Raw genomic sequence first — 72,089 nt, 5'->3', positions numbered from 1 at the left:
GATAAGGTAAATTATTTAGTGGTCATACATCAAGCAGTTTAATGCATGCTGGATAAAATAGTTTAATTACGTTGTGCCAATATATATATATCTACTTCACCAGGTGCAGCAGCCAATCACTGTGAGATACCTTCTTACAGCATGGTACTGAGTACACAGTCACGGAGACTTATTCTGTGGGGAGGGGAGAGAGCTTTTCTGCAGATGAACAATGATCAACAACAAAATGCCCGCAGGAAGGTGCTAGAGCCGGAGGGTGGATTCTCTGAAGCAAAGGATGACTTTTTGTTCATATTTAGTGTCAAGAGGACATGGAAACATCTTTGTCATACTGTGCTGATGATGAACAAGATCTGAAGGTAAATGCCATGTAAATGCCAAGAATGTGAGAAAGTGTGTGAGAGAGAGGTTGAATGAGTGAGTGTGAGGGAGGGATGGATTGATTTATGAATAAATAAAAAACATTATCCTGTGTGTTTTTTTACGTGCAGACATTTGTTAAAGTATGGGTAAATTAGTAGAACAAATATTTAGAAAATGAAATATTAAATAAAAACAAACACACTTATGCACATCTGTATCTTCCTAATGAGATCTAGCAAAACTAGTGTAATTTTATTTAATTTTTCTATTTATTTTATTTAATCAATTTAATTTGTGCCACACATTAACCTTGATCCATTATGCACGTCTGTATTTCCCAAATGGGGTCTAGCAAATTTAAACTATTTAGTTAAAATTGTATTTCATTTTTCGATTTAATTAATTTCATGTAATCAATTTAATTTATGCCACATATTAATTTTTTTAGTTTAGAGCTTTATTAATCCCCATGGGGCAATTAGTTTAAACTGCCATGGTGCCTCACATATAACACTTAACACATACATTCAAATGCTCAGAACTACACAAAATTAAAAAAAATTAAAAATAAGCAAGAAAGAAAGAAGGATAAAAAAATGACAATCAATTTATTACATAAACGAATTACTTCAGGCTCAAAAGCAACGTTTTTTTTTCACGTTTTAAATATTAGGAAAAAAAGGTTGATGTCTTGGATTAATGATAAGTCACCCTCTCAAAAGGTTGGCATACAATTATGCTTTTTTTTTTTGTCTGTACATTTTATGTTGGTTCAATTGTATTTTTCATTTGTTTATATCTATTTATATTGTGTTGTCATACTTGATTTTGTTATTATTCATTGTTCCCCTTTACTATGTCTCAGGCAGTGTTTGCTGTGTTGGAATGTGTTGGAATTAAAAATGTTATTAAATGTTAAAATGTTATCACATTGGGACAAAATGTTCCTAAAACATAAAGTCCCAAATTGTATATATATATTTTTTATATATTGTAAGCCTGTGATTATGTTGATTGATGAGAATTCCTGCGGCTGTTTTCAGTATCTCAGTATCTTTGCCGGTTGACAAACTGTAGTGTCACGGCTGATAATATCTAACTGTATATCTGATGAAACTTCACTGAAGCGCAGCCCACACAAAATGCATAGATTGTGAGATAAATGTCAAAATCTTTTTTTGTTTTTCTGGAAAAACGAGAAAACCTATATATATAAGATGTATTCATTCACTTTGGTAATAGGCCTACTAAAGGGTAAATTATCAAAATTTAACAAAAACATGCGTGATGTTTCAGATAGTATGGCAAGTGTAAACACATAAATCGGATATGGGTCAAAATTGAAAGAACGTGTAAACGGACGGTCAAAAAAAAACCTTTAACAAAAAAACATTTTAAAAAAATGCTGTTTTTCCCCCAAACTACAGTTTTCTCAATTGCTTTGGCACATTTTTTGAAACAGTCCTAATATTCTCTAAACTGTAAGTTTAATTGTCACAACTGTTTGCTGGAACATCAGAACTCTATCGCATGTCTGCAGAACGTAGTAACTCACAGTTGTCATCACAGGTCACAGGACTGCAGTGTGTGTGAGCCCACATAAGGGCCCTGCACACACAATCAAACGTGCCAGAATATACTAATAATGGTCTGGAAATAAAACAAAAATCACCATCCATGATTCACACTGATAATACTGTGCCGGTTTGTTTCATTTTTACATTGATTATGTATTCTACGGTAACAAGAACATAGCATCTGTGTGTTAGCAATTTCTACAAAATTAAGTGATGACAATGAAATTAAATGGAGCTATAAGGTTCAGTGTCTTTCCCGCACATTATTATGACTGTGAGACTCCAAACACTTACAGTTTTGAGAAGAACTCTGCTTTCAAAACAAGCTTTTCCAGTAAAAACTACTTTTTCCCAACTATTTCAGATAAATGCAGTTCTTTTGAACTTTTATCAAAGAATCCTGAAAAAAAAATGTACATAACTGTTTTCAACATTGATAATAATAATAAATGCTTCTTGATCAGCAAATCATCTTATTAGAATAATTTCTGAAGCATCTGAAACGTTTCTCAAATTATAACATCTTGTACTCTTAAACATAAAGCTTCCAAACGTTTTTTTTTTTTTACAGTGATAGAATTCCTCAAATAACTTTTCTAATAACCTTTTTTTTCTTAGAGTGAATAACATTTTAAAATTCTAAAGAACATTTTTCCACCGTTAACATTTTTGGAATAGAAAGGTTCCATGATGTTAAAGGGTCTTTATGGAACCTCAGATGTCAATAAATATCACATTTAAAAAATTTAGCTTATTCACCGTATCCCCCAGAGTTAGATAAGTCCATGCATATCCTTTTCATCTCCGTGCGTGCCGTAACTCTGTCTGACACACCCACCGCTAGCCTATAGCTTAGCACAAATACTGGAGGTAAACAAAGACTGGCGGTAAACTGTTGTCAGAGAGATCATGCAAACCAGATTTGTATTTGATAATGACATTTAAGCAACAATACATTATCAAATGATCAGCACACACACTGTATCTGTTCTGGACAGAAAAAAAAAGCATTTTGAATTGTTTTCTTTTCTTACTCCATACATTCATGCTCTTTATGACAGAAGATACTGATTCTTTTTTTAAAGTTTGCTTTACATTTTTATTCATAAATTATTCGAAGACTTGAGTATGATGCTGAAAATTCACACAGGAATAAATTACATTTTACAATAGCCCATATTCAAATAGAAAACAGTTATTTTAAATAGTAAAAATATTTATAAAAATAAAAATAAAGTAAAAAAAGAAGCTAAAAACATCAAATAATAAAAAACTGTATTATCCTAAACTGGCATATGTTATTCACTCGTTGTTTGCTCTGTTGTGTCCTTATTTATCTGAATGCCTGTAATCAATCAGGTAAAACAGCTCAGACGATTAATTATATTACAAAACTGAATATTACATATTACATTTAAATAATCCATTAAACAAGTTACAATTTGAGGAGTGTGCACTAATATTTTTAGTTCCATTCATTCCATTCGTAACAGTTTTTCACATGAACTGAATATTACACAACACCCCAAAGTGAAACTCCGCCTATTCATTCAGTCCCTTTGGCAGCATAAATAGTGTATCAGAATCAATCTGTGAGACAGACCGCCTGATAATACAGTTTATTTCATCCAGGCTTTGATCACCAGCACACTGCAACAATGTCAAACCCTGGAGGATTTACAGAGGAACCTGTCACTGAGGTAGGAGACAGAAAATCCCACATAAATGCAGTTTTTGTTAAAACACAGCATTGTAAAATGATTTATTTTGATGGTGTAAAATGTGTTGGGGAAATTATTTGTTAATTTGTACACTCTGACAATCATTTGTATATATATATATATATATATATATATATATATATATATATATATATATATACAAAATAGGAGAGAGAGCACATCCTTGTGGTTTACCCCTAGAAATATTTACTATATCCGATAAAACCCCATTAATCCTAACCCTCTCTGTTGCCTGTGTATTAAAAAATTCATGATCCATGAGACTAAACCATGATTAAAATTAAACTGATTGACAATTTTTTGCTCTAGATTCTGCTCAGGTGTCTTCACTTGCTCGCCATTCCTCTCCACGGACGGGATACATGCGATATATTCCTCAGGTGAGCCTAATAAGCCCTGAGTTTCCTCCAGCACTGTTGACGTCAACGCCAGAGTTATGTCATTGTCAGCTTTCGCGCTTGGCTAGGTGCCTCCATGTGCATGGTTCCCCCTCTGGACGACCCCCACATGTGTATTTCCACTGGAGGCCTCTCTGAGCATGTGTCTTTCCCTTGGCAAGCCACCTTGCCACCCCTGGGGTTGAAATATTCCACCTGCGGCTGGATACCCCAGAGATTCTCCATATACAGCCCCTCCGGGTCATATGTGTATTCTGTAAGTCCACCCCCTTCGGGTTGGCACTGATAGCATATTTCCGCTGAGATATGCTTCCCAGTGTACCTTGGTATTCTTGTGTTAAGTAGGAGCCCTGCGTCCGTGCCAGTCTCACGACAGGGATCTCAGACTTACGCAGGGCACTGGAAGACAGCTGAGAGGTGGCGTGATTAGACTGGGAACCCCCATTTCGTCGTCACTGACGTAACTCGCAGTGACCACAAAAGGGAACGTCTCGGTTATGTATGTAACCCTCGTTCCCTGAGTGGGAACGGAGACGTTACGTCTCCCTGCCACTTCCGCTGTACCACTGGTAACGCCTGAGTTCAGTCTCGGCTCCTCAGCGTGAAAACATAACTGCGCTATGCCGGCGTACTTCCTTATATACCCACGAGGTAGGGCAGAGTTACGCATGCAAATCCCACAGACCCAAGGCATTTCCAATGCCATTGGCTTGTTTTCTATATCTCGAAGAGAATAGGCTTTCTATGCGAAACCCCCATTTCGTCGTCACTGACGTAACGTCTCCGTTCCCACTCAGGGAACGAGGGTTACATACGTAACCGAGACGTTTTTTGGACATACTGTACAGTATGAGTCAAGGGGCACCGATATTGGTTTAACTGGTTCCCTGTTCCACAGTTTGCATTTTTGGGTGAACGTCTCGGTTGCGTATGCAACCCTCGTTCCCTGAAGGAGGGAACGGAGACGTAGGCCTCGTTTACACTGCAGGTCTTGATTTGTCTCAATTCTGATTTGTTGCCTATATCCGATTTTTTTGACTGTCCGTTTACACGTTCTTTCAATTTTGACCCATATACGATTCATGTGTTTACACTTGCCATACTATCTGAAACATCACGCATGTTTAAATGGTTAAATTATCTTGCACAGATGGACAAATGCAAAATACGATTGATGCTAGCTCTGCAATATATATGCAAAGTTCGCCAAACATCACCATGATTTTGAGGCGGAGGAGGACGAAAAGTGCTTTCTTTAAATGCACATGTTTTTGAGTATTTCATTTGTGAAGGTAAAGCATGTACTCACTATACTCCTAATTACAAGAAGAAAAAACTGCTTTTAAACTGGGTGTGTGACAGGCTGTGGAATGGGGTTTGGTCGAGGAAAATGTTTCAGTCAAAATATTTTTTTTTGCTTTAACTCCTATCGGCTGATAATTATCAGTGCCAGATCAATCATACCCTTACTTTCAAGCATTCTTGCCTTTTTGGCCTGCCTTTCTTTTTCAGCTGTCATGAGCAGCTGCAATGAATGTCTTATGATTGTGTTGCTGTGCTATTCTAAACAATTTGCTAAATTATGACCTCCTTTGTTTGCATAATAATAGTTTCTTTTCACACACAATCTTAGGCATACTTTTTATGATGTCATAGTGCTATTCAAATGTCATTTAGTTCAACTATTCAGCTTAACAGGGTCAGTATGTGTAACTCTAAACAAAATAATGAAATACCAAATTTCTAAATAAAATGTTTTATTTATTTATTATTATTATTTTGCGTTAAAGACTAAATCGAAACTATCAAATAAAAATGAAATAAGATAAGGTTAGGTGAAGTTTCCTGTTAATTTAATCAGCAGTAATCATTGCAGCCTGTGCATATCTCAGGACATATCTCTGTGGCGGGCTTTAACGAGAAGCAGTGGGACCGAAATTTTAGGATGAGCAAGCCTAGCATATGGACTGTCATGACTCCGGCCTATAACAGTGGGGAGGATCAACCGACAGTGACGGCAGAGCGGACTCTGCCGAGGGAAGACACGGGCTCGCCACAGGGAGCACTTCCGTGGAAGAATACACATACTGCATGGGATCGCCGTAGGGATCACAACATATGGACCCAGCCTAACACAGGTTCCACCAGTGCATATGAGTGACAGGCCTGGCTTCGGACGTTCCGCCACGTCCGTTGCCGAAGGGTATGGAGGAACTCACAGGGTTCGGTTTAAGAGGGAACTCTACTGGAGCAAGAATTGCGCACGTATCCAGTCCATAGGAGGGGAATGGCGCAGCAAACCGACACTTCGAACTATGCTTGCAGTGAAACTGGTTTTGTGTGAAGGGAGCCCACGGGAAGCAACGGTTCGACACAGAGGCTAGTTCTCTAGCGAACATGTATTGGTGTCACCCAACTTTATTTAACATCTGTTCAGCGAGGCACTCTGTGTCAACACCTAGGAGGGAGCAATACCCTCGCTTAGGAGGAGCTCACCGCCCAGGTGGGCACGTGCATCTTGGGAAACATTTTTTTCACCAAGATGAAGGCAACAGCCTTCCCTTCTGCTGGTTTCCGTAACAGACAGAGCTGGTCTAAAGTCTAGGCTTTGCATTCTGATCACATATAACCGCACTGGAGTGGACGGACGGAGAAAAAGCCAGAGCTGGGTCTGCCTCCTCCGGGGCAACCCTTGCAGGCTCACCACCTGGTCCCGTAGGAGAGGTAGGAACCTTGGGCACATATCCAGGCCGGTGTCTCAGGTGTCATGAGTTAGCCGGCCCGAACTCCAGGCACGATTCGTTGACCGAAAATGCGGGTAGGTCCCTACCCTCTAGATAGAGACCAAACAAGCAGGATAACTGTTTCTTTTAAAACAGAATTTGTCTCTGCAGTGCAGTAGCACCAGAGATAAGTCCCAAGAGGGTAAAGAGGGGACGCAAGGCGGTTATTCAGTCTCCTTGCTCGCCTCAGGAACCTGACGATCAAGTCACACTTCCCACGGATTTGTATCCACTGCATCATGATGTGCGTCAAATACAGAGGCCACAACAATATGAGGTGGAGGAGACAGCCTACACTCCAACCGTTAGCAAGAAGTGATCGAACACCTTCGGGATCTCCTCATGGAGAGAAGACTCAATTCAATGAATTGGTTCCACTTCTAAAGGGGAGCGAGCCTCTTTTTGAGAGGGTGCTCTCACAGAAGTGATGGTCTCTACGGCATAAAAATTCTTGCGGTAGTAACCAGAACCTCTGCGTCCCATTCTTTTTAGAACCAGACCTGGAACTCTCCAAGGTCTAGACGTGGGGGCCATCATACCCCATCCCTGAGAATGTACTCAGAGGAAGGAGTCAGGAAGGCTGTCGAGAGGAGAGGTCGGTTGGGCCAATAAGGGGCAATTAGAAAGACCTGCTCTATCTCTTCCTGATTTTAGCACTGTAGTGCAAGAAGGCTCACTGGGGAATGTATTTTTGCGGGGGCCCCAGGGCCAGCTGGCCAGGCTGGACTGGTTGGAAGCATTTTAGGCTTCCATGAAACCGGGCCAGGGGCCAGGGAACCACAAACGTATCTGAGGTGAGGCAGCGAGGTGGAGGACAGGGACCCGGCTTGAGAGGCCCTAAGGCGGGGTCTGAGTGTGCAGTGCAACACTACCTGTCTCCACGAGACGGCCAGGGATGCGTGAGAAGGCGGATGACCAGCTCCTCGAATTGCACCCAGCTGCCGTGCTGGCGAACAAGAGGGGGTTGAGGGGTGCAAGGCTTTACAGGTTCGCACACCACCAGACTTGCCCTCTTGGAACCCAGGAACAGAAGAATTTGCTCTTTCTTTGAATTGTGGGTACTGCTTGCTCCGCCTTTTTTGGGGGAGCCAGCAGTGGAACAGACACAAACAAAGACTCCACCCGGCCCTCATCCGGGGGGATGACCAACTTCAAAAGCACCCTCCTCCATCCCTGAGCGGCCTGCTCAGGAATGCTTTAGCTGTCGCTTGCCACCTGTCTTGGCAGCGCCTAGAGCAGGCTGGGCATCCCTACTGCCACCAGCTCTACGCTGAGGCCTGGCTGGAGGCTGCTGCGGAGGCCCAGCAGGAGAGGCGGCAGGGGAACATCCTCGGCAACGAGCAGGCAGAGGAACTGCCACCGGTGGCGGGGTAGATGCAGCAGCGGGCCGCCGGGGCAGGATGTGCCAGATGGCCTCCATCAGCGCTTGGATGCAGTTCTCTGCCGCATCGCGACCAGCCAAACCTGGGAAATTGGGGAGACCAGGAACCGAATCTTATCTGCATCCACCATAACAACAAGGCTGAGGAAACGATGGCGCTCCTGGACCACTAACGTGGACATCGCCAGACCGATCACACACGCCACGACACTCGTGCCCCGGAGGGTGTGGTCGGATGCAGTGCGGAGCTCACCTATCAGCGCACGGTCTGGGCTACCCTCGTGCATGTCCGTGAGTGCTCTGGCCTGATAGACCTGTAGCAGCGTGCATCCTGAGAACCAGCATGGCCCGTCCCGAGATACCAATCACCCAACCGAGACTGTTCAGGACACGGTGGAGGATTCCACTCAAGCCCGACAGCCTCAGCGGCCCGATTCAGCATAGCTGATGTTTCTGGATCTGGCTCGGGCAACGTTACACTCCCAGAGGGAGATAACCCGGCCAAGTCATCATTTCCAGAGGTCAGCTCACCCTCCGATGCTGCAATCGGCATCCTGTCCTCTGGAGAGGCCCCAAATGAAACGGCTGATGGGTCCATTAGAGAGGGATTACTCAACAGGGGGCTCCACCGGCTGCAATATGATAGAGGAGTGTGGTCATCCGATAGAGCAGGCATGAAGGCGAGTCTAGATCTCAACACCGCAATAGTCATATCCTAGCAATGAGAACACAAACTATCCACAAACTATCACCGATCACCACTGCACTCGCGCTGTAGAACCATCAGCAACTGGGAGAGTCTTCCTAGAAGAACACCGACACACTCGCTCGTTGTATACAACAATACTCTTCAGAGACATCAAAACGATCTGCTCCGAAGCAAAAAACAACTAGTGCGTGCATCCACTTCCGTATTTATACCCGCGCCACGGTGGCGGAGTGTATGATGCAAATCACGCACACTAATTGCATTGGCTCGTTCAATAGTACTCGAAGATGACAGGCTCCCTAGCGTGATCCCATTCAGTTGACGTTGACTATGTCGGACGTGAACGACTGAAAGGGTACTATACCTTTAATCTGTTAGTACTAGTGATTCCCAAACAGGGAAATATGGAAAAGATTTTAATGTTGCTTTAAAGCTTTAAAAGAACATATGTGACAGATACAAGTAAATGTGCATTACTTGTGTGACTTTAATGATAATTCTACATGATATGCAGTATAATATGAGAAAACATGAAAACGTGAGGGTGTTTATAAAGGGAACTTGAGTGCTAGGCTACTGATGGGACTGTGGTAAACATCAGCTATATACAAAATAACCAAGAAATTAGAAATGACACAGAATACTCACACCAGACTAGCGTATATACATTTTATTAGGCCACAGATACATTTGTTGTTGTTTATTTCAGGCATTGTTGTAGTTGACATACTGCAATACTGTAATAACCTGTAATAACAACTAATCAAACTATTCAAATTAAATTTGAAGCCTAACAAATGAAATAAAAAAGCTAAAAACATCAAATAGTAAAAAACTGTATTATCCTAAACTGGCATATGTTATTCACTTATTGTTCGCTCTGTTGTGTCCTTATTTATCTGAAACAGCTCAGACGATTTATTATATTACAAAACTGAATATTACATATTACATTTAAATAATCCATTAAACAAGTTGCAATTTGAGGAGTGTGCACTAATATTTTCAGTTCCATTCTTAACAGTTTTTCACAGGAACTGAACACCCCAAAGTGAAACTATTCATTCAGTCCCTTTGGCAGCATAAATACTGGAACATAATCAATCTGTGAGACAGACCGCCTGATAATACAGTTTATTTCATCCAGGCTTTGATCACCTGCACGACTACAGCAACATCAGGAACTGGAGAATGGACCACAGAGGCGCCCGTCACTGATCATATGAAGAAGATCTGCCTTGAGGTAGGAGACAGAAAATCACTCATATATTAAAATCAGGTTTTTGTTTGCGCAAATGCGTAATAAAATAACATTTTACTGCCTGTAAAATGATCTGTTTTGGTGCTGTAAAATGTCTTAGGGAAATTATTTGTTGTCATTTTAAAACTGTTTTACTTTTAACTCAAAATTTCTCAAAAGAATTTCACATGAGTTTTGTGATATCTGATTGATAGACGTAACTAGGCCTAGAGACTAATACACATATATATATATATATATATATAAATAATAATATAGATTAATATATAAAATGTGTGTTTGTTTATTCAGATGAAGCCAGCCATAGAGAAGGCGGTTGGAACCAATTTTCCTGTTAACATTCCAATAAGCTTTAGGCTTCAGGTTGAGAAGGGAACAAACTATGTGGTCAAGGTAAATGAGTGTTTTGTTTTTCATGGATTTTGAGTTTGATGTTTTCATCACTGAAACTCTTCCAAGGCACAATTTGTATGTTTCTAATTTCAACAAGCCAACTGTGTCAAGTGTCCTAAATGGATGTGATGTGTCCAGTAATTTTGCCATCCTCTCTGATAAGTTAAAATGCATCAAGTCACTGTATAAAGTTTCTCTGCATTTGTTGCCTATAAGAGAAAACTCTTCTCAACACTTTGCAGTGTTGTTGGACACTCAAATCTAGACGGCAACGGTCACTGTTTGGCAGAATTTGAGGGAATTTGCTTGCTGTCATGGAAAATGAATGCATTTTGGTTGTGATCAATCTGAACAGAGTTTACATGGAAGATCCATGTGGATTTCTCTCTCTCTCTCTCTCTCTCTCTCTCTCTCTCTCTCTCTCTCTCAGGTGTATGTTGGAAAAGATATATGCGTTCATGCAATGATATTTCAAGATATTCAAAGGAAACTGACTGTGCTCGGAGCCCTCTACCCTAAAGCCCTCAGTGACCCTCTGGTCCCCTTCTGAACACTTCTAACCGCATGCAGAAAATAGTCCGTCTGATATAAAAACAGACACAAAATGAGCTGCCATACTGTATAGAGGAACTACTGTAAACTGTTTCATTCCTTAATATTAAACTCAATTCAAACCCTCAGTGCCTGTGTGTGTGTGTGTGTGTGTGTGTGTGTGTGTGTGTGTGTGTGTGTGTGTGTACACCAAATTTACTTCACTTTACTAAAAATGTTTTATGCTGAAAACATTTTTAAAAATCCTCATCCCAAATCTTTAAAAACAAGATGTAAAATAAAAGAATGTAAAATGACACATTTTTCAAATTGTTAGATTTAATTGACTGTCTGAAGGACTTTTTTAAAAGGAAAAAAAAATTTTGCAAGTAAAGTGTGAATGATTTTTTATTTATTTTAAGACTGCACTGAAAAACATTTCTCAATTTAACTCTAAAAAATAATCTTTGTCGCTTGACACCGTAGAGGGTCATCCGATAGATTTGAATGCAAATCCCTCTTCTTTGGATTTTGACGGAAGGGAGTTAGCCATTCAACCGTTGAGTTGTCGTCACGTCAGACGGTGGGGGAGGGGTGCATTGTTTTAATTGAGTTAACTTACTCAATTTCTCACGGGTAAATTGATGAAATTACTGCATTTTAACACATTAGTTGACCTATCGGGAATCTTGAAAGGAGTGGTATTTTATAATAATAATAATAATAATACATTTTATTTAAAGGTGCCTTTCTCGGCACTCAAGGACACCGTACAAAGATACATAATACATTAAAAACAGCGCAGAATAAGAAAAATAGAGAATAAAACAATATTAAGAACAATTAAAAGAGGCCGAGCATGTTACAGTACATTAGATATGATAGGCAGTTTTAAACAGATGTGTTTTAAGTTGAATTTTAAAGTGACAGAACGAATCAATGTTACTGAGTTGTGGTGGTGCATTCCAGAGTCGGGGAGCAGAACGGCTAAAAGCTCTGCTCCCCATAGTGGTGAGACGGGCACGGGGGACAGAGAGGTGTATGGAGGAGGATGATCTGAGTGAGCGGGAGGTGGTTGGAACCTGGAGGAGATCGGACAGATATGGGGGGGGACAGGTTGTGAATGGCTTTGAATGTTAATAAAAGGACTTTGAATTGGATACGAAACTGGACCGGGAGCCAGTGAAGCTGTTGGAGAACAGGTGTGATGTGGTGAATGGATGGTGTTTGTGTTATTATGCGGGCAGCTGAATTCTGGACCAGTTGAAGTTTATGAAGGGATTTGTGAGGGAGACCGAAAAGAAGAGAGTTGCAGTAGTCTAGGCGTGAAGTGACGAGACTGTGGACAAGGATGGAGGCTGTGTGAGGGGTAAAGAGGGGCGGAGACGATTAATGTTTCTTAGGTGGAAGTAGGCAGACCGGGTAATGTTATTGATGTGAGATTGAAAAGATAATGTGCTGTCAAGGATGACACCTAGACTCTTAACCTGGGGGGAGGGTGAAACGGAGGAACTATCAATAGTGAGAGAAAAACTGTTGGTTTTGGATAAAGTGGATTTAGTGCCAATGAGGAGAACCTCAGTTTTATTACTATTTAATTTGAGGAAGTTCTGTGTAAACCAAATTTTTATTTCTGAGATGCAGTCAGTAAGGGAGGTGGGTGGGAGAGAGGATGAGGGTTTGGTCGAGAGGTAGAGCTGGGTGTCATCAGCATAACAGTGAAATTGAATGTTAAATTTACGGAAAATACTACCCAGGGGAAGGAGGTAAATGATGAAAAGCAAGGGCCCACAGCACGTGTGTTTACCTGTGTCAGCTGTGTTGTCGATGCCTCGAGAGAAAAGAAAGTGCAGAGCGTGAAGTGACTGAAGGATTGCCGTAAAGCCGTATCTCTGGTCGTACGATTTGTATGACGTCATTGACACTTTAAAAGACTTTTTAAAGCAAATAAGTGACTCTAAAAAATCTAACACCCAGCAATGTGTCATTTCTTTGCATCTCCTTTCGAATACAACATTCAAATTACTATACAACAAATTATATCCTGAGAAAAGTGGATTTTGATGGATATAGCGCCATAGACCTCCATTCATTCTGCCCTCGTCATGTGAGCGCCCTCATATGGAGCCAGAGTGGAACTGCAACCAGTTCAGTAGCCGGAAGTTTACTGAGAGTGAAACTTCTCGCCCTATTAGACATTCTCTGGTTAGACTATAATTGCAGTTAGATAACGTCAGAGAATGTCTAATAGGAAGAGAATTGGCACTCTCTGCTTACTTCCGGTTTCTGGACTGGCTGCAGTAACACGTCTCTGTCCATGCGGGGGCGCTCGCAGGCAAGTGCAGAATGAATGGAGGTCTATGGCGAAAAACCCTCAAAATCCACTTTTCTCAGGATATATTTTTTTGTCTAGTAATTTGAATGTTGTATTCGAAAGGAGATGCAAAGAAATTACACACTGCTGGGTGTTAGATTTTTTAGAGTCACTTATTTGGTTTAAAAAGTCTTTTAAAATGTCAATGACGTCAGAATGCTGACGTCATTAGCAGAATGCTAGCGTGTTATGGGCAACAACAACTCAACCTGTAAGAAATCGAAAAGAAATAAGTACTCGTTCATTCAACTTTCGACCTATAACCCATGTTGAACTTGCAAAACCTACAATAAAATCTGAGATTTCTCAACGGCAATTGGGTGAAAGAGACACATTTAGCCGTCTAGTCCCATAGACTCCCATTCAGTCTGCACTCGCCCGCGATCACCTCCTGTGGAATTCTAATGGAACTGCAACCAAGATCTATACAATGGGGCTAATAAGAAGTGCCAAGGCTCTCCATAGACGGGCTCTGATAACGTGAGCATCACTTCCAACCTGATCTCACAGAATTACGTGAAATGAACACGACCCCTTAACCCCGATTTGCGTGGTGGTGGCACGTAATGTGTTACAATTACGTGTCGGCACCACGAAAACAACACCCATACAAAGTCAATGAGGCTCATTTGTCGTGGTGGACACACGGATTCCCTGGTTAGACAACGTCACAGTGGGCAGCGGTAAATGTTGTTTTCTAGTTTACGAAACGTCCTCCTTTTATAATTTATTGTAGTGTATTACTTCCGATTTTTGTTGTCTAAATAACAGTAAATTGTTTGTGATATAACTATCCATTTTGGAGTAGTTTTAAAGAATGGCCCGAGGATGTGTTAAATAGATCGTTCCCTTTACTTTATTAAACCATTTACGATATTTTATTCTTTTCAAATGTATTGTCTGTCATAGCAGCGAATATTATTAATTATTATTATTATGAATCAGAAGACTTTCAGTCGTTACCACGGCAACGATACGTCACGTTACGCACGCTTCTTACCCATAATCACCGCGCTTTTACCACTCATTTCTCCCGCCACATGACTACAGTAAGTATCTCAACCCCTCGGGGTGTTTGTTTGTTAAAAAGCACGTAAAACCTTTGCTGTTATTTCTTTAGTTGTAGCTGGATTTAATCATCCATGGATTTTAGGTTGAATTTGTTAGTGTTGCATTATCATTTACACGGCTACCCGCCGAAGTAGTTACGTTACGTTAGCTAGCCAGCTAAATGACAGCTGTCCCGTCCCCGGCACAGTAGGAATGTGGCACTTCCACAACAAAAATCAGTTTAAACTCATGTATTTGTCCATGTGTTGTGAGGACAACAATTAACAACGTGTTGTTGCAGTGGTTAAAGTTTTATTCAAAGTGCATAGTAAATGTCAGAAGTGTAACTAAGGAGAATTACCGCAATCGGGGATGGACTAGAATAAAAAAGTGGACCGGGAGTCTTTCCAGAGGATTTGACTGCTCAGTGCGACTCAATGTCAATGACCGTTCATACCTGATATAATTAATGCATAATTAACTTGTAATTAACATAATTATCCTGTAACACTTTCGTGCCATACTTTTGTAAGACTTTGCCATTTTAGAAGACACTGAATCATAATTGTTACTTTAGTTATGTGTGACATTGAGAAGAGAGAGCAGTAGATATTATGAGAAGCGTTTTATGCAACAGGACAGAAGAAGACCACCTTTTCCATTATTTGTAGGCCTAAATAAAAATAGATTTGTGTTGGTACTTGCTTGTGTCAAGTGAATGTGGTACAAATCTGATATTTGCACAGTAAGGATTGATTTGTATTGTACGTAGTGTTTGTGATTGATACATAGTCAATTAATAAGTACAATTACTCTGTCCTAACAATTAAGAAATGATCATTTACTACAAATGCTATTCTAACAATCTTTTGCTTTTTTCTTGTTTTACAGCTATATTGCAACACTTTGACTCCACCAACACACACATATACACACACGCACACAAATCAAACCAACGGCACTTTTAAGAGCCACTCTCTCTCGTTCTCACTTGTTCTTTCGATCTCTCTCTTTCTGTTATTGTCTCTCTTTTAATCACTCTTTCAATCTATCTATCTCTCTCTCTCTTCTATCTATTTCTGTTCAGAAATGGCTGGAGGGTCACAAAAAAAGACCTGCCCAAACTGCGGGGAAAAAATATATTGTGGACTTAAAATTTGTTCATTTTGCAACCATCCACAACCCCAAAATGTAAGACTCCAAAAAAAGATGGAAAAATTTAAAAGTCAGCAGAAGCAGTGGTTGGCATCTATGAAAAAAAATAAAAATAAGTCCCACGTTCTTGATGATGCTGCCATTCTGGTATGTAGTTTTCCGATCATCTCATTCACCAAAAGTGTTTTATTATTTTGACATAAGCAAATAAATTGACTAGTTTAAGAAATTGCCTCACATCCACACTATTAATAAGAATATAATTCATGTTTACTGTTTTTTCCTACTATTATATCTAGGGAGTTGAAACTCATACAAATCCTCACATTTATCTATCCAAAAATTATGTAAAAATTGTTTGTAGATGTTTCCTAGCTTTGATGTAACTTCACACATGCACCGACAGCGGTGTCAGCCATGCAAGGCACCATCCAGCTCGTCGGGAGCAGCTGGGGTTAGGTGTCTTGCTCATGGACACCTCGACACTTGATTCAGTGGAACCAGGGATTGAACCACCAGTCTTCCAAATTTGTAGACAACCTACATGAACCACTGAGCCACTGCCGTCCCAGTGTAAATTGTAAAATTCAGCTGTAAACTACAGTTTTGTGTATCTAATTGATCTCTCTACCTCTCTGTTCCAGCTTGAGAAGTTGTATGCCCTTGGCATGAAGCCCCTGCTGCTAATTGCCCATCCTCCTAAGGTGGTGACAGGGACGTGCCATACTAAAACAAAACTAATGCTGCCAATGCATGCCCACCTTAGCACATCCGCTAAGAAATGCCTTGATAATGTGGATGCCATCTATAAATTGATGGTTGAAGGTGAGATTGCATTTATTTAACCTTGAAATGCATACACATGCATGTATTCACTATCCGTTGTACAATTGTTGGTGTTGTCCTGTACATTTCCAAACAGCAAAGACTAGAAATTCTGATCTGGCTGTAGCCTAGCTGCAACCTAGAGTCATTTTAAAGAGCCTAAACACTCAGCTGGGAAGCTAGCGCAAATGGGAAACAGGACTTCCTGTGGTTTCTCATAAAATAAAAGCCAGGTCCCGTATTCATAAAAAATCTTAATGCAAAGAGTAGCTCCTAGTGACAAAATTCTAGAAAAATTCTTAGAAATGTGGGCGTTTACAGTGGCAGAAAGATGAAAAGAGGGAGAAGAAATGTGTTGCAGACAATGGACAGTGAGTTAGCCTATAAGACGCTATAGATTAGATAATGCAGAGATCATGTTTAGTGACCGATCTTATTAAAGACACGCTAACATCTCCGTTACAGCACATAAATGCTATAGCGCCAGATTACGCATGTAATTTCAATGTGAAGGCTTAGAATAGACCCTATACATAAAAATTGTTTTCCTTCGTGGACAACCAACCAATCACAGTCTTCAAAAGATTTTGTCACACATAGCAACGGGGTCAGCCCCGCCTCCTCACTAAGATAAAAGTTTTTGTTTTTTCCTTGCTCAAGAGTTGCTCTCAGAATCACTCTTAAGCTAAGACTCCTATGTAAAAGTTTTTAAGCTAAATTAGGAGTTTTCTGAGAGGATTCTTAGAATCTTTAAGAATACGGGCCCAGGACTCTGACTCTATAGTAACGTAGCAATCAGGTTACATTGCTGTCTCCATCTCTTTCCTCTGTGTTCTCTCTCCATCATACAGGTCTGTGTGTCTGAGCTACACACACACTTATAGCAGACATATATTAAAGGCTGACGGTGGCTTCGGCTGTATTCACACAAAATCCGCCAAAGTCGCTCTTTCCAACAGGGTTCTGTGGAGGTGGGGTCATGTTTATTTGTGCTTTAGAATGTAACCGAAATGAAACAATCAGAAGACCTTTTATTTCTCTGATTCACTGCTTTGTTCTTGCTAACACTGCTCACTCTCTTTTGGAGCTCGCTCAATCGCCGCTCTCTCTGCATGGGCCAACTTTGAATCATGTGTTTACAAACAGCAAGAGACAATCCTACTAATTTTGCCCTTTAAGACTAACTTGTGTTAATGTTAATGTATTTTTTTTAAACATAGTCAAAGTAAATCTACTACTTGTGCCACTGCGAATAGAGATTGGATGTGCAAAAAAGTACCTAACGGCATGAAAGTCACTGAGACCACAACCGGTGTTGGGCAAGTTACTCAGGGAATTGTTACTCCTCCTGTAAAAGTTATAATATTACTTTACTTATTACAGGGAATTAAAAGTTACTAGTTACATTACTTGTCATGTTACTATATTACTTTTACTATCCCGCGCCCTGCCCCTTTCTAAAAAGTGACAGATAACCTGTTTAGTCCACTTATTTTAGAAATGAATCCACTTTACTGGAACAACAATAATTAACATTAGGAGTCAACAATCAGCCAAACTTTACACATTGCTGCCTCTCCGACCAGGTGATGCTATACAGAGAAGCAATGTGCATATTTAAAAAATAATAAACAGTTTCTCCCAACATCGGTAATAGCTATCTAATGCTATTTAACTAATAGCATATTGATAAGAGCAGGGTGCAGTATGTTTTTTTTACAAAACATATAATGTTTCCCAACATCACTGGCTGAAATAAAAAATAAAGCAAGTCAACCCCGATTTTTGAACTAATGTTTTTTCTGCACATGTATTAATAAGAGCAGTATTCAGTGTTTTTACAGAAGATTCAACTTTGCTTAATGCCACTTTCCCGACGAGTGCATGCATCACTGGCAGTAGACCGGTCAGCACCGGCGTTTGCATATTATATATTATATTTGTGTGTTCTCCATGTCCATTTATAGGTTGGACAAGACTCAACCCAGACCAACTACCTCAAGAAGAGGAGAACTTCGTCTTACATTTGGTGACGTGTGACTTAACCCCTACCAACCATATCCAGTCACCACAACAGGAAACACCAGCCACAGCATCACAAAACCAGGCTCCATCCATTGGCACACCAGCAACCCAGACTACATCCGTCTGCACGTCACCACAGCCGTCTCCTTCCTACCACACATCACCGCACCCTGCTCCATCCATCTACAAACCAGCACTCCAGGGTCCCTCCATCTACAAAGCAGCACACCTGGCTCCATCCATCCAGGAACCAGCACACCTGGGTCTTTCCAGCCACACACCACCACACCTGTCTCCATCCATCCAGGAACCAGCACACCTGGCTCCATCCATCTACAAACCAGCACTCCAGGGTCCATCCATCTACAAAGCAGCACACCTGGCTCCATCCATCCAGGAACCAGCACACCTGGGTCTTTCCAGCCACACACCACCACACCTGTCTCCATCCATCCAGGAACCAGCACACCTGGCTCCATCCATCTACAAACCAGCACTCCAGGGTCCAGCCATCTACAAAGCAGCACACCTGGCTCCATCCATCCAGGAACCAGCACACCTGGGTCTTTCCAGCCACACACCACCACACCTGTCTCCATCCATCCAGGAACCAGCACACCTGGCTCCATCCATCCAGGAGCCACCACACCTGGCTCTTTCCAACCACACACCACCACACCTGTCTCCATCCATCCAGGAACCAGCACACCTGGCTCCATCCATCCGAGAACCAGCACACCTGGCTCCATCCATCCAGGAACCAACACACCTGGCTCCATCCATCCAGGAACCAACACACCTGGCTCCATCCATCCGAGAACCAGCACACCTGTCTCCATCCATCCAGGAACCAGCACACCTGGGTCCATCCATCCAGGAACCAACACACCTGTCTCCATCCATCCAGGAACCAGCACACCTGGCTCCATCCATCCAGGAGCCACCACACCTGGCTCTTTCCAACCACACACCACCACACCTGTCTCCATCCATCCAGGAACCAGCACACCTGGGTCCATCCATCCAGGAACCAACACACCTGTCTCCATCCATCCAGGAACCACCACACCTGGCTCCATCCATCCAGGAGCCACCACACCTGGCTCTTTCCAACCACACACCACCACACCTGTCTCCATCCATTCAGGAACCAGCACACCTGGCTCCATCCATCCGAGAACCAGCACACCTGGCTCCATCCATCCAGGAACCAACACACCTGGCTCCATCCATCCGAGAACCAGCACACCTGGCTCCATCCATCCAGGAGCCACCACACCTGGCTCCATCCATCCAGGAACCAACACACCTGGCTCCATCCATCCAGGAGCCACCACACCTGGCTCTTTCCAACCACACACCACCACACCTGTCTCCATCCATCCAGGAACCAGCACACCTGGCTCCATCCATCCGAGAACCAGCACACCTGGCTCCATCCATCCAGGAACCAGCACACCTGGCTCCATCCATCCAGGAACCAACACACCTGGCTCCATCCATCCAGGAACCAGCACACCTGGCTCTTTCCAACCACACACCACCACACCTGTCTCCATCCATCCAGGAACCAGCACACCTGGCTCCATCCATCCAGGAACCAGCACACCTGGCTCCATCCATCCAGGAACCAGCACACCTGGCTCCATCCATCCAGGAACCAGCACACCTGGCTCCATCCATCCAGGAACCAACACACCTGGCTCCATCCATCCAGGAACCAGCACACCTGGCTCCATCCATCCAGGAACCAGCACACCTGGCTCCATCCATCCAGGAACCACCACACCCAGCTCCACCCTTCCATGAACCAGCACACCAGGTCCCAGCTGTGCAGCCACCACTGCAGGGTCCATGGCAACGTAAAAGACCACAAAAAATTAAAGGTGTGTTTTAGTCTATGCACGGCATGTATTGTACAGACATTTTACCCCCGCATAATCGTCATGAAGTTAATGTGATTTTTGTAAACCCTCTAAAAATTATTGATTTATTATGGATCTGATTCAGGATTGCAATTATACTGTATGTCTATATGCTATATTATTTTATTATTTTTTCTATAAATAGTAGTTGAATTGATGGTTGTCTACACATCCCTGTAATTAGAGAGCTGCAAAGTTAAAGTCCCAGTGTAAAGAATACCAGTGTAAAATATATCTGCTCTGTGGCAAGCGATGTAAAATGTAAACAGTCCATTAGGAGACACAACATAAAGAAGGGATGGCAAAGAAACAAAGATTTTGAATAGAACCATGCAGCCTTTGATACTCCTGTGGTTCTCAAATCTCACTAGGAGGAGCTAAATGTGCTAATGACAAACAGTGGAAAAAATGCATAAATGTGTGCATTGTGAATTGATTCCTGCACAAAAAATACTACACATATTGTGGACATTGGTGCAAATAATATATTCCTTACAATTACAGATTGCCCTCACAATCGGCTTGAAATGTTCCCAGTCCGTGAAATAATAAAGACAAGGTACAGGAAGGTAGGACAATGACTAACTGGATAACAGTGTTTCCTCTCAATTAGTTAAAGGTATAGCGGAGGATTTTTTATTTCCGGGTGGAATCCCTATACTATTGGTCCTCCTAATTGTCAATCATTCTGGTGAATCAATCAAACTTTTCAAAAAGTGGAGAGGGCGGGACTTATTTAAAATTCGGAAAGATCCTCCGCTATACCTTTAAATAATGCTATTGGCTATTGTCATTTCAAAACCTTAACCAAGTTAAATTTCACTTAAAATGCAGCAACAAATATGTGATTATAAAAACAATGGTTTTATTGCTTTTATTATTTATCCCCCAAAAAAAACAATTATTACCCCTAAAGACACCCACGTCAAGACAAGTCACCTTTTTATATAGCGCTTTTTACAATACAGATTGTATGAAAGCAGCTTCACAGTGATTACTTAATGTTACCTTGACAAAATGCTGTTGTCTAAGTCACAACATTGAGCTGGATATGTAGGCATCCTGTAAATACCTTTAGCTTGAAGTGTCAGTCATGGATCTTATTTGATGACTATTATTCTAAATATGCAGTATATAAACTGTCAACAATTCATATATTTTCACTCCTTGTTAAAGTACAATATTTAAATAACATACAGTAATACAATGTCTTTGTCTTCCTGCCACAGGGGAGGACAGAACATCTTTATGACTGGCAGCCCTGCACAATGTGGTATGTTAAATAGCTTTTGGTTATGTACGATTACATGCATTTTATTATTGGGCTCTTGGATCTCTCTGTACTGGCAGAGAGTGTACTCTGTACATCCCTGAGCAAGACTCTTAACCCCTAGTTGCTCCAGAGGCGTGCGACATTTGACATAAACAGCAATTGTAAGTCGCTTTGGATAAAAGCGTCGGCTAAATGAATAAATGTAGTGTAATGTACTGTTTTCATTTGTTGGGATTGTTGACAAGCCATTGTCTTGGGTAGAGATTATTAAAGAAAAATGATCATGCAAACAGTTTTTGTATGCTGTTTACAATTGTGAGTGTATCCACAGCCATATGAAACCAAAAGTGAAATTCACTATTTAAATGTAACTATGGAAGGGCCGCAAAGTAGGGATGCATTATTTACACAACATTTTTCCAATAATTCAGCATATAGCTACTAGCTAGTCTTTATTCCAAGCATTTTTCAGGTCAACGTACATGGGCTGTTGTCTTTTGGCTTAGGTCAGGCTACACAAAATTACCCATCTGAATTTTCCCAAGGGGATTTATAAAGTACTTTTAATGACTTAACTTAGATTATGATGTGCATGCTTGAGTATTTATTATTCACTTTTGAGTTTCTGCTGCAAGTCTCTAGAAGAGGAATGCAGTGATTGGAGATGTTGATGGTATAGTCAGAGGAAACATCAGGGTTTCAGGGTTTGACGATTAGTACACTGCGAATGGATACATTTATTTGTGAGTCAGAGGATTTATTTTATTCCACAACATTTTGACCTTTTAAGCTGCTCACCTCGTCCCCACTCTGGAACAACAGATTCTTGATGCTCTGCATTACTCTGCAAAGTATTGTAAAACAGTAAATGTTACATTCATGACAATCAATTCAATGTGTATTATACTAACTAATTCTCCCTCAACTTCCCTCTATTCATTTATGTTTTTCTCAGTGGAAAGACCTGGCCTCCATCCTGGCAGCCAGCCTGATTCCCATGCAGCTATCCTGCAAATATGCAACATACATTGCAAACATGCATTTTTTCCTTGTTCTTGTTAAGTGTATTTTCTTTACATATTTTGTTGTTGTCCACTTGTATTGTTCCATAATATTGTCATGTTACATCAGCTAAACAGTTTGTAATGTAATTTGAACTTTAATATTCTTCATGGTTTTTATTCAAGCTTGTTGCAGCCTCTTTTATCTGTATGGATTCAATAAAGTGCAACAGTCAACAACAGACTTAACATTTCTTAAACTTGAAGGACTCCAATATGAATTGTTTTGTTGCCAACAGACCATGGAAAAGTTACAGTTGATTGTATTTTGACTCAGACAAGCTAAACTATGGGCAACAACTGATCCTTTCACAACTACCAAAATGTTCAGTCCACTGATGACACACACAGTTGGAGTGCTTTATTGGGGGACAGCTCAATATTGAAAAGGACACGGTTTCATTTAAGATTTCATATTAAATAACCTCCGCCACAAATATAAAATTAAACTACATGAGCAACTTCCCATTTTATTCACAGGTTTCGAAATGCCTTAATTTTTGTTATCAATCTTTCAACCTCTTGCTAAATTACAGTATCATAATTAACTATGAAATCATTCCATGTCCTTATTTGCATAACATACTGTTTGGGCTAACCCTATGTAGCAGTTACTCATCTTGAAGCTGATTGTGTGTTGACAATGTAAAATAACTATTTAATTTTTTGATGGGAATGAAAATGTGCATTTCACAAATGGGACTACACACACACACACACACACACTTCAAATAAGGGAATTGAGATCATCTTAAATAAAGTGCTGTTTGGTACTATATTTGTTGTTCATTTGCCATTTCTGTTATTCACTTCACTGTCATGAACAATACCTAACAAAATAAATGAAGTGTACTATGTGACATTTTCAGATTTGTCTTTTATTATGAAGTTTGACAATCTGTGACAGCGAGTTTGTTATGGATTGTTTTATATCAAGGGGATGGTTGAAAACTTCCAGTTAAACTTTATTTGATAATCAGTAAATCCACAATAAGAATTTAATATGGACATAAATCACATAAGGAGAGTTAATATATGGACATTAGCAAAGTTAATAGCCTATTGAGACTTTGATAAAGGTAATGTATACCTGTATAACAACAAGGAAAAGAGAAAGGAAATTATATACATATTTACACATTTAGGAGTAATTTGTAGCCTTATATTAGTAAGTTAAGCCTATTACAAACAACGTGAGAACGCACTGTAAATGTTTTAATTTATTATGGGTGTTTTTCAGGTCTGTCCATATATCATTGACCACACACTGTTCATATCATTGACCACGCAATTTACATAGCACCTTAATCCTTACTAACAAAATGCAGTATTGTGTAACGTAACAATTTTATTTAAGTCATAGGGGCCGAACAAACATTTTGAAATTCTAATTATACAATATACAAATGCCTAAAGCTCCTAAATTACACTTCCGATGTGTAATTAGGGAGGTACGTTATGTAACTCCAGCCGAGTGTGAACATAATCCCGAAACGCGTGTATATGGGCCTACTTGCTAAAATCGCCTAATCACCGGTTTGCTTTTTTAAAGTAAACCACATAAATTCATTGTAATATATGCTTCGGCTGCAGTTAAACATTAAGATATTATCATGATATGTGTTTAGAAACCCCTATTTTGCAAACCGGAAGAACTACTGTGACGCTGATTTGTTTTGTTTTCCAGCTCGGAAAATATCCGAAATAAACCAAAATCTTTACTTTTGCATATCACACAACATCTAAATACAGTGTAAGTACTAGTTCGGCTGTACTAGATATTTAATATATTCAGTGCATACATCTTTTTACAACCCTAATCACAGCCTAACGTTTGCAAACAGAAAAAACTACAAATATGGTACTAATTAGTATGAAGTGGCATGGCGCGGCTAGAGGGAATTGTAGTTTAAAAATATATGTCTCAATATAATGAAATTGAGATTTGTAAATAATGATGCAAGAATACACTGATGGGTTAAAGGGGATGGGAATCACATTTGTGTAATACAATTTTAAATACCTTACTGTTAAATAGGTGAAAATCAAGTTTGACCATTTTTGATAGCAATACCTCTTGGTGACTCTACCCATATGGGTATAGTCATATAGCTGAAGTCAACAGCTATTTATAACAGTTGGTTTCATGTCTGTAGCCCTTTCTGTTCCTGAATGACAAGCTTTCAAACATGCACCAAGGTCAAGGTTCAGAGGTCAATATTTCAAAGCAGGAGCCATTTACAACCTTCAGACTGACATATGTTACTCTCCAGGTCGAGCCCTTTCCAACCATATATTTGGTTTAGTCCTACAACAAAGTTTAAATTTTAACTTTACATGGACACAGCCTTGGCTCAGGCATAGTTTCAGTGAGGACTTTGAGGCCCCGACCTCAACTTTTATATATTTTTTAGAAATTTAGTATTATAACAATACTGCACATATGTATGTACCGCAGCCAAGCAAAAAACAGACTATTTGGGTGTTTTAGATAGAGTCATGAACTTATGAGCATCAGCATTAATCTAAAAGATGCAATAGGCCCTATGCACAGCTGCACTACTTCCTGAACTTCAGCCAGCTCCTTTGTTTCCTGTCTGCCATTATTGGACAAACTGATTAATCCAGGTGTGTCTGACCAACAACAATAATCAGACACACCTGGATTAATCAGTTTGTCCAATAATGGCAGACAGGAAACAAAGGAGCTGGCTGAAGTTCAGGAAGTAGTGCAGCTGTGCATAGGGCCTATTAGGTGTCCAAATAGTACTTTCAAATGATGTCAGTGGTGGATGACGTTTTCAGATCATTTACTTAAGTAAAAGTACTAATAATTTATTATCATGATATTATTATTCCTCATGTGTTAATGTAAAAGCAGGATTTTACTGTTGTAGTTGGTTGTGGGTGAACAGTTTAGTCTCTGACTGCATGAGATGATTATTTCATTATGGATGAATTTGCTGATTTTTTTTTATTTTTATTAATCGAGAGCCCATGGCCCAAAAGTAACACTTTCACACTGCTTGTTTTGTCAGTCTAAACCTAAAAATGTTTAAAAATATCTATTAAAATAATCTAGATGAAAATCTTCACATTTCTGAAGCTGGAACCATGAAATGTTTTTACATGACATGACTTAAAAAAATGATCTAAATAGCTGGCAATTAAAGTTCTGTCGATCAACTAATCCTTAACTGTTCTTGTATAAACTGTTGAGTACCTAATTTATACTCTTCATATGGTTTGTGCAAAACCTTTGTAAAGTAACTAAAGCTGTCAGATAAATGTAGTGAAGTAAAAAGTACAGTATTTCCCTTTGAGATGTAGTGGAGTAGAAGTGCCATACAAGTACAAGAGAACAACAGCTTTATCATGCAGTGTAGCTGTGAAAAAAGTCTGTATCAAGTCACTGCTAATGCAAACTGAACATTTCCTGCTGCAGCATATTAAGTTCACACAACAGACAATTCCATCAAATGGGTTTATTAGAGTGGCACAAAATCACAAAATGAGAGCAAGAAAAATTAAGTTATTCAAAATGCTTTACATATAAAGGAGTTTAAATATTCACACTATTGCATTTCAAAGTGCTTTGCATATAGAATAAAAACAAAATAAAAGAAAGAAGGCCAGGAGTCTGCCTGATTCACTAAATTTGGGGCACCCCTATCTGAGATGGTAGAGATGGAGCAGGTTTGCGGCGCCACTGGACCTTCAATCCAGGGACGTATTCTGCTGGGGTGGTGCTACAACCAGTAATGCCCAGCGGGGCCCCCACAGAGCACGCTTTGCTTGCTCTGTGGTTACCAGTGGTGCATATGTATGCATCACAAGTTACAAAGACATTTCTTTATACAGTTTTACAGGATGTAAGTGAAAATTCTTTGGATTTGTCTGTCTGTCTGTATGTACATTTAGATGATGTCATATGGAAAACATAAAAGAATAACATTTATGGTTTCAATGCTATTTGACTGTATTCAGTATGCTATAACTACAAAAAAACTACAAAATAATATGGGTAGTATATGCATATTGCATACAAATCTAAATCCACTTATATTATGGAAATACCAAAGTACATTCGAATTATACTTGTTAAAATTTCACAGACTGTCATTGAATCTTCATTAGATTTTTCCATGCAAAGATGATGACAATTAATTATTTAAAGCAGCAATAAGCAGTTTTGGTCTGAAATCAGCAAGCTCAAATGTTAGAAGAGATAAATAACTCAATGTTTTTCTATTTTTTTAAATAAAAATACATACAGAATCTACAAAAACTTTCCTGTAGATACTTTGGTACAGCTATTTAAAACAAAGGCAAGGCAAGATTTTTTGTACAAATCTCCAGTTCCTCTGTGTTGTTTGGCAGTGGTCTTTAGGTGTCTTCTTCCTCAGACTCGGGGCTGGTGAAGCCATTGTCATCCCACTCCTCAATGTCCTCCTGTAGGGAAAGGAAATCACATTCCATAGTGGCTATACTGCTGTATGCATTAACAGCCTGTTTGTGTTGACTTCTAAGTGAGTGACCCCTCCGATTGAGGACACTGTTGAGCCCATGTGTAGCATCCTCTGTCAGGTCACCGAAATCTGTAGAGGAATTGTGGGAAAAAATAGAAAGAGAAAGATGACACATCAAACAAAACATGACATTTGTAACTATTTTTGCATTTTACAATGCTGAATTTGCAACTTCAACATTACCTTTTAGTCATTATATTTACTGTATTTACAACTTTTACATTGTGCACACTGGTACCAAATAGCTGGTCAGCTCAGTGCCTGATCATAAACTCAATGTATATAGTAGAGTTCGATCGATCGATCTATCTATATATATTATAAATAAATAAATACATGATACTAAAATCTAAAGATCTTGTACATACTGCTGGTTTTGATGCGCTCCAAAGTCTGTCCTCTGAGTGACTCCACTTCTTGCACTTGCTTCAGAAGGTACTTGATGTGCTGAGACATCTCCTTTACCAGGATGCTCTGCTCCTCCTCCAAGCGTTTCAGCAGCATTACCTGGTCGAAGACAGATCTCTTCAACCTGAAGGTGTTGCCTTTGGTTGGGGAAAGTAATGGAATAGTGGACAAGGAATGTTTATTATTATATTATACAAGCATAACAGAATTATGTTTTCTGAGAAATCTTTTTAGCGACAGCATTGGTTCTGTAGAATATAAACAATTTCAAAATATGAATAAAAGTCACAATAATATAATTTGAATTATATAATTCTCCATTCAAATTGAGAGCTTGTGAAATTGTGATGGTCAAGCATTTTATTTGTGATTACTACAGCAGAATAACATGGTGTTGATCTCACCATTCAATGTTTATGCTCCGTGATTAATATTTTCATATTTTGGTATTCATGATATTTTTTATTTCAATATATCATCCCATTCCTGTGTTGTTGCATGACAAGTAACAAAAAGGACAATGGTAAATATGGAAATATGGAATATAGCAATTCATATATATCATACCATCTCCATGTCTCTCCCATGGTAGGATATATCCCTCTGTCAGACTGCAAGCCAACTCCTCGTCAATCGGATCTCCTTCCACTACGGTGTTGTATTGCAAGACCTTTTCACGAAGCTTCTTCTTCAACTCTGTCATTTTCTTTCTCTTTCTTTGTCTTGCCTGGTTGCTATCTGCAAATCGAAATGAAAAGAAAACTGTCATAATCCCAGATTATTATTGTTTTTTTAAAGTGTTATTGGTTTAAATAACTTGATTTGACAACAAACCATGCTGACGATACAGATCTTGCTTCTTGCGCAAAAGGGTTACAGTGATGTTCTCAATGTCAGCCCTTAGCTCTTCAGTACAACCTGGAGTGTAGACTCTCTCTAAATAGGTGATACAAAACAATTGACAAGAGACACAATTAGTGACATTTTCAAAATATAGCCACCTTTTATTATTTGTATAAAGGTACAGTCATTAACAGATGTGTGTGTGTGGGTGTGTATATACACACATACATAGTGTACTTTACATGTTTTACCTGTGACCGCCCATTGTCTAACATCACACACCCACTGCTGTATTGTCTCCTGATCAAGGTTGTGCTGCTCCTTGATGTTGCTAAGGCTGGCAGCTTCCACCTTTGCCCTCTCTGTGATCTTTTAAATAGAAAAAATAACAAAATGTCCGAAAAAAGCTCTATGCACCACCACAATGCAAAATCCACCAATTTTACTTGAGCTTTCGGTACAAGACTTTCATCAGGACAGGTGTAACATTAAATAACACATTAAATATCTGTGTATACTAGCAAGCAGACCTCCCCTCAGTTACTTAAAATGAATAAAACATGATTATTATCAAAATAGTCGCATATTTTTTTCCGTAACATGATTAAACAATTCATCAACAAATAGTTTCAGATCTAGCTGTAGTTGGTGCATTGAGGGAAAGGGGCAGTGCTTAGGATCTCAATTATAATTTACCCTTACTTTGACATATCTGTGGGCTAACACTTGATGAAGGTTGTCCCTCTTTCTTCTGTTCCAACCCATGGCCTGTCGCGTTAGCATGTTCACTCTTCCTGATGAAAACAATAAGGCACCCACAAGCCAAAAAGTAAGATTTCACATTCAAAAGGCAATAAGAGAAACCCAACAGACATGCCTAAACCCTATCACTAAAAGTTAGTTGAACTGGTAATTACCTTGAAGTAATACAATGATAAATTTCGTAAGAACAGAACAGAGAAACTTTGTTTTTTTTAATTCCCTGTAAAAACACTATTAAGTATTTATTATTATTTATTTAGGCTACCAGAGCGTGTAATGTAAGTGTAACACCAACCAGCTTTTGTCATGTATTTTGTGACAAGTGCTGCCCTGGAGAGAAAGCTGTTCACCTATAAAGAAAATAATACAATTAAATGTTGGTCTCCATTACATAAAAATATTACCTACACACCATAGATCTTAAACCTGTGGTTTAACAGAAAACATGTCTACTGTATTATCCAAGGAATTTGGGACCCCTTATGCATGCATTTGGAATTGCTAAAAACAACTGAACTGCCTGTTCTTTATTTTAACTCATACATAAAGGATGTACTTTATCCCTCACACCAGGCGTTTTACTTAGATGACAAATAAGTGCCTTTTGGTGTTATGGTTTCTATTAAGACTCTTTGTAGCCATAGTTAAAATACTGACAATAATACCATACCTGCTCCACTTCCTCTCCCACTGTGTTTCCTGCTCCATCCTGGCTTCTGCCACCCCATTTCACCTGCAACACAGAGTGAGAAGTGTTATGTAGCAGTACTTCAGAAGTTTTGATATAACATCATCCAATCAGGCATAACATGCACAAATGTAAAACTAATCCTTTGCATTGAAGATTGCATTAATGCATACAATTATCTCTAAAACATCTCATGACACAAGCTTTTTATTTGGTGGGGAAAAACAAAATCCCTGTCCAACAAATTTGAAAAAGCAGCTGAAAAGCAGTTAGTGAAAGATAACACACAGCACGTTCTATTATCCGACCCATTATTTCCCTATAGCTACAGCCATACCAGACTTAAAGTTATTGCATGTACCTCGCATTTTGCTGTATGGGCTTTGGCATGCATGACGCTCAGGAATGGCCTCATTTCTGTTAATGGCAGAAGCTCTGGTAAACCCTCTGCTACTTTGTTAAGGTAGGGCCAGTACCTAAAAAGCAGGAGCAGCATCATGTGAGTGTAACAAAGATCCATTTTTAATTGAAATCTAAAATGACTAACATCACTGTAAAGCTGAGAAACAAGACATTTTAATCATGGAGTTGGATTTGCAATATGACAATGAGGATTACCTGCATGTAACATCCATACAGAAGAAGGTAACATTTGCCTTCTTTGACATCTCTCTTTGAAGAAACATCGGGTAAGCAAATATTTCTCCACGGTAATGGTTCAGTCCTCGTAAAAGAAACCCATGTCTGATAAATCAGAAGAAAATCTAGTGGTTAAGAAACAATTGACCCAGTAAGACCTGGCTTAAGCTCACATCTCTGTCAACTGAGTGCCTATAACAAAATATATGATAAATATAATACTTGGCTACTACAAAGGATAGATAAATACCACTCTGCAAGCAAGCAAACGTGTGAAAGACTTGGATTGTCATTAAAACTCAAATATCAGACTCCAGGATCACACACACACACACACACACACACACACACACACCTGCAAACTGCAACTTGAATGCCCTCCTCATCTATCTGAGCACCAGACTTTTTGGACATCTCTCTGCCAGCGGTGAACTTGGCAATACCGCAGACAGCACTGTCATTTGTCTATAAAGTCAGTTTATAACACATCTTAAGATACATAAAAACACAAAACTAAAATATCTGTATAAACAACTATTATTAAAAAAAAAAAAATCTAATGTTCATACACTTCTCATGTTGCCTCTGACAAGATCAACAAAGGTAGCAACTTCCTCGTCCTTGGCCAGGAACAAGCCCTCATATATGGGTGGCTCCTCAGTCCTGTCCATGATAAGATAACATGCGTCAGTAATAAAAAAATCACAAGTACTACATTTACTATTTGTTAAAATGTAAGTTATGATCACTCAATGACAACCCGAAGGGCTACTATTTGTGTTAGACAAGTCTAAAATAAACTTCTGAAAAATACCTATACCTACCCTTTTGACTTGCTGAAGCGGTAATGCTTTCGGTTCCCATCAGAGCAGACAGCCAACATGTCTGGAGAACATGCTGGACACTCAAAATGATGGACCTGGCACATATCCTCTTCTTTGTATTCACAGAACGTAAACTCAAAAAAGCTCCGCTGAAATGTATCAGCACAGATACTACCTGTCTGCATATTAAGAAATGATTGGTTAGAATTTTTTGAAGCAATGCCCACAATTAAATATTAGGTATACAGTAATATAATTTTGTTTGTTATATGTTTCAATGATATTCAGGCAGATTTACCCTTCCAGCTTGAACAGATCTGTGCTCCAACATTTTCAGGAAGGCCTGCCTGGACATGGCTGGTGCAGTCACCTTCATATGCTCAAACGAGGTGAAGACATCAAACTTGTATAGGGTCTGGCAGCTGGTGCTAGCTGGCCAGTACCGATAAACAAGCAGGTCCTTCACCTCGGGAGTCCATTCTGCAGGGCATGATGGACAGGATTTCCGAGGCAAGCAGACATTGTATCGTCCTGTGAACAAGTCAATATACTGTAGTAAAGTCTAAAATAATTTCAGTAATCAAATTGCAACAGATTGCCTTCTATACAGAGATACAAATATATGATATATTAGCTATTTGACATGGCATTTGGGCATTGCCTGAAAATGACATGGTTATAAAAAGCTTTGCGTTGCACACAGTGGTAAAGTTCTAGTACAATAATACTTGCACAAAAAGGAGGGCTTTCAGAACAACATACCATTGATGGTGACCACAGAAATATGCTTCCCTGGAGTGATTGTGAGGTCATGAGTGCATTCACAAATTGACCTTGGAGCAGGAACAGGCAGTTGACATACTGCAAAACAGAAAGAAGTTATGAAGGGTGTATTTACAGCTTCTCCTCAGTCCCTTAGATGCATTTCCCAAAACGCTAACCTCATTTTCAAAATAGTGCTTTAAAATCCAACAATTAATCCAAACTGGCCACACCACTATTCCACCTGTAATTGTCATTAATGTTGAAACAACATGTAAATGCTTAAGCACATTTTGAAAAATATTAAGACGCAATTGACTTAGCTGGTCAAAGATATGCTGGACAGAACTGTCAAAACCAATCATACTTTTGTTATTCAGCTATTAAATTTCACACTTGCACTTTAGAGTTTTTAGAATAAGCTTAGAATGAGATTAGCATTTTAGAAAAAATGTCTAAGCCATTTAGAAACACTGTTAAATATAAACATGTGCACTATCTACAACAACATTTGGACAATTACACTATAAGTATGAGACAATTTGATATAATGCTAATTTTAACATACTTTGTTCACAAAACTGAGGCTGGCCATTTTCATTCACCACCACAGCAGTTGTAGGGGGAATGGGCTCAAGAAATCCATGGAACACAGCCTCTCTGTCATGGAAGACATTTCTCTTGTGGGCCTCCATGTCACAGGTAGCACAGAGGAACTCCATGTCCAGTGGTACACAGTCCAGGCACCTAATCACAGCTTCTACAGCACAGCATCTGTGACAGTTTTGGATGAATACTCTCTCGGCTGAGAGCTTTGCATCCAAAAGCATAGGCCTAGCAGTTTTCATTCTCACATCTGTGAGAAGCTGCCTTTGTTCCCAAGCAGAAACCATTCTGTCTGTTCCCTCCGGAACCTGGACTGCAGTTATGGTGTCCCTTAATTCTTGGAGTCTTGTTTCTAAAAAACAAAAATATACATTCACTTGTCCTTAAAAGGTCTTGATTATGATCACAAGTATATATCAGTTATACTGTGAGTCTGTAGTGGAAGCATAGACAAAACATAATGCTTAATTATGATTAAATAAATGGTGGAAATTGGAAAAACTGTAGTGTAGTGTAACTACACTACTGTACTACTGTAACACTCAGTATTCTCACCAAGACTTGCCAACTCTTGATCTTCTATCTGAAAGCCCTCCTCATGCACAGGATCCCTTCTTCTGGCTTGAGAAGCAGCTGCAGACACAGTCATTTAGCTTAACCCTTTGATCAATTTGACATGAAACCAATTCATTTCCAAATGAAAATATTCCATAAGGACTGGAGGGAGGGGAACTACACAACACAAGTAAGGATTATCAGTCGCATGCTCTTTAACTATCTTCTATATTAGTAAGAACATTTTTCACAAACATTGCAACACCATTTTGTCAAAGTGGTATCTGACTCTCATTTTATAATACGTGTAACCACCAAAACACTATTTAATGAATTATCTTTATTCTTAGATACAGTAATCATGTTTTAGTAAAGAACAAACCTGATTCAGGGCAGTGTGTTTCCCGACGTTTCTCATGCCTGCCTGTGACCAGTGGATTAGTGAGGGATCTCTTCCTCCTTTTCCTCATTTTTTTTTTAGGAAAGGCAGTTTCCATGGCCATGGCAGCCTATATTGCAGAGCACTTATATCAGCAGCACTTATAATTGAGCATTATTCAGTAGTTGCATAAAAGGGTCTTACTAACCATTTACATCACATCTATAAAAGCAAATGCAATTAGTATTTTCAGACTTATGCACTATTTGCTTATCATGACAAGCCTTACCCTGGCCTCATGGAGATAAGCATCACTAATTAATGCTGCCATGTGGATCCTGGCATCATTGGGATCATCAAAGATCCTCATGTCAGAATTGAGGGACATCACAAACAAATACAAACAATATAAAAAAAATACACAAAATGAAGAAAGAGAGAAAGAGAGAGATCGGAAGAGACAAGTGAGAACGAGAGAGAGTGGCTCTTAAAAGTGCCGTTGGTTTGATTTGTGTGCGTGTGTGTATATGTGTGTGTTGGTGGAGTCAAAGTGTTGCAATATAGCTGTAAAACAAGAAAAAAGCAAAAGATTGTTAGAATAGCATTTGTAGTAAATGATCATTTCTTAATTGTTAGGACAGAGTAATTGTACTTATTAATTGACTATGTATCAATCACAAACACTACGTACAATACAAATCAATCCTTACTGTGCAAATATCAGATTTGTACCACATTCACTTGACACAAGCAAGTACCAACACAAATCTATTTTTATTTAGGCCTACAAATAATGGAAAAGGTGGTCTTCTTCTGTCCTGTTGCATAAAACGCTTCTCATAATATCTACTGCTCTCTCTTCTCAATGTCACACATAACTAAAGTAACAATTATGATTCAGTGTCTTCTAAAATGGCAAAGTCTTACAAAAGTATGGCACGAAAGTGTTACAGGATAATTATGTTAATTACAAGTTAATTATGCATTAATTATATCAGGTATGAACGGTCATTGACATTGAGTCGCACTGAGCAGTCAAATCCTCTGGAAAGACTCCCGGTCCACTTTTTTATTCTAGTCCATCCCCGATTGCGGTAATTCTCCTTAGTTACACTTCTGACATTTACTATGCACTTTGAATAAAACTTTAACCACTGCAACAACACGTTGTTAATTGTTGTCCTCACAACACATGGACAAATACATGAGTTTAAACTGATTTTTGTTGTGGAAGTGCCACATTCCTACTGTGCCGGGGACGGGACAGCTGTCATTTAGCTGGCTAGCTAACGTAACGTAACTACTTCGGCGGGTAGCCGTGTAAATGATAATGCAACACTAACAAATTCAACCTAAAATCCATGGATGATTAAATCCAGCTACAACTAAAGAAATAACAGCAAAGGTTTTACGTGCTTTTTAACAAACAAACACCCCGAGGGGTTGAGATACTTACTGTAGTCATGTGGCGGGAGAAATGAGTGGTAAAAGCGCGGTGATTATGGGTAAGAAGCGTGCGTAACGTGACGTATCGTTGCCGTGGTAACGACTGAAAGTCTTCTGATTCATAATAATAATAATTAATAATATTCGCTGCTATGACAGACAATACATTTGAAAAGAATAAAATATCGTAAATGGTTTAATAAAGTAAAGGGAACGATCTATTTAACACATCCTCGGGCCATTCTTTAAAACTACTCCATCTATAAATGGATAGTTATATCACAAACAATTTACTGTTATTTAGACAACAAAAATCGGAAGTAATACACTACAATAAATTATAAAAGGAGGACGTTTCGTAAACTAGAAAACAACATTTACCGCTGCCCACTGTGACGTTGTCTAACCAGGGAATCCGTGTGTCCACCACGACAAATGAGCCTCATTGACTTTGTATGGGTGTTGTTTTCGTGGTGCCGACACGTAATTGTAACACATTACGTGCCACCACCACGCAAATCGGGGTTAAGGGGTCGTGTTCATTTCACGTAATTCTGTGAGATCAGGTTGATCACTTCAATAGCTACCCCAACCAGATGCTAGTTGTCATGTTTTTAACAGATTTTAGTCTTTGTAAAAAACTGTTAAAAATATGCATTTGCATTCATTAATATTCACTTGTAATGCGAGCATTATAAAATAACATTAGGATGTGAGTAATTAACCTTTATAAATGTGACAAATGTGACGACAACAATCTAAATTTATAACAATCTAGTGTTTGATAATGTCTAAATACATATTCAAATGCAACACCTAAAAAGTATGCAAATATGACATGTAAAACTCGAAGCAACTAGACTAGAGCTATATACACCCATAGCCTATTTATTAAAGAGCCATAGAGGCATCTAGTGTTTAAACCATGGCATTGCATATGGATATTATTTTTCTGGTGTAAAGCTTGATTTTCCTGTTGAGAAAAAAACTGAGATAAAACTCACCCTGCAATGAAGCAATAAAATGTACCCTGGACAGAAGATAGCAAAGAAGGAGCACAGGACATTGTCTTGTCCAAACTCAGATTGTGTTCTGATGATGATTAGCTATATTTTGTTAAAATGTTCATCTTAATTGAAACAAAAAACAGTTATTATATTTAACTCACTTAAATTGGTTATATTTTACTGCATACACGTTCAGATCTTAGAACAGATAACAGTTGGTTTCAAATGTTATACAATGTATCAGAGTACACTGTAAAACTTGTAGCCTATAAACTGAATTTGTAAGAATTTTCTTCATCTAACATTTTAAAATTGTGTTCATGTAACCAGGTTAGTTTAAAAGTAATTAATATTTTTGAGCAATAACAACAACAGTTTATGTACTTGTGCTTTATGCTGGTGATATTATTACTGGCAAATATTTTTGGAGGTGTAGATGAATCAAAGACTTGAACTGTGAAATTGAATTTCCCTTTATTTTAGAAACAGCATCTTTTATAGAAACAGATCTGGAATGATGACTCGTATTCATGTGCAATTATTTCACCTCTTTACAACTTTTGTAAAAGTGGACAAAGATCATATAAAACTCATCCAAATACAATAGGCACAGTATTGGGTTCATTTGATGTACATTTGAATAACAGTTTTGTAACAGCATTGAGTAGATCATATTTTAACCTATACAGTATGGAAGTGTATAGTATGTGAGAGAGGGAATGATACACTGATAGAAAAGATGCATTACTTGTTCAGTGTGTTTAAAAGCATTCAATGGGATCCTTATGAGATTTTGAGGTCTGAATCCCGTCCAGTTCTAGTTTTCCTCCAGCGTGAGGCAGTGATTTGTGAACCCTTAGATGAATGAAGTCTCCCCCTACATCCACCTGAAGAGGACAATAGGACACTTTAATACACTTTCAGCACGTATCATTAACACAATAAGCAGGCTGGAACGTGGTACAACAAGTTTACCTTGATAAAATAGTTGGTCCCGGCCACAACCTGTGTGGTGTAAGATTTGGCAGTGAAAACGGTAAACTTCTTTCCAGCCTTATTTTCTGCAGCACACTTGACCTGAGGCAAAATATGCAGAATTCATTTAATGCAAATGTGGTTCATCTAAATCTGGTCCGAAAATTTGCTGGGAATATAGAGATTCTCATGAGTCTATGACCTATAAAATAATACACATAGATTTTGTTAACTTTGCACTATTTGCACTTTGTACTATTGTCACTTCATTTTTATAAAAATATCATTTCTTGTTTTTTCCCCCTCTTTTGATCCATGCTTGTGAGATTCACTCTTACATTATTATATATTCTTATGCTACATTATATATATATATATATATATATATATATATATATATATATATATATATATATATATATAGTAAAAACCAACTGAAAAAGTCCACACCCATCTCAAACCAATGGATTAGTAGTTTGTGTTCAGATGTGAATATAGAGATTCTCATGAGTTTAGACGATGACAAAGTAATACATTCATTTTTGTCAACTTTGAAGAGACGAGAACAAAGTGTAAATAGTGAATTTTTAAAATTATAATTTATTTTCCCCTTTTGATCCAGACATGCTCTTGGCATGCTTGCGATATTCACTCTTACATTATTATATATTCTTATGCTACATAAAATAAAATAAAAAAGTAGTAAACTTTTTCACCCTGAGTATATGATGAATTACCGTGACACACCCATCTCAAACCAACACCTACTGAAGATTAGTGATTTGTTCAGGTGCTGAATCAGTATTTGTTTGGGTGGGAATACAGAGATTCTCATGAGTCTAAAGACTATGAGTATATAAAGTAATACATTCATTATTGCTAACTTTGCACTATTGTCACTGTATATCAGGTTTAGGCAAAATTGAAAGTTTAATAATTGCCTCTTTGCAGACTATCTATTAAATTAAAGCATTCTTCCATAATAAATCACACAATGCAAGTTAATTTAATATAATATAATGAAATATATAAATTAAATATTAAGATGTTTGACTGTTTATAGTTATATTTTATTTTCTATATTTTTTATTATATATATATATATATATATATATATATATATATATATATATATATATATATATATATATATATATATATATATATATATATATATATATATATATATATATATATATATATATATATATATATATATATATATATATATATATACAGTGCTATGCATAAGTTTAGACACCCATACTAAAGTTGACTAAAAAGAGGAATAAAAAATCATCTTTTGGAAACTGAACTTAATGCCTTAATTCAAAAAATTAGGAAAAATCCGACCTTTAAGGACACCAATTTTCTTTGTGAATGAATAATGTATCGTAAATAAATACATGTTCTTCCTTAAAATACATGGTGCATAAGTCTGGACACCCCTATGTTAAATTCTCATAGAGGCAGGCAGATTTTTATTTTTAAGTATTTTTTTTTAATTATTTTTTTAGGATACTATGCATCCTGATAAAGTTCCCTTGGCCTTTGGAATTAAAATATCCCCACATCATCACATAGCCTTCACCATACCTAGAGATTGGCATGGTTTTATTTCAGTTAGCCTAATAGCTGGTTTGATTTGCATTGAGAGATGATCTTATGGAAAGTACCCCATGCCAATCTCTAGGTATGGTGAAGGCTATGTGATGATGTGGGGATATTTTAATTCCAAAGGCCAAGGGAACTTTATCAGGATGCATAGTATCCTAAAAAAATAATTAAAAAAAATACTTAAAAATAAAAATCTGCCTGCCTCTATGGGAATTTAACATAGGGGTGTCCAAACTTATGCACCCTGTATTTTAAGGAAGAACATTTATTTATTTACGATACATTATTCATTCACAAAGAAAATTGGTGTCCTTAAAGGTTGGATTTTTCCTAATTTTTTTAATTAAGGCATTAAGTTCAATTTCCAAAAGATGATTTTTTTATTCCTCTTTTTAGTCAACTTTAGCATGGGTGTCTAAACTTATGCATAGCACTGTATGTATATATATATATATATATATATATATATATATATATATATATATATATTTTACATATAACAATAACGTAAAAACTTCTGAATCCTAATAAAAAGCTAATAATAACTAATAAATATACATCACATGCTTTCCCACATCAGCTAACTTGCGCCATCAAAACAAAAGTCAAAGCTCCAGTCTCACCTCATCACAGATCCTCTGCACCTCTAAAGTGGCTTTATACACCTCGGAAGGCCCTCCAACAACCGTTTTGGTGGCCATTGCAATAATGTGTCGTTGATCGGTGTCGAGCTGGTGTCGAGATGTTAAAAAGTGCTTTTTCAGACTGTCCAAATTGGCAGAAATCACTGACACTGCTACAGTATTTATGTTGCTTAGATCATATGACTATGAGCCATCATCACCAGAATATACCATGTGTTCAGAAGAGGCGGGGGGAGGATAAAAAAAACGATTTTATCAAATGCAGCTAAAACAGTAATATGATATATAATTAAATCATACATGCAGCTAATATGGTTAGTTTTTCAAATTAAATAGATTTATGATTTATAATGTTGGATCTCTTATGTTTCTATCCTCTTTTCTTTTTCAAGAAAAGGTCAAGTCCAATGGTAGGCTATTTACAACTTTTACCATTTTAATTACACACTGTAATTTTCCTGTTTGACTGCTATCAAAGTTACTTAGCGTAATTATAAAAGGCAATGAATTTTTATACCAGTGCAAAACCAGCAATGCAAGTTTGAGAGGTGGCGCCCCACCAAATCTCCTGAGAATTCCGACTTGCTTCATGGCACAACGTCACATACAGGAAAGTTCTCCGTCGCTATGACGGATCTCCGTCAATTGCAGCAAGTCTACGATGGATATCCGCCAATTGTAGGTTTCCCGCCTGTCCTTATCTCTTAAATTCACTTTTCATAATTTTAAGGCTGTAAATATGCTTCCAGTTCTCAAATAGTGTAATAAATGTCTTAATTTCAGTTTGAATAGGTCTTAAAGGAACACTCTGACTTTTTGGGACTTTAGCTTATTCACAGTATCCCCCAGAGTTAGATAAGTCCATACATACCTTTTTCATTTCTGTGCGTTCTGTAAGTGTTATTTGACGCACCCACCGCTAGCCTAGTTTAACACAAAGACTGGATGTGTATGGATAAGGTAGCATACTAATCCCAATAAGTGACAAAATAATGCAAACATTTTCCTATTTACGTGTTGTGATCTGTATAGTCAAAGCGTGTACAAATAACAAGGCTATATGAGACAGAGACCATTTTTAATCGTATAAATACTGGGAACTATATTCTCACTAGGTGTAGGAGCACAACTACTTGGGCGGAGTGATCACAACACGTCAGATCACAACACGTAAATAGGAAAATGTTTGCATTATTTTGTCACTTATTGGGATTAGTATGCTACCTTATCCATACACATCCAGTCTTTGTGCTAAGCTAGGCTAGCGGTGGGTGCATCAAATAACACTTACAGAACGCACAGAAATGAAAAAGGTATGTATGGACTTATCTAACTGTGGGGAATACTGTGAATAAGCTAAAGTCCCAAAAAGTCGGAGTGTTCCTTTAAATTTAGGAAAGATGAGATGTAGGTTATTCACCCTGCTGAGGGGGACAACACAATCTCATGAAAGTGCGTATCTATACCACGAATGATATTTCTCGTATCATTTATACACCAAAAACAGTTTTCGCGTTCAAATGACATTATAAATTCAGACGTTCTTGATATATATATATATATATATATATATATATAAAATAAACATATTAGAATAACTTCTAAAATGGAGTGAACACGGAGCAGTTTTCCGCTAGCGGGAATGAAAAACCCGGAGTGGACTCTGCGGAGGGATTACAGAACGCTTAGAGTGCAGAGAGGAACATGCTTTCGCTCCACTCCAGGCTTTGATCACATCCCCCTCGAGCCCGATCTCATGAAAGTGCGTATCTATAACACGAATGATATTTCTCGTATCATTTATACGGCAAAATGAGTTTTTGCACACATATGATACGCAGTTTTCACGTGCATATGATACGAACTTTATGGCGTGTAGGCCTAATATGCACGCACATATTTATAATACTATATGTAACGGTTTGGAAAGTATTCTACACATTTAATAAATAAAATTACAAAAATGTCCAAATGTAGTGAACAATATATAATTCTCGATAGCGCACAATAGTGACTTCAAGGGCCCTATTTTAACTTTCTGAAACGCAAGTGTCAAAGCGCAAAGCGCAAGTAACTTTGTGGGCGGGTCTTGGCGCTGTTGCTATTTTCCCGGCGGGATAAATGACTCTTGCGCCAGGCGCAAATCTAAAATGGGTTGGTCTGAAGTAGCTTCATTATTAATAGGTGTGGTTTGGGTGTAACGTGAAATAAACCAATCAGAGCGTCATCTCACATTCCCTTGAGAGTTTGCCTGGTGTGCATTTTATAATTGTTCTTGCTATTTGGGATAAGTAGGACCTAATAAGTATAATAACTTTAATTTGTTTTTGTACAGGAAGTAGTTTTTGCAGAAAATTATGTCCTCGTGTGAGGACAGTGGGTCTATGATTTACCATATGATATGAGGACATAGTACTAGCAATCAAAAAAACAAACTTAAATGGTTGTAATTCAAGAATGCTTTGGAATATAGACATATGGTTGGTCTCGTTTTTAATTAGACATTTGCCAGATTATTGTAGAAGTGAAATAAATTATGAAAGTGAAACAGAAAAAAAGTTATATAAGTTTGAGTTCATGAAAATATAGAATGTAAAAATCTAATTATTTATATTTTATATAAAATATATGTATTAAAAAATGTGTTTAACTCTAAAACTGCTAGAAAATTAAAGCCAAACATCTAAACAAGTTGTGTTACAAATTTTAGGTTGATATCTCAAAAAATGAGCTTTCAAGTAAGATTTTATTTGGGCGCAGTACCAAACTTTTTCACTAGATGGACAGCCAGCTTCCTTACTGACCATATAAGGGCTTCTCCATTTTCATATGTTTTGAGTGATCTGAACCATGTCTTTCCATAATTTCATAGAATTTATGAAGTATACATCCTATTCAGAAATAGTATGGGTGTTTTGACAGTATTTGATTTGATTTCAACCTCTAATAAACATAAAAAGAGCACATATGTGCGTTATAGCTCGCTGCCGCAGAATCCATATTTTTCTTTATATTCTAAACATTTTCAGACCTTTTTTTCTCATAACATTTAATCGGTGTTATCTTTTGAACTCTTGGCATGAAAACAAACTGAGGTTTCTACCAATCTTTCATGATTTTTCATGTTTATTTCTATTTCAAAATAAAGGCCTAAACACGCCTAATGAATATGAAATATTGTTGCAAATTGATAAATTACTGCTCTTCTGTAATTTATTTTAAAAAAACACCGGAACACGCCGGAACACGCCTCCTTTTTTGCGCTGAACCGCCAAGGGAGCGCAAGTTCATTCCCTTGTTTAGCGACGTGCTTCTGTGGAGGGAAAAGCACGCTTTGCGCGGGTGCAAAATAGGAATGATACATGCGTCAGTGTACAAAGTCAATTGCGCTGGGTGCAAGATAGGGCCCCAAATGTTAATTTCCTTTGTTCTCTCAGAGAGTTTCACTACTGTTATATAAAATAAATAAAAATATGAGTAAAAATAATTTTCAGTGTCACAATGCAAAACTTAATGGCAAGTCTCACCTCAGAATCATCCTAATCTACATTTCTATCCCCCTTCCCCCATCCCTTCTCCCTCATGCTGATATCACCAAAATTCACCCAAGAATCTATATGGTTTATTGTGAATGATTATCATACAGTATTACACATGTTTGGTATCATTTGAAATGTTTCAGTGTGACTGGTTCATTTCCCAAAGAAGTAAACCAAAACTTAATAAGGTATGTAAGAGTTTAGAGATAACTTGCACACAGAGGAGGTGTGTCTTCCAGGCAAATGGTCTCCTGCTCTCAAAAGGTGTAAACTCAATGCAAATTCCCATTGTTATCAAATGTTTCCATGTAAATCAACCTTTGACCCCAGTAAGTCTGGGATGGTGATTCATGTAAATTCCCACTGTGAACTCATGTTTACATTTAAAAAGAGTTTTCTGCCTTGATCTGGCTATGTAAAGAAATGCAACAAGAGGCTCAGGGCGATTTGTAGCTCAAATTGGCCTGTGATGCTGACTTGCTGAGAGTGGCAGAGACTGTCCGCATCATGTATTTCCTAATGTCAAGGTTTGCATCTTCTCTCTTTATTACAGAGCATTTGATGTTTTGTATCTATTATCTTTGAACTGATTATGAAATTGGCATGATACATTTAAAATTGTGAACATTTGATTTTATTCTAATGGACTCCGACATTATTTTCAGTAAAGAGTTAAAAAGAATAGTCAAACATTCGCTCACATTTAATGATGCACAGATATCATTAAAACCTTTTCATTTATGGAGTCAGATGAAATAACGAGGTAATGCATATGAAAAAAAAAAGTATTTCATTTAATCAAATTACTTTTAATAAACCAGGATGGGCCGGACCCCACCTAGATCAAAGCCAGGACAGCGGAATTGTTACAACATAACCTGAGACTCGGGAGATGGATGAAAAGACACTTCAAGAGGCCATTCACACCTCACAGTAGCACACCACTGCATATTTATGACCTCCCAGTATAAAACTGGAACTAAATTTGCAACACAATTGTTATAGATTAGATTCCACCCATCTCCTAGACATGAACACTGAACACACACATCCATTACTACACCCTCACATCATCATGACCTGGAATAGATAAAATCTATCCAGGCTGAACACTACACATCATAAGAAGATAAAGATGATGAGAGTCCAAAGTGTCACTTCACTAAAGATCTATTGTCCATCTTCATCCAACAGATCCAGATAGTTCCACACACATAGGATGGTAAAGCTCATCCCATGATGACAGTCTAACAGAGACACATATAGCATACGCTATTCACAACACTCTGCCAACTCTTGGGAAAATACTGTAATATACATATGAATGGCTACAGTCACAAATCGATGATGCAAATTAGAAATCAGAGACAGACCTGCTATTAAATTTCAAAATGTTTAAACTTTCTATTTGCTATTGGGATGGTTGGAAAATCAGAGGGCCCCTGATTTCTCAACATACCACTAATAACAGAAACGGATAGATCTGAAATGTGAGCGCTTCAATCAATTACAAAATTTACAATTTAACCCTGTCATCGGTTGTGACTTAGCCAGCATCACACACACAAACAAAACACACACACACACACACACACACACACACACACACACACACACACACACACACACACACACACACACACACACACACACACACACACACACACACACACACACACACACACACACACACACACACACACACACACACACACACACACACACACAAACACACACACCAAACTGTTGCAAGGAATGAACAATCTCCATTCTTGTATGACTAAGCATGTTCCAAGTCACTTCTTAGATCTGCATAGGTGGTTTGCATTGGAAGATTCCTGAACAAACAAAGGGATTATTATATATGTACATTTCTATATAATTGTGATTGAATATTATTATTATTTGTATTGCATGATGTATTGATGCATACCATCTATTTGACTGTTTAGATTACACTGACCCCTTGTTGCATTTCCTTTGAGTAATTCAGACCAAGAATATTTAAACTCCACTACAATTTAACTTCATCACAGTGGTAGTGAAGAAATTGGTGTTTAAAACTTGAGACCAGATGTGCCATTCGCACTTGCTAACATGAACATGATATTTTATATTGAACATGACATGGTTTTTTGTTATATTTCATTATGTGTTCCTATGCATTTCCTTACGACTTTAAGTTCATAAGTGCTCAATCGTGAAGTGGACATTTAAGATGCTTTTCAGGTGTCTCACACAAAGCAGTGTGGAACCAAGGAGAACCCCTTCATCCATTGAGGTCTGCCCAGACAACCGCACCACTGAAGGTGACAGGATTGGTCAAGAAGGGACAGGTTATCGTCATGGGGAAGGTGCCACAGAAGCAGAAGTTTTTCCATGAAGGAATGAAACGTCAACTGAACAAGTCACAGAGGTCCAGATTGACTCTATGAACATTTCATATTCTATGCTGGACCACAGGAAGAAAACCTGAACGCATTCATCCCCCTGCTGAAGTCAAGCTACATACACTTGGTAAGACCAGGTGTTCTGCAGGTGAACACAGCCCTCTGAAAGTTTCTACAGAATCTAACATTGCTAAGACAATTTTTGAGCGACATCTCAAAGACAACAACAAACGTCTAACAGTGACTCCACAGGGACTCATCTGAATTTGACCCACGGCGTCAAGGAGGGAGCTGTAAGGCTGGAAAAAAACTGGAAGAGAGGGCAACTCTCTAAGAGAACAAAGGTAATTAAGTCTCACCCCAGAATCATCCTAATCTACATTTCTTTCCCTCTTCCCCCATCCCTTCTCCCTCATGCTGAGATCACCAAAATTCACCCAATAATCTATATGGTTTATTGTGAATAATTATCATACAGTATTACATGTTTGGTATCATTTGAAATGTCTCAATATGACTGATACAAAGGTCTCATCCCCAAAGAAGTAAACCAAAAGGTAATAAGGTATTTAAGAGTTTAGAGATAGTTCGCACACAGAGGAGGGTGTGTCTTCCAGGCAAATGGTCTCCTGCTCTCAAAAGGTGTAAACTCAATGCAAATTCCCATTGTTAGCAATTGTTTCCATGTAAATCAACTTCTGCCCCCAGTAAGTCTGGGACAGTGATTAATGTAAATTCTCACTGTGAACTCATGTTTACATTTGGAAAGAGGTTTCTGCCTTGGTCTGAGTATTTAGGGAGATGCTGAAGAAGGATTATGCATTTCTTGAGCTATGCATTTCTGGAGCTAAACCATTTAGTGCTTTGTAAGTAATCAGCAATATTTTAAAATTTATACGATGTTTAATGCAGTGTTGACAGAACTGGGCTAATATGGTCATACTTTCTGGTTCTGGTAAGAACTCGAGCTGCTGCGTTTTGGACCAGCTGTAGTTTGTTTATTGAAGAATACGGTTTTACAGATACTAGACACGTGACTTTCAAATGAAAGATTGGTATCAAAGAGCACACCCAGGTTCCTAACCGACGACGAAGACTTGACAGAGCAGCCATCAAGTGTTAGACAGTATTCTAGATTATTATGTGAGGAAGTTTTCTGTCCAATAAGTAGAATCTCTGTTTTTTTCAAAATTAAGTAGTAGAAAATTACTAGTCATCCAGTTTTTTATATCAGCTATGCATACCGTTATTTTTGTGAATTGGTAAGTTTTGTCATACAACGTATGGTGATCAATGTTTGGTGAAAAACACCAAATTCAATTCACTTGTATAAAAAAGGGAATTTTTGTGCTGAAATAATTGAACAAATAACCAAATCAACAACAACAAAAAATTCTTTTTAAAATAATGTGAAAAATTTTAAATCCATTTTACAAGTTAAACCTAATGGCCCTCTTAGGATGGTGATGATCAGACAGATGATAATTTCCTCGAAAGTTTGAGAACCGGTGCTTTAGTTATTTTTGCTGAAAAAGTAGCTTGTCACCAATTCTCACAACACATCACATGCACATTCATTTTAAATTATTGAAACTAGGTGATTTTTTTTTTTTTTTTTTTTTATTGGTGCAGACCACAAAGTTCATGTAAGCTCTTGTAAGAATTGATCAATTAGGAAATTCCAGACAGTCTGTTTCGGGGGATAACCAGACCCTGAGAGGACAAAAGGACCTCTCTGGAGATTACCATTTGAACTGGCTCTCATGCACCATCAAGATGAAAGTCTCACCTCCAAGTCATCCGAATCTACATCTCTTTCCCTCTCCCCTCACCCCCTCTGTCTCATGCTCAGATGATCACTTGAATTCACCCAAGAAAATGTATGGTTTAATGTGAATGTTTATCATTGACTGTTATGTTTTTGGTGTCATTTGAAATGTCTCAGAGTGGTACAGATATCTATGGAAGCTTGTTTCCGCCACAAAATAAAAATAAATAAAAGATAATTGCGACTTTTTATCTCACAATTGCGAGTTTACATCTCGCAATTCTGACTTTATTTCTCAGAATTGCGAGATATAAAGTCAGAATTGCGTGAAATAAAGTCGCAATTGCGTGTTTTAAAGTCAGAATTGCGTGTTATAAAGTCAGAATTGCGTGTTATAAAGTCAGAATTCTGACTTTTTTTCTCGCAATTGCGACTTTATATCACGCAATTCTGACTTTATATCTCAGAATTCTGACTTTATATCACGCAATTGGGAGACATAAAAGTCAGAATTGCGTGTTATAAAGTCAGAATTGTGAGATATAAACTATTCTAAGGTAAAAAAAAAAAAGTCCGTCTTTTTTTCCCCTTAGAATTGGACTTTATATCTCACAATTCTGAGAAAAGATGTCAGAATTGCGAGATATAAACTCACAATTATGTGTTATAAAGTCAGAATTGCGTGATATAAAGTCAGAATTGCGTGATATAAAGTCGCAATTGCGAGAAAAAAGTCAGAATTCTGACTTTATAACACACAATTGCGACTTTATATCTCGCAATTCTGACTTTATATCTCAGAATTCTGACTTTATTTCACACAATTCTGACTTTATATCTCGCAATTCTGAGAAATAAAGTCAGAATTGCGAGATGTAAACTCTTTGCTGGACGTGAATGGAATAGGTGGTCTTGCTCTCTCTCTCTCTCTCTCTCTCTCTCTCTTTCTTTCCCTTTCTCTCTCTCTGTCTCAGGTACAAGCTGGGTAAGATTATTTGGTGTAACCAATGTATAACCATGTTCTAGATATTTGAATTGATTGTGGAATTGATCTCTGATATCTGAAATATTAAATTGTTACATGTGATTATTCTACCTGATTTTGACATTGTTCATTTAATGGTTAAAAGGAATAGTCATACATTCGCTCACTTTTAGTGAGGCACAGATGTTATTAAAACCTTTCAATTATGGAGTCAGATGAAGTAACGAGTAAATACATATGATCAATGTATTGCAAATTTAACCAACCAATACTTTGCATGAGTGAGGACAGAACACAGGATACCTTCCCCGTGTATTGGCGAACCGAGATTGGACCAATATATCGGGCCTTACAGTTGCAAACCACAAAGTTCATGTAAGCTCTTGCAAAGAAACAGCATACTGAATTTCACATTATCTTATTTAGCAAATCCCTATTATTATACTCTTCAACCATCATCAGTGTGGTCAGTGCTCAATCATGAATTTATAGTGTAATTGTCTATTTCAGAGTGTTCGTTTCAGTTAGTAAAACATACACGAGCAACAAATCATAATGTGTCGCTGGGTCCATTTAGAGTGACAAAATCATATGGCATAAAAACAAACAAAGTGTATCATAAACAATGCAATATTTATTCAGTCTTTGCAAAATATATAGACACATCTGTGAGATTTTATGAATACATTTTTGGTCTGTGCTGTAATTTTAACAGTCAAGTGCCGTATAAATTCATTGTCATAGTCTTGTAGGTCCCTGACGGAGCTGAAATAAGCTTCATTCCTCTGTTGTCAAGTGTCATGCTCGACTCTTTCTTCTCACAGACCTTCTCGCTGACTCCACTCGATGAATCCTCCAGCGTAATGACGGGCCCTGAGAGACAAACAGAGACACGGTCATTTGTGAGTGAGTGAGGATGAATTCACTGAATGATCTTGTCTTTCTTAGGTTTTTGGGATTTAAACCATAAAAAATCATTTAATAGCAATATTTATCGAGATTTTTAGATTTAAATTTAAATAATTTAGAGCAAAGTATATACTAAATAAATACAGTATTACAATGACTCATTTGATTTTATTCATTTCCAGGCCTGTTTTTTTTATTCCCTGATATAGCCAGGTTTTCAATGACCAAATGAAGAAAAATAAACATAAATCATAATTGTTAAACTGCATTATATTCATACAACCATTTATACATGGAAAATATACATATAACTGATGCCACTACCTATAAAAACAAAACAAATAAAAGAAAGCAAAGGAAAGGAAAAATAAATGTTGACATATGAAGGACACCAAATCATTGAGGGAAACTCTTGAATTTACCCAATAATATCATATTTGATTTGCAAAATATAATATCATATCAACATGATCAAAACCTATGCTGATCTACTACATGCCTTCTGTTGTCTGATTGATAGTTACACTTTATAGAAAGTAAAAGTTGTACAATTGTACAAAAGTTCAGCTCATGGTTCACAAGGTGAACTTTCTGCTGTGCAATCTTTGATTTTTATAAAGCAAACGTAAGAATAACTTTGATATTGTTAGTAATATTTGAAGGTGAACAATTACTGCACTGTAGCTGTTTAGGTTTACTTGATTATCCATTCATCATTTATTAGAAAAATCAAGTTCAAATGTGAGTCATGTAAGGCGGGTGCCAGTAAGTCTAGACTAACCCTCAAGAAAACAAAAGGCTGAGAATTAACATTTGAACTCTCTCTTGCATATGTAACAGCAATATCCACACAGTGCAGCTCACACCTCACTTTCAGTCTCATCATCTTCTCCTCCTCCCCTAAAACTCACTAAAAACCTATGCAATGTTAAATATGTACAATAACAATTATACATGTTTGGTATCATTTTAAATGTCTCAGTGCGCCTGGTAAAATGGTCTCATTCTCCCAGCCATAATACAAAGCTCCAAGAAGTTAATATTGTGTTCTCCTTGCCCTCCCCCAGCTCCTCCATTCAAACTACCTCCTGTAAGTAAATAAGTATTCTCTTCCACCTGTATCAAGAACTCATTCAACCACAAATTCTGATCCCACAGTTGTGAACCACTCAATAGGGGACCAAAATCTAATTATAAAGACAAACACCACCATTTGGTAAGCATAGTGAATTATCTGGGTTTATAAGGAAAATTGGCAAAAGGTTCGGGGATACTTCCCACACGATCGCTGTGTGTAGTTGTATTTCTACAATTCCTCAATTTCTCAATTGTTGTTGTTATACATGATTGACCAATGATTTGATTTTATGAATTGGATATGGAATTATTGTTTTATTATCTGTCAATAAATTGTAAACATTTGATTTTATTCTGATTATTTTCCCAAGTACATTAAACGGATTCATATGTTACCTCAAATCTGCGTCAGATTAGTGATGACTAATATTTGGCACTAATTCAAGTGTTCTTGGTTTTGCAAAGACAAGAAGGGAATTTCCGTTTAGGGCAGCAAATGTTGTTTGACCAACCTAAATTTGGGTGCGTCTTACCTTAATGTTACTTTAGATAAGTGTACGGGGGAAACCACGGCATGGCCAATCCAAAGCTATTATAAGAGAAGTAAAGTTGGTCAACTTATATCTGTAGTAGTGGCCATACCTCTACTGAAGTAAACGTTACTTTAAATTCAAGTGTATGCAAAAACCACAGGGGTTATACAAAAATATATTTGATTGTGTAAGCATGAATGCGACCGTCTCAGGTATAAAGCCAATTACCTCTGTTTTTGTGAGGACCTCAAAAGCGACTGTTTCCTAATATGAGCGGGTAAAACATAATTAAAGAGTCAAAAAGAATAATCAAACATTCGCTCGCTTTTAATGATGCTTAGATATCATTAAAACCTTTTTCATTTATGGAGTCAGATGAAATAACAAGGTAATAAATATGAGAAAATGTATTTAATTTAATCTTGTTGTGTTGCGCGAAGGAAAAACAGTAACGCGCAGTAACCTTCACCCGTATTATTGGAAACCACCATTGGACCTTTAGACGGGCTTTCAGTCTCAAATATGCATTTAAATATCATCTTACTAAGACATATTATTGGCAGATATAGAGTGACGACTGATTTTTATATGCATTTTATGTAAGTAGTCTGCTGAACTGGGATCTCATTGATTTACATTACAAGCATCAGAATTTCATCTGACTTTTTTGACTGTGAGTAGCTACTGACTGTTTGTGTTTGGACTTTTGCCTGTTTTCAGACACTGACTTCAGATAGCCCTCTCAATTTGTTCACTTGGATTTTTATACAGTTTTGTAAATCTATTGTAAATATTGAAGATTTGGAAAGTAAGGACTCTGATGCCATTTTTGTGTATTTTAGTGAGGGGCACTTCTTTGTGAAGCTTCAAAACCTTTGCGACTCATTTGCTTTGAACAAGTGACTCAGAGTGTGTATCAAACTGCCAATGTCACATGATTTCAGTAAACGAGGCTTCGTTACATCATTCTGTTTCGAAATGTTTTGAAATTTCAAGGATCTCTGTCAACTCAGTTGTAGTTAAAGGTCTCTATTGGTCTGATTAACCAACTCCATAAAACATGGCCTACATTTCAATAAAATGACACATATTATAAGGACACTTCATATTTAATAGTGTATGATGATTATTGCATCTAATATATTACCTTCAAAAAAACATCTGCAATTGTTTTGTAGCCTAAAATTGATGATGGCTCATAGTCGTATGATCTAAGCAGCATAAATACTGTTGCGGTGTCAGTGATTTCTGCCAATTTGGACTGTATTTAAATGCACTTTTACATCTCGACACCGATCAACGACACATTATTGCAATGGCCACCGGTGCGGTTGTTGGAGGGCCTTCCGAGGAGAAGAAAGCCACTCCAGAGGTGCAGAAGATCTGTGATGAGGTGAGACTGGAGCTTTGACTTTAGTTTTGATGGCGTAAGTCAGCTGATCTGGGAAAGCATGTGATGTATATTTATTAGTTATTATTAGCTATTTATTAGGATTCAGAAGTTTGTACGTTATTGTTATATGTAAGTAAAATATTAAAATAATATAGAACTATAAATAGTATTAGCATTTATATATTTCATTAAATTAACTTGCATTGTGTGATGTATTATGGAAGAATGCTTTAATTTAATAGATAGTCTCCAAAGAGACAATTATTAAACTCTTAATTTGCCTAAACCTGATATACAGTGACAATAGTGCAAAGTTACCAAAAATTAATGTATTACTTTATATACTCATAGTCTTTAGACTCATGAGAATCTCTGTATTCCCACCCAAACAAATACTGATTCAGCACCTGAACGAATCACTACTCTTCAGTAGGTGTTGGTTTGAGATGGGTGTGTCACGGTAATTCATCATATACTCTGGGCCCTATTTTAATGATCTGAAACGCAAGTATCAAACGCGAAACGCAAGTAACTTTGTGGGCGGGTCTTGGGCGCTGTTGCTATTATACCGGCGGGATAAATGACTCTTGCGCCCGACGAAAATCTAAAATATGTTGGTCTGAAGTCGCTTCATTACTCATAGGTGTGGTTTGGGCGTAACGTGAAATAAACCAATCAGAGCGACGTCTCACATTCCCTTTAAGAGCAGGCGTGCTTGTTCCATGGCGGATTGCTATTATAACGGCGGATTAGCCAGGAGCGGTTCACAGCCGAGGAGACCGGCGTTCTCATCACGGCCGTAAAACACAGAGAAGTGACATTGGGGATGGAGAAACACACCCAAATTAGCTTCGGTTAAACAGATGTATAATAATTTGGGTAAATTTGTAAGAATGTATTGTATTACTATACATATCATAGTATCACTAATCTTCAGTAGGTGTTGGTTTGAGATGTGTGTCACGGTAATTCATCATACACTCTGTGTGAAAGACTTCTTCATTTGGTGAGTGGACACTGATTGTTTGTGTTTGGTGTGTTTGGACTTTTCCCTGTTTTCTGACAGTGATTTCAGATAGCCCTCTCAATTTGTTCACTTGGCTGTTTATATAGTTTTGTAAATCTATTGTAAATATTGAAGATTTGGAAACTAAGGACTCTGATGCCATTTATGTTTATTTTAGTGAGGCGCACTTTTGAAACGTGCTTTGTGAAGCTTCAAAACCTTTGAGAATCATTTGCTTTGAACCAGTGACTCGGAGTGTGTATCAAACTGCCAATGTCACATGATTTCAGTAAACGAGGCTTTGTTACATCATTCTGTTTCAAAATGTATTGAAATTTCAAGGATCTCTGTGAACTTCTTGTAGATAAAGTTCTCTTATTGGTCTGATTAACCAACTCCATAAAACAAGGCCTACAATTCAATAAAATGACACATATTATAAGGACACTTCATATTTAATAGTATATGATGATTATTGCATCTAATATTACCTTCAATAAAACATCTGCAATTGTTTTGTAGCCTAAAAGGTGGTTGTTGTTGTTTTTTTTGCATGTTGAGTTTTCGCTGCATTTACACTGTTCTGACAGCAGGGGTCGCCAGTGTGTGGCGATTCGAAATTGATTAAAAGTTTCGAAAAGTTGTTTCTCCCAAGACAGTTAGGTTGGTGTGTTGTATTTTCTTTTTGTTAGGTTTAGGAAAGAGGAATAAAACTAAAATCGTTTTTATGAGTAATTTTGGCTTTGTCAAAAGTTGCATCCTTTTCCCTAGATGGGGTGCAACGAAGAGTTATAAAAGCCTGATGCTTCAAATACGATGCACAACAAAAAGCATATTTGCAAACTATTTTTTAGTTTGTTTTAGTTTTTTTTTTTTTTTTGTCTAAAGGTTCAACAAACTGTTCCAAGTTTAAAAAGTGTGTGTGTGCCTACTTAACTATATTTGAGGGCCAAATTTGTACACAGAGGTGACCAAAATCTCCTAAAACCTCCCTTTATTTGTAAATCTGGTATAAAAAAATAAAGTAATTAAAGTTTTTGTTTTTAAATGCAAAAAGTTGTGTGATGGGTAGGGTTAGGTTTACATTCATTTATTCAAGGAATGGAATATACAGTTTGTACAGTATAAGAACCATTAGGTCTATGGAATGTCCCCATTTAGATAGCTATGGAAATGTGTGTGTGTGTGTGTGTGTGTGTGTGTGTGTGTGTGTGTGTGTGTGTGTGTGTGTGTGTGTGTGTGTGTGTGTGTGTGTGTGTGTGTGTGTACCTTGTGTATCCCAGAGCTCTTGCGGTCTCCAGCGCAGTGAGGCTGCGGATCCCTCTCACACAGTACAGCACGAAGTCTGAGTCTTCTTTGTGAGGCTTTGTGACGCCGTAGCGCTCTCTGAACTGATCCGGGCTCAGTCTGAGGGCCTGCTCCACCTCTCCCACTACATCAACAAAAGTACTGTCACTCATAAAGTCTGTGTCAAGTCAAGTCAAGTCAAGTCAAGTTTATTTATATACCGCTTTTCACAAAACAGATTGTATCAAAGCAGCTTCACAGTATTAAATTAAAATAATACATCAATGTTTGTTTCTAGTGGAAAACGTCCACGTTTGGTAATGCTGATCAATAGTATTGTTGATTGATTAATTAAATTAAATGTCCCCAACTGAGCAAGCCAAAGGCAACAGTGGCAAGGAACCGAAAAACTCCATCAGGTGACCTAATGGAGAAAAAAAAAAACCTTGGGAGAACCCGGGCTCAGTCGGGGGCCAGTTCTCCTCTGGCGTTTATGAACTAGAGGTCAGATTTAACTGTAAGATTAAAAGTATTATATGAATGCCTGCCTGAAGAGACGCGTCTTTAATCTAGTTTTAAATATTAACTGTGTGAGTGTGTGTGTGTGTGTGTGTGTGCAGAGCAGAACTGTGTGACTTACAAGGAATGTTGGAGGCTCCTGGAATAAAACCTTCTTCCAGCTCATCCGGCTCGCGTACATCGACGAGCTGGACGCTTCCAGTGGACATCATGAGCTTCAGCTGCTCGTACGTCACCACACCGTCTGAAACACACAACGGATGAGTATCGACAATCTACTGCTGATCATTCATACTGAGTCTGATCTATTGTATATGATACAGTCATTCCACACTCATCACTGGATATCTGATATTTTAGTTATGGATAAATCAAGATATATGAACTACAGCAGCTCTAAGTGTTCAAGTGACTTGCCAAAACTAAATCTATTTCAAACGTAATAAATGTTTTTTGGGGGGATTTGTACTTTTTTTTTTTTTTTTTTTTTGAAAGAATCCTCTTCTGCTCACCAAACCTGCATTTATTTGATCCAAAACGCAATAAAAACAGTAATATTATGAAATAATTACTGCAATTTATTTTCTATTTGATTTATTCCTGTGATCAAAGCTGAATTTTCAGCATTATTACTCCAGTCTTCAGTGTCACATGATCCTTCAGAAATCATTCGAATTTGCTGCTCAAGAAACATTTGATTATTATCAATGTTGAAAACATATTTTAATATTTAAATATCATATTTTTCTTGAAACTGTGATTTAAAAAAAAAATATGAATAGAAAAATTCAAAAGAACAGCATTTATTTTAAATAGAAATATTTTAAACATTATATTATACTGTCACTTCTCATCAATTTAATGCTTTCTTGCTGAATAAAGGTATTAGTTTCTTTAAAAAGTATTAAAGTTAAATCTCTTTCTGAACCCCAAACTTTTGAAAGGCAGTGTATGATGTCTCTAAATGCTTTATAGGACCACTGTATTTACATCCTAAACTTGATTCTACTGGTGATGGTTATCATTCATGAGTGTAAATGAATGACACGACTTCCTGTTGTCGAATGCGCATGCGTCGCGTCTGAACGCGTTGTTGTCTTTGGAGCTCTATCGATTTGATTTATAATTCTTGATTTTACTCTTTAAACTTACTTACAACAAACATTTTCTACTTTTCCTCACTGAGAAGCACTACTGCTCAAACCTCATAGTTACAACGCGGACTGTTGAGCAGACGTGTCTCAAGCCTGTTAGTGATTCTACGCTGGATACTCTTATAGGTTACTCCCGGGGATCACGGCTGAACGCGTCTTCTTAACACTCACTTACAAACATTTTTCACCTATCGTGCGTCTACTCTACACCCGTACCACTTAAAAGACGGATTATATCTAAGACGCTTGTCAGAAATTAGTATTAATTGATAGCATCACTGGTAGTGTCGTTGCTAACTTACTGTCCATCTGTTAAAATGGCGAATATATCAGATGTATGTAGTCTACCTTTTGGTGCAGGTGAGGACACATTTGAGCTGCACGCGGTACAGTCTGAGCTGGAAGCTGTTGAGAAACAGATCCACGACCTTTTAGTGAGACAGGCCGAGCTGAGAGACCGGCGTTTGGCTCTTGAAACATCACGCGCTGATGCTCACAAATCAGAGATTAATGTTACTAACCCGCTGACTCCGACCTCGTCTACTCCGTGCGTTACTCTGCATCGGTCCCAAGCCGCGCCAAGGTCGCGATCAGCCATGGTCTCGTTCACTCCGGCTCCAACACGCCACCACGAAGCCTGGATATTTCCGCAGCGGAAGACGCGAGTCAGGTCTAGACCAAGACCCTCTCCGACCCTCCCGGTTTTCGAGTTATCCACACAAAACCGCTTCTCCCCTCTTCGCGAAACAGAACGCGATGCTGTGATCATCGGTGATTCCATTGTTCGGCACGTCCATGCTACATCAGGTAAAAATAAGGTGCACAGTCACTGCTTTCCTGGTGCTCTTGTTTCTGAAATCGCTGCTCGCGTTCCCGAGATTCTGAACGATAACGAGCGCGTCGGAACTTTGGTATTGCACGCGGGAGTGAACGACATCAGGCTGCGTCAGACGGAAGTTCTGAAGAAAGACTTCAGGAATCTGATCGATACGGTACGCAGCACATCGCCTGATATAACGATCATTGTGTCAGGACCGCTTCCCACGTACCGTCTAGGACATGGCAAGTTTAGTAGATTATTCGCGCTAAATGAATGGTTAACGTCATGGTGCAATGAGCAGAAACTGCTCTTTGTAAATAATTGGAATCTGTTTTGGGAGCGTCCTAGGCTATACCGTGCTGATGGCTTACACCCAAACAGATTCGGATCGGATCTACTGTCAGATAACATCTCCAAAATGTTAAATACCTTTTGACTAGTAACCAAAAGTCCAAATCATAGTCTCTGCTGCACCAAATTAACTGATATAAATAGTGTAGAACATTGCATAGAAACTGTGTCTATTCCTCGTTTAGTGCGATCAAATAATAAATCTACTGCAGGATCTAGGAAAAATCTAATTGTTATTAAAACAGAAAATGTTGCTATTAGTAAACAAAAACAATTTCTAAAGCTAGGTCTTTTAAACATTAGATCACTCACACCTAAGGCAGTTATTGTAAATGAAATAGTCACAGATAATAGCATAGATGTACTTTGCCTTACTGAAACCTGGCTTAAACCAAATGATTATTTCGGTCTAAATGAGTCTACTCCATCAGGATACTCCTATAAGCACGAGCCCCGTCTGATTGGTCGTGGCGGCGGTATTGCAACTATCTATAGAGATATTCTCAATGTTACTCAGAAAACGGGTTATAAGTTTATTTCATTTGAAGTACTTGTACTAAATGTTACGCTCTTAGATGATAGAAAAACATCCCTATTATCTTTAGCCTTGGCTACCGTATATAGACCACCAGGGCCTTACGCTGATTTCCTAAAAGAATTTGCAAATTTTCTCTCAGATCTATTGGTCAATGTCGATAAAATATTAATTGTTGGAGATTTTAACATACACGTAGATAATCAAAATGATACGTTAGGGGCTGCGTTTATAGACTTATTAAACTCCTTTGGGGTTAAGCAAAACGTTACCGGACCAACTCATCGTTTTAATCATACACTCGATTTAATTATATCACATGGAACCGATCCAACCGATATAGATATCATTCCGCAAAGTGATGATGTAACTGACCATTACATGGTAACTTGCATATTACGTACCCCGGTAATATATCATGCTGCGCCGCGTTATCGATTAGGCAGAACAATCCTTCCATCCACCATAGATAATTTTTCAAATTGCTTATCGGATCTGTCTCAGCTGCTGCCTGAACCTAAACAAACAGATGAACTAGACGAACTAACCAGCACTATGAGCACCGTTCTCTCTGGAAAATGGGATATTGTTGCACCTATGAGACTAAAAAAGGTCAGAGAGAAAATTAAAGCACCATGGTACAACAATACTACTCGTGTTCTAAAGAGAGAAACCCGTAATTTAGAGCGTAAATGGAAACAAACTAATTTAGAGGTTTTTAGAATCGCTTGGAAAGACAGTACGTCACGCTATAAAAAGGCCCTAAAAGCGGCCAGGGCTGAGCATCTCCGCAAACTAATAGAAAATAACCAAAACAATCCTAGGTTCTTATTTAACACCGTGGCTAGACTAACAAATAAACAAGCGTCACCTGGACAAAATATTCCGTTACAGTTTAGTAGTAATGATTTCATGAATTTTTTCACTGAGAAAATAGAAAACATCAGATCCACAATTGTAAACGTTCAATCTTCAATCGCGCCTTATAATTCAGCCTCGATTATCACCCCGCAAGAACAATTACAGTGCTTTACAACTATAGAACAAAAAGAGTTAAATAAATTTATAATTTCCTCTAAAACAACAACATGTTTATTAGATCCCATACCAACTAAACTATTGAAAGAAGTGTTACCTATAGTGGAAGAGCCTCTCCTCAATATTATTAACTCGTCTTTATCTTTAGGTCATGTTCCAAGAACATTTAAATTGGCAGTTATAAAACCTCTCATTAAGAAACCACAATTAGACCCAAATAACCTAGCAAATTATAGACCCATTTCAAATCTTCCTTTTATGTCCAAAATATTAGAAAAAGTTGTGTCTGCCCAACTGGGCTCTTTCTTGCAAGAAAATGACACCTATGAAAAGTTTCAGTCTGGGTTCAGGCCGCATCATAGCACTGAAACTGCGCTCGTTAAAATCACAAATGATTTACTCTTAGCTTCTGACCAAGGCTGTATCTCAATACTAGTTTTACTTGATCTTAGTGCTGCGTTCGATACTATAGATCACACAATACTCTTAGATCGGCTACAAAACTATACCGGTGTTCAAGGACAAGCATTAAGCTGGTTCAGATCATAACTATCTGACCGCTACCATTTGGTCTATTTAAACGGAGAAAAATCGATCATAACTCCGGTAAACTATGGAGTGCCGCAAGGATCTGTGTTAGGCCCTCTATTATTCTAAATATATATGCTGCCACTTGGAAATATTATAAGGAAACATGGAATTAGTTTCCATTGTTATGCTGATGACACTCAACTATATATTTCATCACGGCCGGATGAAAACGCTAAATTATCCAAATTGACAGAGTGTGTTAAAGATATAAAAGATTGGATGACGCACAATTTTCTTTTATTAAATCCAGATAAGACAGAGGTAATACTTATCGGTTCAAAAAACCGCCCACAAAACCTCTTACAATACAACTTTAACATAGTAGGGTGTCCTGTTATTTTATCCTCTACAGTAAAAGACCTGGGTGTTATATTAGATTGTAACTTGTCTTTTGAAAATCATATTTCATATGTTACAAAAACAGCATTTTTTCACCTTAGAAATATTGCTAAATTACGTAACATGCTATCAGTTTCTGACGCAGAAAAGCTAGTTCATGCATTCATGACCTCGAGACTAGATTACTGTAATGCTTTATTAGCTGGTTGTCCTGCATCCTCAATAAACAAGCTACAGTTAGTCCAAAATGCCGCCGCTAGAGTTCTTACTAGATCAAGAAAGTTTGACCATATAACACCAATTTTATCATCACTACATTGGTTACCTATAAAGTTCCGTATTAATTACAAGGTATTGCTACTGACTTATAAAGCCCTAAACGGCTTAGCTCCAGTTTATTTAACGGATCTTCTATCGCCCTATAATCCATCGCGCTCTTTAAGATCACTAAATTCGAGGCTTCTGGTCATACCTAGGATATCCAGATCCACCAAAGGAGGGAGAGCATTTTCACATTTAGCACCAAAACTCTGGAATAGCCTTCCTGATACTGTTCGTTGCTCAGATTCGCTCTCCCAGTTTAAAACTAGATTAAAGACGCATCTCTTCAGCCAGGCATTCATATAATATTTTAATCTTACAGTTAAATCCGGTCTCTACTTCATAAACGCCAGAGGAGAACTGGCCCCCGACTGAGCCTGGGTTCTCCCAAGGTTTTTTTTTCTCCATTAGGTCACCTAATGGAGTTTTTCGGTTCCTTGCCACTGTTGCCTTTGGCTTGCTCAGTTGGGGATGCTTAAATTGATTAATCGATTCACCAGTGCTATTGATCTGCATTACCAAACGTGGATGTTTTACACCAGAAACAAACACTGATGTACTATTTTATTTAATACTGTGAAGCTGCTTTGATACAATCTGTATTGTGAAAAGCGCTATATAAATAAAGTTGACTTGACTTGACTTGACTTAAATGTGTTAAATAATGTTCTAGAAAAAATCAAATTCAGCTAATTTAAACCGTTAAAGAGAAGATATATGTAAATGGCAATGCTAGTAAGAGAGTTGGGCCACCTATAGTTTTAATTTTAAAATTAAGTTTGTAGCCTACTTTATATTTTTTATTATATTTAAATTTATATTTTGTGACTCTCCCCAGTTTTCCAAGAGACAATTCTTAAATTCCTTATTTTGCCCTCGGACCCTGATAAACTGAGCAAACTGTGCAGAGTTATCAAAATGTGTGTAGACTCATGGGATTCCGCCCACAATAAATGCTGATTCAGTGACTCGAATCCGTTATCTTCACTTGTGTCACAGTAACTCATTAAACTAAACCAATATACTCACTGTGGGAAACAGGCTTATGTTGGTTTTTACAACTTATTTGTTTTCACCAAAAATAAACATAGCATATTAATAGGATATAGTTGTTATGAATATCACAAACCTGCCAGAACACGTCTGGATCGGAATAAAGAACGTTTTAAGACTACATTATTTTTTAGACATTGTTCATGATAATTAAACATTTATGTTAAATATGACATTGCATTTTTTTATTGCCATGTTATTACTTGCATATTGCCATCAATATGTACATGCTGAAATATCAGTTTAAAGTGTTTGTATAAAATTCAGAGCATTTGTGTGTGTGTGTGTATATATATATATATATATATATACACATAGGCTACATCCATCTTACAGGTACCTAGAAAAGTGCATGAACTTTAATATGCTAACTATTCTGGATAATGCCTATATTTAGCCTAATGCAACATGATTTAATCACTGACTTTATAAAGATACCTATGGAAGCCCCTTTCTTCCCTTTAAGAAAAGAAAAATCATACATGGGTAAATTATAATTACGACATTTAAAAGGTTGTGAGATACAAATAATTGGAAAGTTGCGTTTTTATGTCATCATTTGACTTCATTTTCGTTACTTTTTATGTCATAATTTCTAGTTATGTCACAATTATGATTTACCAAAGCATGACTTTTTCTAATGTTGGCAGCATAGATCAAAACATAGCCTATTATTGCAAAGATTATTCATTAAACCATTATTGACCCATGATGAGTCATTGACCCTACGTGCAAACTCGCATGCTTTAGGCTAGGCTATTGTATGATGTTACGCTTAATCACTAAAGGATATTGTTTCGGATACAGGCCAGTGATTACAAACTAAACTAGACTGAAATAAAGTTGACTTTGTGTTTAGTTAAACTAAACATTTCTCAGAATTAGTATTTTGTCATTGACTCGGATACAGAGAAAACTAAATACTTTACCTGTATTTAGAGGTTGGTTGTGAGATGTTTCAGTCCATTTATCGCAGTTATCGCTTTTACATTGATCCGTATTTTCTGCTGAGACAGACAGGAGCAGGAGCGCCACGAGAGCGCGCACACCTAAACTCACGCGCATTACTGTATTCATGTCTATCTTATCTAAGAGAAGATCGATACGTGCTCTTATCTACAGGTAAAATTAAGTCTAAAAAGCGCAGATCTAAAGCACCGTATTGGGTTGACCATGTATCATGGTATGACAGAGGCGATTGCGATTACACGGATCTGAGTGTCACTGAAAGCGTTTATTGTGCAACATGAAGCATGTTTTCCTCCAGGTGGCGCTCAGTGGCTCAAAAAAAAGCTTACTCTATTGATCTGACTTTAAATATGTGGGCGTTTTATGATTTACTGGAGATGTTTCACTATAATCGTTTAAACATATTAATTCAAATGAGCAATATCTGATATAACAATGAAACTTGTTCAAACCCATTCCTTTAAATGCAATTAAAACATATCCTTATGTGGTAGGCTAATCACAATCGACTGTGGCAGAGCCTCTGTGGCTCTGGACTGTGGTCGGTCCATTCAAAAAAGCGATGAGAATTGAAACACTTACCACGTGACTCTGCCGTTTATATTTCTTCCTCTGCAATGGTCTGGACAATATTTTACTCTTTAATAATTGCGCTAAGTAACTTTGATAGTAGTCAAACGGGAAAAAATACAGTGTGTAATTAAAATGGTAAAGTTGTGAATACAATTGGACTTGACCAATCAGAGCGAACGCCAGGGCTACTAAGTCCCGCCCCCAATTGTTTTTTTCTGCTCAGTTTTGTACTCTTCATCCAGTCGTCCTGCCTCAGATTAAACTAAAAAGAAAAGAGGAAATAAACATGAGAGATCCAATATTATGAATCATAAATCTATTTAACTTTAAAAACTAACCATTTTAGCTTTATATGTGATTTAATTATATATCATATTACTGGTTTAGCCGCATCTGTTAAAATAGTTATTTTTATCCTCCCCCCGCCTCTTCTGAACACATGGTATATTCTGGTGATGATGGCTCATAGTCATATGATCTAAGCAGCATAAACATTGTAGCAGTGTCAGTGATTAGACTGTCTACAAACGCACTTTTTAACATCTCGACACCGATCAACGACACATTATTGCAATGGCCACCAAACCGGTTGTTGGAGGGCCTTCCGAGGAGAAGAAAGCCACTCCAGAGGTGCAGAAGATCTGTGATGAGGTGAGACTGGAGCTTTGACTTTAGTTTTAATGGCGTAAGTCAGCTGATCTGGGAAAGCATGTGATGTATATTTATTAGTTATTATTAGCTATTTGTTAGGATTCAGAAGTATGTATGTACGTTATTGTTATATGTAATATAGATAGATAGATAGATAGATAGATAGATAGATAGATAGATAGATAGATAGATAGATAGATAGATAGATAGATAGATAGATAGATAGATAGATAGATAGATAAACAGTCAAACACCTTAATATTTAATTTATATATTTCATTATATTATATTAAATTAACTTGCATTGTGTGATGTATTATGGAAGAATGCTTTAATTTAATAGATAATCTTCAAAGAGACAATTATTAAACTTTCAATTTTGCCTAAACCTGATATACAGTGACAATAGTGCAAAGTTAGCAATAATGAATGTATTACTTTATATACTCATAGTCTTTAGAGTCATGAGAATCTCTGTATTCCCACCCAAACACAATAAATACTGATTCAGCATTTTTTAAAAATTCACTATTTGCACTTTGTTCTGTCGTCACTTCAAAGTTGACAAAAATGAATGTATTACTTTGTCATCGTCTAAACTCATGAGAATCTCTATATTCACATCTGAACACAAACTACTAATCCATTGGTTTGAGATGGGCGTGTCACGGTAATTCATCATATTCTCTGTGTGAAAGAGGCTTTTTCAGTTAGTTTTTACTACTTTTTCTTCTTTTTTTAAATAAATGTAGCATAAAAATATATAATAATGTAAGAGTGAATCACAACCATGTCAAGAGCATGTTCATGGATCAAAAGAGGAGGAAAAAACAAGAAATTATATTTTTATAAAAATGAAGTGACAATAGAACAAAGTTAACAAAAATCTATGTATTACTTTAAATGTCATAGTCTAGACTCATGAGAATCTCTGTATTCACACCCAAACACAATTAAACTACTAATCTGTCGATTTGAGATGGGTGTGTCACAGTAATCCATTTTATCATCTGTGTGAAAGAGGCTTATTCAGTTGGTTTTTACTGCTACATTTGCATTAAATATGAATTCTGCATATTTTGCCTCAGGTCAAGTCTGCTTCAGAAAATAAGGCTGGAAAGAAGTTTACCGTTTTCACTGCCAAATCTTACACCACACAGGTTGTGGCCGGTACCAACTATTTTATCAAGGTAAACTTGTTGTACCACGTTCCAGCCTGCTTATTGTGTTAATGATACGTGCTGAAAGTGTATTAAAGTGTCCTATCGTCCTCTTCAGGTGGATGTAGGGGGAGACTTTGTTCATCTAAGGGTTCACAAATCACTGCCTCACGCTGGAGGAAAACTAGAACTGCACGGGATTCAGACCTCAAGATCTCAGCAGGATCCCATTGAATACTTTTAAACACACTGAACAAGTAATGCATCTTCTCTATCAGTGTATCATTCCCTCTCTCACATACTATACACTTCCATACTGTATAGGTTAAAATATGATCTACTAAATGCTGTTACAAAACTTTTATACAAATGAACCCAATACTGTGCCTATTGTATTTGGATGAGTTTTATAAGATCTTTGTCCACTTTTACAAAAGTTGTATAGAGGTGAAATAATTGCACATGAATACGAGTCATCATTCTAGATCTGTTTTTTATAAAAGATGCTGTTTCCTAAATAAAGGGAAATAAATTTCATATTTCAAGTCTTTGTTTCATTTACACCTCCAAAAGATTGTAATAACATCACCAGCATACAGTACAATTACATTAAATATTATTACTAAACTCAAATATGAATTACTATTAACAAATTAAACTTGTTACATGAACACAATTTTAAAATGTTAGATGAAGAAAATTCTTGCAAATTCAGTTTATAGGCTACAAGTTTTACAGTGTACTCTGATAAATTGTATAACATGTGAAACCAACGGTTATCTGTAGTAAGATCTGAACGCGTATGCAGTAAAACATAACCAATTTAAGAACTAGTGAGCTGTTGCAGTTAAATATAATAACTGTTTGTTTCAAGATAAGATGGAGATTTGTCTAATAACATATAATCATCATAACTAAATCTGAACAGCTGCACTTGCAAATTAACTACAACATGACAGGGTTCAAGCCAATCACGACCAACTGACCACTAAAACCAGTTCATGTAGGTTTCTTTAGATTTTGATATGCAAACTGGTTATCAACATCCTAAAAATTTCAACCATTAACCTCTTCAGACAAAGGAAAAAACTTTTTCAAACTGTAGAGGTTTTGAATAAGTCATATGTCTCTTTTTACCATATCCTGTTTCTCATCCTCAGTCAAATTCACTGATGCAAACTGTTCGCTATTTAAAAAGCTTTTAACTTTTGATCTCAGTGTATCTAATATATACATATATAAATAAATGTATATGTCTTGAGACACTGAGATCAAAAGTTAAAAGCTTTTTAAATAGAGAACAGTTTGCATGTAATGCATCAGTGAATTTGTCTGTATATATATATATATATATATATATATATATATATGATTTAGTTTTAATTAATTAATAGATTGAATTACTCTTTATTTGAGTCTTCAAAGCAAACAGACGGATAGTTTTGTGTGTCTATTCCTGAAATATCAGCTGGAATATTAGTCTCAAATAATAATCACATTAAAAATCTTTGCAATACAGCTGCATAAATTATAATGGAGGACATAACTTTCGTTCTATCTCATTCTGTCATTCTAACTATCTATCTATAATAATAAGTTTGCATTCAGCTACTTTATAGAAACCATAAAATGCTCTTTAAGCATAAAAGTAACAGGAACATAGTCACGGGAGCTGCCATATCACATGAAGCATTACCTCGCCTTGCTTAGTCACACATCACATTACTTTTTTTTTAAAGCCAAAAGGATTTAAATTATTTATACTACATTCCCTTTAAAGTTTGCCTCAAATGTCTATGGTTATTCCTGGTACTTTGGGACTAAGATAAGAAAAATATGATTTCTTGAAAGTCTCAGATAATGAATATTTTTTTTAAACCTTTGCGTAAAGATATTTGTGTTATAGTTGCACAAATTCTAAGAGAAAATACTATGGCAAAAAAACCTGGCACACAGCTTGAAACCATAAAATGCATATTATGCATAAAACAAAAAGGAACATGAGCTGCCATGTGTCTAACAGAAACTCTTGAATAACCACACTTGAAACAATTTAATAAATGCATTAATTATGAGTGTTAGGAAATAAAACATTGTTCTGGTAGGCCTATAGTTTTTGAAGAACGATAAGTCCAGGTCCTCATGTATATTATCTGTACAAAATTTTCTTTACAAAGTTAGAGTTGAAAAATAAGTTTTTACATGTTTTATATTTGTGGTGTTTTATTTCCAATAATGTTTGGTTTCCAAAAAACATCGTAGAAATTCCGTAGAAAAATTGCCACCAATGGTCTCTATGATCAACTTAGGCTTTTTGGAAACGCAGCCCAAATCAGTTTGTGAAAATCTTCTCTAACTTTTTATACCAATTTTCCATTATACCAATAACTCCATAGCAACATTTTTTAAAGTTACAAAAGGTTCAAGAATAGCTACTGCAGAACAGGAATGACCGCTGTAATTGGTGTATGCCTTTAAGATTGAGTGTGTGTGTGTTCATGGTTCACGAAGTCAATAAAGTAGGCTTCTCTGTTCAAACAAGTGTTTTCATTATAAATCATTACATGGTGTCAGAAGTGCTTGACGATCGCACAGCCACGAAAGGATGGCATTTTATTTTTTATTTAAAAAAATAACATTTATTTATTTAATAAATAAATATATTTATTATATAAATAAATAAATACTTATTGATTTTTATTTTACAGGTTTTCACATTGGAACTGTGAGTGTAAATTTTCGCGCTCAAACGAGTATTTATTGTAGGCCTACAAGTTCTCAAATTCACATCTACACGCTCTCGAGTTACCTTTACCTTCATAGAAACGCAAGGTCTCGAGGCGCGTTTTAGTTTATTTTAACTTGAACGCTGCGTTTTTAGAACGCTGTGTCATGTGCGAAACGCGAACGCAACCGTTAAACAAAGTGCTTTCACCAAGCGGCAACGTTCTAATCTGAAAAATGAAGCCTACCCGGAAGTGCGAAAAACTGCAATACATCGTAAATCCGCTAGGGGCAGGTCCCAAAAGGGAGCAAATGTCCATAGACCCCCATGTTAAAATGTCCGTTTTCACAGCATAAATTCATGTTTTTACAGGTTGGTCCCATGGACTTTTTTTGTATTTTTCGATAGGTTCCGAGTGCCTGAGAACTGTGAGAGGGGTGAATTTTTTTCTAACTCGTTAGTTTAGATCGTATTTAGATATAAAATGTATGAGCTTGATTGACAGCTGATAACGAGCATAGGCTGCGCCGAGTGGAATTCCTGAAATTTGAAGTCTTGGCCATGATCTGACACAACACATCATACCACCTGTATTGTATTGAAATATCGTACATAAAATGGGTTGCTCTGCTATAAGATTTTCAAAGATGGTGCCACCCATACCCCCCATAAGCGGCCTCAAAACCGTTCTTAAGAAAGTGTATGGGTGACGTCACAGACGCTTTGTCCATATTTTTTACAGTCTATGGTAGCGACAGTCAAATGTCATTTGATGATGACACACCCAATAAACGAGACTGTCATTATTTATAAGACTGCTAGAGGGCGCTTAATTTTAAAACGTAACTTTAGGGCGTAATACGCTGCATGTACAAATGACAAGGACAGTCTCTAATCTCTCTTGTCGACACACCAGTGCGGATACAAATCCTCCTGTTCAGCACAAATACAGTCCTTACCTAATCCTCCTGTCAGGTTTAGAGATAAATCAGACAGGTAAGTAGAATAAACAGTAGTTTTATTTAGAACAGACGCACGAAACCATCAGATGTAGGGTAGACTGTGTACAGACTAGTTGAGACATAGACACAGTTGAGACACCTTAAAGGTATAGTGGAGGATCTTTCAGAATTTTAGATAAGAACCGCCCTCTCCACTTTTTGAAAAAATGCACATGCGCAACACTCTACCTGCTCCCGAGAGGGAACGGCTATTAAACGTGTGCGAGGTTCTCCTCGTGCACGCTCTGTTTACAAGTTGCTATTTCTCCAAATAGCATGCCAAACTTTACCTGTCAAGTAGAAACTTTGCGACTGAGGCATCAGTGGGAAACCCAACCTGTGTTTTCAGCGCACGCCATCGTGAGAAACAATCTCCCAAAAACACTCTGGTCTTGTTTTTCTCTTCCGAGGCCTTTCTCTTCTTCTCATACACTTTGTACAAACTTTTTCTCTTGCGACCCTCAGACATTTTCAAAGGACCCGGTGAATCGGCGAGCTTCAATGAATGGCTGAAACCGTACTCGGTTACTAACGTAACCTCGGTTCTCTCTAGAAGAGGGAACGAGTACTGCGTTTTTATCAAAAACGCTACGGGAAAAGTCTCTTTTCATGAAACACTGAAGCAAAAATTATCCTTTAATTTTCATATATGTAAAACGCGTTGCGGCAGCAGCAGTCAGCTATGGCGAGACGGCTTGCTCGCTCATTGGCTGCTCTGCGGCAACTGCTTAAGCCTATCGAGCGAGGCCTGGGATGACATCAGGCCAATGAGGGCGCTTCGCGCCCTCCTCGCCACTTCCCGCCGAAACGGGCGTGGCTTACCTCTATAAAAGGAGCTCGAGAAGGCTGATTCACTTGATTCTGATCGCCGAAGCGAACCAGAGTGAACCGTACGCACGGCAGAGAACGCAGTACTCGTTCCCTCTTCTAGAGAGAACCGAGGTTACGTTAGTAACCGAGTACGTTCTCTTACGAGAGTCCTCTCGTACTGCGTTTTTATCAAAAATGCTACGGGAACCCTTTGCAAAACGCCGTGCGTGCTGGGATAAAAAACACTGATCACCGGAAGCTATTTCAGGCATACAGTGCATAATCACCAGATTAACTCACACAGAGTCAGGGAATAAGGGTGGGAGCCTTAATTCCCTATACTATAGCGTCATAGAATAGACATCAAGTATAACATCACATAGACAGGGTAGGAACCTGAACTAATGTGGGAAAAGTGGGTCTTACACAGTTCTGCCCAAGATAGTCGGTAGCGCATTGCGCATGGGTTTCAGCGATCTGACTAGACGGCTGAACAGATTACACCGACAAAAGCTTAGCCTGTAAGGCGGGAACCTCTAGGTTATAAAACCTGATAAATGTAGACGGAGAGGCCCAGCCTGCCGCCGTACATATATCCTGTAGGGAAATCCCGCTGGACCAAGCCCACGAAGAAGCAACGCTTCTCGTAGAGTGCGCTCTGACTCCCAACGGGCATGGAATGCCCTTGGTAGTATAAGCCAGCGCTATGGCGTCAACTATCCATCTGGATAGACTTTGTTTCGAAACAGCCATTCCTTTGGAACGTCCACTGAACGAGACAAAGAGCTGCTCAGTCTGTCTGAAGACAGCAGAGCGGGACATATAAGCTCTTAAAGCCCTAACAGGGCAAAGAAAACTCGAGTCCCCTTCCTCACTTGATGCCGGCAGGGCAGCCAGGGAAATGACCTGAGCCCGAAAAGGCGTGTTGAGGGATTTCGGCACATAGCCGTGCTTAGGTTTGAGTATGTTTGAGGCTAATAGACTGTATAGGCTCGAAAGGGGCACCTTTCATGGCCGCCAGGACCGTAGAAAGGTCCCACATAGGGACTGAAGGATGTCTGGGTGGATTCAGTCTCCTAGCTCCCCTGAGGAAGCGGATGACTAAATCATTCCTTCCCAGTGACTGACCCAGTGTTGAACCAGAGAACGCTGAAATAGCCGCCACATACACTTTGAGCGTGGAAGGGGATCTGCCCTTATCCAACAGCTCTTGTAGGAAGGAGAGAACCTCCGTTACCTCACATCCGAGGGGTGAAAGGCTCCGAGCTGTACACCAGCTGGAGAAAACCGACCACTTTGAAGCATAAAGCCGCCGAGTCGACGGCGCTCTAGCCTGAGTGATGGTATTCACGACTCCCTCTGCGAGACCAACGGGTATCCGTTGAGCGCCCACACATGAAGGGACCACAGTTCCGGGTGTGGGTGCCAAATTGAGCCCCCGGCCTGCGAGAGGAGATCTCTCCTCAACGGCAGTGGCCATGGGGCGATATCTGCCAACTGCATCAGAACTGGGAACCATGTCTGGTTCTCCCAGAACGGAGCTACAAGCAGCACTGGGCATTTTGTTTTCCTGACCCGTTCCAGCACCTGTGGCAGGAGGGAGACGGGGGGAAAAGCGTATAGCGGGCAGCGCGGCCACCTTCGGGACAACGCGCTGTCGGTCTTTGAAAAGAACGCGGGGCAGTGCGCGTTTTCGTGGGACGCGAATAGGTCCACCTCCGCTCTGCCGAATCTCTCCCACAACAGCCGGACTGTTTGTGGGTGTAGAGACCATTCGCCCGGGGGAACATTGTTCCTGGACAGTCTGTCTGGGCCCACATTCTGAAGCCCAGGTATATGCACTGCTCTCAGCGAGCGTAAGTTGTGCTGAGCCCATAATAGGAGGCGTTTCGCCAGCCTGTACAGGGATATGGATTTCAGACCGCCCTGGCGATTTATGTAGGACACCACAGCCATGTTGTCCGAACGGACTATGACGTGCTCGTCCTTGATGCGGGGACAAAAACGCGTCATCGCATTGTGCACTGCCAGCATTTCTAGGCAGTTTATGTGTTGGAGCTTTTCTCGTTCCGACCACAGGCCGAAGAACGGTCTGCCCTCGAGCAGCGCTCCCCAACCCGAGGTGGATGCGTCTGTCGACACCATCCTCACTCTCGAGGAAGTCCCCAGGCTTACACCTGTTCGGTACCAGTCGTCCGCCATCCAAGGCGCCAGGGCTGAAACACAGCTCTGATCGACCTTGAGGCGTAATCGACCGGTCGCCCACGCTCTGCGCGGTACCCGCGCTTTCAACCAGAACTGCAGCGGGCGCATGCGGAGCAAGCCCAGCCGGAGAACTGACGACGCTGAGGCCATGAGACCCAGCATCCTTTGAAACTTCCTGAGCGGGGTGAAAGCGCCGCGGCGAAAAGATCTCGCCGCGCGCTGAATGCGTAACACGCGCTGTGGAGACAGCCGCACTGTCATAGACTGTGAGTCCAGAACGACGCCCAGAAACAAAATCGTTTGACTGGGGTTCAATTAACTCTTTGTCCAGTTGACTGTGATACCAAGATTCTCGAGGTGATCGAGTAAAATGGTTCTGTGCTCCACGAGCTGTGATCGTGATTGAGCTAGGATCAACCAGTCGTCCAAATAGTTCAGCACTCGCATGCCTCTGAGTCTGAGAGGAGCAAGCGCTGCGTCCATGCACTTCGTAAATGTACGAGGTGCCAGGGACAAGCCGAATGGCAGGACTGTATACTGGTATGTCTGACCCTCGAAGGCGAATCTCAAGTATCGCCTGTGACGCTATTTGTATTTGAAAATACGCGTCCTTCAGATCTATCGACATGAACCAGTCTTCCCGGCAAACATGCGCGAGAATTTTGCTGGTTGAGAGCATTTTGAAACTGCGTTTCACTAATACTCTGTTCAGCCGTCTTAGATCCAGTATGGGTCTGATACCGCCGTCCTTTTTGGGGACTAGAAAGTATCTGCTGTATAGCCCCCCTTCACTTAGAGCTGGGGGAATGCGCTCTATCGCCCCTTTGCTTATCAGTTTTGATATTTCGGCTCGAAGTAGGTGTGCTACTTCCAACGA

General features: G+C 38.3%; 3 protein-coding genes across 3 annotated transcripts; 1 reads left to right on the top strand and 2 right to left on the bottom strand.

Moving 5' to 3' along the window:
- Positions 1-36,876: 36,876 nt before the first annotated feature.
- LOC308690992 (cystatin-B-like) lies at positions 36,877-39,567 on the bottom strand (the record flags this gene model as incomplete). Its single annotated transcript, XM_081365807.1, has 3 exons — positions 36,877-37,161; positions 37,250-37,351; positions 39,490-39,567. The coding sequence occupies 3 exons, from the start codon at positions 39,565-39,567 to the stop codon at positions 37,036-37,038; spliced, it is 306 nt and encodes a 101-aa protein (XP_081221933.1). The 3' UTR covers positions 36,877-37,035.
- Positions 39,568-48,806: 9,239 nt separating this feature from the next.
- On the bottom strand, positions 48,807-62,627 carry LOC308690647 (thiosulfate:glutathione sulfurtransferase). The gene is made up of 4 exons (XM_081365255.1): positions 62,048-62,627; positions 55,038-55,160; positions 54,380-54,542; positions 48,807-49,065 (listed from the first exon to the last, which is right to left on the bottom strand). The coding sequence occupies exons 1-4, from the start codon at positions 62,193-62,195 to the stop codon at positions 49,011-49,013; spliced, it is 489 nt and encodes a 162-aa protein (XP_081221381.1). The 5' UTR covers positions 62,196-62,627; the 3' UTR covers positions 48,807-49,010.
- A 248-nt stretch (positions 62,628-62,875) lies between these two features.
- On the top strand, positions 62,876-65,008 carry LOC308690643 (cystatin-B-like). The gene is made up of 3 exons (XM_081365244.1): positions 62,876-63,311; positions 64,400-64,501; positions 64,590-65,008. The coding sequence occupies exons 1-3, from the start codon at positions 63,234-63,236 to the stop codon at positions 64,713-64,715; spliced, it is 306 nt and encodes a 101-aa protein (XP_081221370.1). The 5' UTR covers positions 62,876-63,233; the 3' UTR covers positions 64,716-65,008.
- The last annotated feature ends 7,081 nt before the right edge of the window (positions 65,009-72,089 follow it).

Source organism: Scardinius erythrophthalmus (assembly GCF_964197995.2).
Source record: "Scardinius erythrophthalmus genome assembly, chromosome: 5".
NCBI lineage: Eukaryota > Metazoa > Chordata > Actinopteri > Cypriniformes > Leuciscidae > Scardinius > Scardinius erythrophthalmus.
This window is presented reverse-complemented; position numbering and strand designations above follow the sequence as displayed.

Coding starts and splice junctions, on each gene's coding strand:
- LOC308690647 (XM_081365255.1), bottom strand. CDS start 62,195: ATGAATACAGTAATGCGCGTGAGTTTAGGTGTGCGCGCTCTCGTGGCG. Junction 54,543..55,037: donor AGGAGCCTCCAACATTCCTT/GTAAGTCACACA, acceptor TTGTTGATGTAG/TGGGAGAGGTGGAGCAGGCC. Junction 49,066..54,379: donor AGAGCTCTGGGATACACAAG/GTACACACACAC, acceptor TTTGTCTCTCAG/GGCCCGTCATTACGCTGGAG.
- LOC308690643 (XM_081365244.1), top strand. CDS start 63,234: ATGGCCACCAAACCGGTTGTTGGAGGGCCTTCCGAGGAGAAGAAAGCC. Junction 63,312..64,399: donor TGCAGAAGATCTGTGATGAG/GTGAGACTGGAG, acceptor ATTTTGCCTCAG/GTCAAGTCTGCTTCAGAAAA. Junction 64,502..64,589: donor GTACCAACTATTTTATCAAG/GTAAACTTGTTG, acceptor CGTCCTCTTCAG/GTGGATGTAGGGGGAGACTT.